General features: G+C 36.8%; 16 protein-coding genes across 20 annotated transcripts; 7 read left to right on the top strand and 9 right to left on the bottom strand.

Annotated features, from left to right (window-relative positions):
* Positions 1–5,795: 5,795 nt before the first annotated feature.
* Positions 5,796–8,024, bottom strand: LOC117788496 (mitochondrial dicarboxylate carrier-like). The gene is made up of 5 exons (XM_034627281.1): positions 7,881–8,024; positions 6,691–7,015; positions 6,401–6,641; positions 6,205–6,337; positions 5,796–6,147 (listed from the first exon to the last, which is right to left on the bottom strand). Exons 1-5 carry the CDS (start codon positions 8,022–8,024, stop codon positions 5,830–5,832), a joined length of 1,161 nt encoding a protein of 386 aa, XP_034483172.1. The 3' UTR covers positions 5,796–5,829.
* A 4,535-nt stretch (positions 8,025–12,559) lies between these two features.
* On the bottom strand, positions 12,560–13,685 carry LOC117787871 (mitochondrial dicarboxylate carrier-like). Its single transcript, XM_034626494.1, has 4 exons — positions 13,620–13,685; positions 13,421–13,569; positions 12,983–13,353; positions 12,560–12,925 (listed from the first exon to the last, which is right to left on the bottom strand). The coding sequence occupies exons 2-4, from the start codon at positions 13,509–13,511 to the stop codon at positions 12,587–12,589; spliced, it is 801 nt and encodes a 266-aa protein (XP_034482385.1). The 5' UTR covers positions 13,512–13,569; positions 13,620–13,685; the 3' UTR covers positions 12,560–12,586.
* A 379-nt stretch (positions 13,686–14,064) lies between these two features.
* On the bottom strand, positions 14,065–15,922 carry LOC117788495 (mitochondrial dicarboxylate carrier-like). Its single transcript, XM_034627280.1, has 5 exons — positions 15,474–15,922; positions 15,275–15,423; positions 14,837–15,207; positions 14,430–14,779; positions 14,065–14,104 (listed from the first exon to the last, which is right to left on the bottom strand). The coding sequence occupies exons 2-5, from the start codon at positions 15,363–15,365 to the stop codon at positions 14,065–14,067; spliced, it is 852 nt and encodes a 283-aa protein (XP_034483171.1). The 5' UTR covers positions 15,366–15,423; positions 15,474–15,922.
* Positions 15,923–24,873: 8,951 nt separating this feature from the next.
* LOC117788413 (probable cytochrome P450 12c1, mitochondrial) lies at positions 24,874–26,656 on the top strand. Its single transcript, XM_034627176.1, has 2 exons — positions 24,874–25,392; positions 25,455–26,656. Exons 1-2 carry the CDS (start codon positions 24,953–24,955, stop codon positions 26,593–26,595), a joined length of 1,581 nt encoding a protein of 526 aa, XP_034483067.1. The 5' UTR covers positions 24,874–24,952; the 3' UTR covers positions 26,596–26,656.
* Positions 26,657–27,064: 408 nt separating this feature from the next.
* Positions 27,065–28,202, top strand: LOC117787774 (charged multivesicular body protein 1b). Its single transcript, XM_034626384.1, has 2 exons — positions 27,065–27,239; positions 27,314–28,202. Exons 1-2 carry the CDS (start codon positions 27,218–27,220, stop codon positions 27,901–27,903), a joined length of 612 nt encoding a protein of 203 aa, XP_034482275.1. The 5' UTR covers positions 27,065–27,217; the 3' UTR covers positions 27,904–28,202.
* LOC117787775 (TCF3 fusion partner homolog) lies at positions 27,961–28,772 on the bottom strand. The gene is made up of 2 exons (XM_034626385.1): positions 28,599–28,772; positions 27,961–28,541 (listed from the first exon to the last, which is right to left on the bottom strand). Exons 1-2 carry the CDS (start codon positions 28,697–28,699, stop codon positions 28,232–28,234), a joined length of 411 nt encoding a protein of 136 aa, XP_034482276.1. The 5' UTR covers positions 28,700–28,772; the 3' UTR covers positions 27,961–28,231.
* A 275-nt stretch (positions 28,773–29,047) lies between these two features.
* Positions 29,048–29,950, top strand: LOC117787377 (SAGA-associated factor 11 homolog). Its single transcript, XM_034625886.1, has one exon. It carries the CDS (start codon positions 29,143–29,145, stop codon positions 29,782–29,784), a length of 642 nt encoding a protein of 213 aa, XP_034481777.1. The 5' UTR covers positions 29,048–29,142; the 3' UTR covers positions 29,785–29,950.
* A 682-nt stretch (positions 29,951–30,632) lies between these two features.
* LOC117788225 (gram-negative bacteria-binding protein 2-like) lies at positions 30,633–32,777 on the bottom strand. The gene is made up of 4 exons (XM_034626923.1): positions 32,589–32,777; positions 31,375–32,085; positions 30,982–31,316; positions 30,633–30,922 (listed from the first exon to the last, which is right to left on the bottom strand). Exons 1-4 carry the CDS (start codon positions 32,710–32,712, stop codon positions 30,719–30,721), a joined length of 1,374 nt encoding a protein of 457 aa, XP_034482814.1. The 5' UTR covers positions 32,713–32,777; the 3' UTR covers positions 30,633–30,718.
* A 1,490-nt stretch (positions 32,778–34,267) lies between these two features.
* LOC117788223 (gram-negative bacteria-binding protein 2-like) lies at positions 34,268–36,263 on the top strand. The gene is made up of 4 exons (XM_034626920.1): positions 34,268–34,520; positions 34,709–35,455; positions 35,515–35,855; positions 35,924–36,263. Exons 1-4 carry the CDS (start codon positions 34,397–34,399, stop codon positions 36,137–36,139), a joined length of 1,428 nt encoding a protein of 475 aa, XP_034482811.1. The 5' UTR covers positions 34,268–34,396; the 3' UTR covers positions 36,140–36,263.
* On the bottom strand, positions 36,186–38,821 carry LOC117788222 (gram-negative bacteria-binding protein 1). The gene is made up of 4 exons (XM_034626919.1): positions 38,668–38,821; positions 37,769–38,596; positions 36,895–37,208; positions 36,186–36,484 (listed from the first exon to the last, which is right to left on the bottom strand). Exons 1-4 carry the CDS (start codon positions 38,807–38,809, stop codon positions 36,287–36,289), a joined length of 1,482 nt encoding a protein of 493 aa, XP_034482810.1. The 5' UTR covers positions 38,810–38,821; the 3' UTR covers positions 36,186–36,286.
* Positions 38,822–40,370: 1,549 nt separating this feature from the next.
* LOC117788224 (gram-negative bacteria-binding protein 2) lies at positions 40,371–42,376 on the top strand. Its single transcript, XM_034626922.1, has 5 exons — positions 40,371–40,520; positions 40,594–40,955; positions 41,021–41,405; positions 41,465–41,521; positions 41,783–42,376. Exons 1-5 carry the CDS (start codon positions 40,382–40,384, stop codon positions 42,238–42,240), a joined length of 1,401 nt encoding a protein of 466 aa, XP_034482813.1. The 5' UTR covers positions 40,371–40,381; the 3' UTR covers positions 42,241–42,376.
* A 432-nt stretch (positions 42,377–42,808) lies between these two features.
* Positions 42,809–52,349, top strand: LOC117788219 (myb-like protein P). 2 transcript variants are annotated; one of them, XM_034626915.1, is made up of 7 exons: positions 42,809–42,881; positions 43,120–43,229; positions 43,364–43,494; positions 47,505–47,581; positions 48,204–50,612; positions 50,679–50,837; positions 51,341–52,349. In XM_034626915.1, the coding sequence occupies exons 2-7, from the start codon at positions 43,183–43,185 to the stop codon at positions 51,542–51,544; spliced, it is 3,027 nt and encodes a 1,008-aa protein (XP_034482806.1). In that variant the 5' UTR covers positions 42,809–42,881; positions 43,120–43,182; the 3' UTR covers positions 51,545–52,349. The 2 variants fall into 2 exon arrangements, with proteins under 2 accessions (XP_034482806.1, XP_034482805.1); XM_034626914.1 differs by having other exon boundaries at positions 50,676–50,837.
* A 1,122-nt stretch (positions 52,350–53,471) lies between these two features.
* LOC117788220 (nucleobindin-2) lies at positions 53,472–55,530 on the bottom strand. Of its 3 annotated transcripts, none has more exons than XM_034626917.1 (4): positions 55,140–55,529; positions 54,426–55,073; positions 53,834–54,370; positions 53,472–53,731 (listed from the first exon to the last, which is right to left on the bottom strand). In XM_034626917.1, the coding sequence occupies exons 1-4, from the start codon at positions 55,380–55,382 to the stop codon at positions 53,543–53,545; spliced, it is 1,617 nt and encodes a 538-aa protein (XP_034482808.1). In that variant the 5' UTR covers positions 55,383–55,529; the 3' UTR covers positions 53,472–53,542. The 3 variants fall into 3 exon arrangements, with proteins under 3 accessions (XP_034482808.1, XP_034482809.1, XP_034482807.1); XM_034626918.1 differs by having other exon boundaries at positions 53,472–53,713; XM_034626916.1 differs by having other exon boundaries at positions 53,472–54,370; positions 55,140–55,530.
* Positions 55,531–55,785: 255 nt separating this feature from the next.
* On the top strand, positions 55,786–56,953 carry LOC117787575 (protein C15orf41 homolog). The gene is made up of 3 exons (XM_034626127.1): positions 55,786–56,153; positions 56,224–56,712; positions 56,765–56,953. The coding sequence occupies exons 1-3, from the start codon at positions 55,894–55,896 to the stop codon at positions 56,898–56,900; spliced, it is 885 nt and encodes a 294-aa protein (XP_034482018.1). The 5' UTR covers positions 55,786–55,893; the 3' UTR covers positions 56,901–56,953.
* Positions 56,954–57,307: 354 nt separating this feature from the next.
* LOC117787576 (zinc finger protein 706-like) lies at positions 57,308–58,898 on the bottom strand. 2 transcript variants are annotated; one of them, XM_034626129.1, is made up of 3 exons: positions 58,705–58,898; positions 58,104–58,267; positions 57,308–57,566 (listed from the first exon to the last, which is right to left on the bottom strand). In XM_034626129.1, the coding sequence occupies exons 2-3, from the start codon at positions 58,245–58,247 to the stop codon at positions 57,477–57,479; spliced, it is 234 nt and encodes a 77-aa protein (XP_034482020.1). In that variant the 5' UTR covers positions 58,248–58,267; positions 58,705–58,898; the 3' UTR covers positions 57,308–57,476. The 2 variants fall into 2 exon arrangements, with proteins under 2 accessions (XP_034482020.1, XP_034482019.1); XM_034626128.1 differs by having other exon boundaries at positions 58,104–58,281; positions 58,705–58,895.
* Positions 58,899–59,505: 607 nt separating this feature from the next.
* LOC117787833 lies at positions 59,506–65,803 on the bottom strand. The gene is made up of 5 exons (XM_034626452.1): positions 65,751–65,803; positions 62,745–63,177; positions 61,609–61,774; positions 61,308–61,447; positions 59,506–60,479 (listed from the first exon to the last, which is right to left on the bottom strand). The coding sequence occupies exons 2-5, from the start codon at positions 63,147–63,149 to the stop codon at positions 59,559–59,561; spliced, it is 1,632 nt and encodes a 543-aa protein (XP_034482343.1). The 5' UTR covers positions 63,150–63,177; positions 65,751–65,803; the 3' UTR covers positions 59,506–59,558.
* Between the last annotated feature and the right edge of the window lie 471 nt (positions 65,804–66,274).

Genomic DNA, 66,274 nt, shown 5'->3' with positions numbered 1-66,274 from the left:
AAACTAGCTCACAATCCCACGTAACCATGAAGCGTACTTGCCAATCCTAACCTTTCCCCTTTTTCCTTTCCTCCCTCTGTCCATGCGACTGCACCCACTCTTCTGCTCTGCTTAACGTCATTGTCAATTTGCTGGCTAGTTTCATGCCATGGCCTGAAAACTCATTGGCAGCTGGACTCGCTACTAAACAGTTCTGAAACTCTATTTATATACAAATCTGACGGTTGCAACTACAATTAACAGCAACAGCTCAACTAACAACAACAGCTGACAAAACTGACTGTTGTTTTTATTGCATTAAATAAATGGCCAGCAAGAAGTGGATAAGCCAAATTACATTTACGTAAAAATATATTAAGCTAATTTTGTCACTAAAATATTTGATACAATAAATATGTTACATCTTTTACTAATTTATGAAAATATCAAATAATCGTACATAAAAAGCTTAGGATATTGGAACTCAATAAATCATTCTTTAACGTAATTATTTTCATGAAAAATAAAATACTTCTTATTGCTGACATTTTGGGAAATATTCGAACGATTAAAAATTCTTTACTTAAAATTCTTTATACAAATAAATACAACTATCAAATTTAATACTCTTATTTCTAAATCTTTCAAAGATATTTTTGGTAAATCATTAAAATAAATTATTTAAAAACACAAATACAAAATTCGAGAAATTTTGTAATGCATTAAATTAACATATTCCAAATATTTTAGAAATATTAAATGGCAGCACCGCAGAAATTGTAACATTACTTTGCTTAATTTTTTTGTCAACTATAAAAATATTTTCTTTAAAAACACAAAGAAAAAATTCGATAAATCTCGTAAAATATTAAATTAACAGCACTCTAGCAATATTAACTTTAATTTGCTTCAATTTTTCAACGACTTGAAGCTTGCATTTAAAAATCGTGCTGTCCATTGTAAAGGCACATAAAAATATAACGTATACGCCGAGTTGCACACACACATACAAAGAGAATAAGCAAAAAAACAGTTAATTAATTAAGTATTTACACACAGCAAATACACACAGAAACACACACCCACACCCACACACACCCCCACACACAACAAACATAAAACAGCGAGCGTTATAAGGTAGTGGGTGTGAGGGAGACAGTAGAAGCCGTGTAGGGGTGTAAAGCAAACGTCAGCCATTGGCATTGCCTTTTACACTTCTTCCTTTTGGAAGCAACAATTGAGGTTAAGTGATTGTTGAGCGTGTAAGTGGCGCTCGTTAGCCCGCTGACAAGACGTGTTCATCAGCATGTGGCTCAGTCAGTCGGTCGGTCCTTCTGTTCGTCAGACAGTCGGCATGGTCTGTCAGTGCAACGGTTAGCCACTCAGGTAGAGGGAGACTGATACAACACAGCTGCGTCCAGGCCAAGTTGGTTGGCATTAAGCAGACAAACGACCGGCAGTTAGAGAATGAGCTGGCAACGAGAATCGCAAACGAAACCCATTCGACTGAGAGTCAACCATTTAAATCGACCATTTTTCATTTGACAACAGTATCTGGTCAAGAGAGCGGGAGGAGCAATGAAAATGGAAGTGGTAGGGCAATCAGCCTGACCAATCGACCAAAATGTTGTGTAATTAATTAGCCAACACGTTGTATGCCGCCGGATTTAACCAAGAAATTAATTTTAAAATCTGCACACAGTTTAAATATGCTTCATCGGTCGGTCAAGCACAATACAAAAAAGTTGCACCCAATTTCGTGTAGGTTAATGAAATAATTGTGACATTTTCTGAAAGCTCAATGCACTTTTGAGTTCAAATCAATTAATGAACTGTATCTTTGATGATTTTAAATTAAATTTAAATTTATTGGCTTAACAATATTAAAACTCACTTTCAATATTATAAATGATCACTAAAATACTTGTGACATTTGCTGAATGTTTATTAAAGCTTTGAGTTAAGCTTAATACATTTTTAGTCATATTAATACTTGTTATTAACATTAAAGAAATTTTAAAAATATTTTTGACAAATTTTAAAATAATAATTGAAAGCCATTATAGCTAAAAGAGAACAAATTGAATAAATTAAAAATAATTTTCGACATTTATTAAGAGAATGGAGGCAGCAGCATGTTAAAATTACATTAAACCATTAAGTAGCAAGGCTAAAAAAATATTTAAATGCCTTTAAATTACATGGAACTGACTATAATTTAAGCACAATTTAAACTAAAATGTGTAAAATAAAAGTATGTTAAAATTGTGTAATAATTAACTCGTCGCAGTTGCTTTAGTTGCCTTTATCCTTTGTTGCCTGTGCTGTTGTGCTGTTATTTTACTCAGGCGAGCAGCAGATAATTCATCATATGAATTACTCAAACCATTTCACAAACTGTCAATCTCTGTTACACACATCCACACACATGGACACGGACACAAACACAAACACACACACTCTGTCAGCCAAGGTTTTTTCTGCAGCATTGCGCTCATTTTTATGGCTTGGCATGTTTTTGCGCTGTTGGGCAAGTTCGTTGTCATCGTCATCGTTATTCTTCAGTTCTACCTCTATACCTCCATACCTCTACCTCTAGCCATATAACGCCATGTGTCTTGTGTGCGTGTGTTTCTTTTTTTTTATTTCATATTTTCTTTGTACATTTTCAACTGTAATCACATCATTTTACATCATATTTCATACTTCATCTTGTTGGTGGGTGCAGGGGAGAAGGCACAACTCGTACAACTCTTCGTTGTCCTGTGCCAGTGGCACATTTCTAACTCGTTTTGTCCGTGGTGACGCAGCTGTGTTTGTTTTTTACCCAACTGAGACCGTTCTGTAACGGTAATGGTAATACGAATACGAATACAGTTGCAGCTACAGTTACTGCTACAGCTACAGCTACAATTTATAAACATGACACACAGGAAATTACATTAAGCAGCGGCACAGATTTGACAGCTTGACGTTAAGAGGCTTTAAGAGCATAACTACAACTTAATCAAAGCTCAGTACGAGATATAAGTACAATTAAGCTATAAGTATTAAACATTCCACTAAACTATACGATAATTGTAAAGGTATTTTCTGAATTGAAGATGTTGAAGATGAAATTCAGAAGTTAAACAAAATATTGAATTCAGTTATGCTTATTTTACCCTTATTCCTGTATACAAAGTTTGTAAATTTTTTTTAATCTGTCTCATCTCGAAAGAGATCAGAAAAGAGAAATGCACATAATATTAGCTTAAGTTAAGATGTGAAACTATTTTATAACAATGTAACAATCTAATTTAAATGCCTCGAGTCTTTTTCTACTACTCTTTAAGCATCTCATTTACTTTTTCATCTGCATTCGATGCATTTTAATTGTGCAGCTTTCACATTTCACACTCGGTTTACTTCAGGTATGCACATGTGCTTTGTTATCTACACATAAATTATAATGCTAACCAGTTAACAAGATAACAAGATGTATATGCTAACCATTAACGCATTCGCAGTTTGCATAACCGGCAGTCAAATGAGGTCAACACTGCGTATACGTAACATTTAATAATGCAAATCAATGCGGGCGCCACTTGTGGTTGTTGTTGGTGTTGTTGTTGTTGCTGTGCTTATCTTGCATAAATGCAAACTATGCAAATTATTTTAATGGCAAACAAAATGCAACCACAAGGCCTCGAGAGCAACCGACTAATAACCTGGTAGAACCACAACCACAGTTAGAATGAATTAGAGAGAGAGTGAGAGGAAGAGAGAGAAGTCACAGCCACAGTCAAATATCCAAACAAACAGCCTATAATGCCTTACCGACTGAAGTGCCCATCGTTTCCCCGACTTACCTCAGTTCCATTCTATTTTCGAGCTGTTTTCAGCCACAAGTCTGTCATAAAGTTAACTCTGAGCATTTATGCAAATAGCTCACACACACAGCGAACGCTTAAGTGTGCGTGAATGTCTTTCTCTCTCCTACTCTCTCTTTATACCACTCACTGGGAGTATATGTGAGTTCTGTGTATTTGTAACGCACTAATGCATTTAGAAATGTGTCAGACCAGACAGCTAGAACAACAACAATATCAAGAACTACAATATAACAGAAAGGTATAGCTAACGTCGGCTAAGTCGAAAATTGAATACTCTATTCCATGTCACAAATATTAAAAAAATATGCAGATAAACTTTTTTACATTTAAATATTTATATCTTATATTTTAAGTTTTAAATTTAAAATAATATTTATTTTAGTTGTAAATTTATTTAACTTTTACCAATTTAAAAAAAAAAACAGTATAGTTTAATTGCAATGACTTACGTAAGTCAAAAATTACATTTTTTGCTTTGGTGCTTATACAAAATTATTTATTTTGAGGATTGTACGTTCTCTATACAATTTGTGAATTTAGTGCAGAATAAATACATTTTTCTCTGAATAATGACGGATCTGTTTACTTCTTAAATACAAACATATCCTTGCTAATATGTGACAATGTTTCGTGACAAATTAGTAATACCTTTAGCTAGGGTATAACAAAAGCAAGAACCATGCCAACTAACCACAACAATGGAACAGGAGCCTCAACAGTGTCCTAATTTAGTTTCATTGAGAGCATTATTTTTATTTTAGCACACTGCCTGAAATTGCCTACTTACAAATTCAATTTCCACAATGATTGCAATCACTATAGCGAAAAAGGGGAGCACATATGTCAGCCGAACTATGACGTAGGGAAGTACAGGAGGAGGAGGAGTAGAGTGTGCCTCAACAAGTTGTAGATAAGAGCAACATACGTGCAACATTCACCGTTCGCTTACGTGATGCTGCCAGGCAAATGATGCAAGGATGTCTCATCCTGTCATCCTTTCATACGCTGGTTCAAGTATTCCTTCTTCTAGCTGGCATCTGGATGAAACTATTCTATATGTTATGCTCTTTCTGGCTGTACAAAACGTGCCGGCATTTAGCTCAAGTTTCGTTTCTTTTGGCGCCTTCAACACGCAGCAATATAGTCTTACCTCCTGCCCCCTCGACATCGCCCTCCCTTCTGTCAAGTTGGGCCAAATTAATGTTCATTAGTCACGTCGCGGGTGTAATCAATTTATAATGTGACAGAGACCGGCTGCGGTTGATGTTAGTTATGCTGCCAAACTGACAAGAGAACAGTTAATAACTTTGTATATGGGAAACGGGTTGTGAGCTAAAATTTTATGCATTTTGAAATACCACTGAGATTACAGTGTCTGATTAACTGCCTTTCAATATAATAATTTATGTACGACTATTAACAAAACAAGCTAGATTTCTTTAAACTTTACATCTATACAATATTTAACTATTTGGACTCGCATTTAGCATTTGTGAGATCTTTGTGAATTTAAATACTTGACTCGGATCCTGTGATACAAAAGCGTGAAAGCGAGAGTAAGACTATTTTTGGATCAATTAAGAATGGCATTCAAAAAATCAGAATACCGAATAGATCTTAAAAAAGTTAACCTCAAAGCTTGGAGGAATCAAAATAAAAAATATTTCAATTCATATTACAAAGGATGTTTATTTAAATAAAGGATCAAAACTATATGCTCGAGATAAAGTCAATTGAAAAAATTATAAACCCTTAACAAGATTTAACTTTGCTTAGTTAAGATATATTTAAACATAATTAAATTATTAAAAATTTAAATACTTTTACGTTACTAATAAACGGTTTATAATTTACTGTTTATTCCATAATTTAATATCGTTATCAAAAACAAAAGGATTAAAAAATCATATTAAATATATTATTCAATTCGTATAAATATTATATCATTGACTATATAAACAAACTAAAAATTTATTCACTCGTTAATGTCCAAAATTCCGAGTTTCAATCGCAACTGCTCGTAGATTATGTACATCATAATCGTTGCTGGGACCTTTCGTACAAGGGTAGGAGCCAAACCCCGATAGGGACCCAAAAATCCAAAGCGCATCATAAACTTAACGGCACTCAACATGCTCGGAAATTGTCCAGGCCGTGCATTCATCATTAATGTTTTGAGTACATCAAAGGGCTGAGTGATGATTGAATCAATAATTGCGGAGATAACAGAGCTCGTAAAATGCAATTTAACATCATCATTCAAACTGGAGCGACTGAGAAGTTCAGATTTGACCTGGTTGAAGGGAAGATTTAGAAGGAGATTAGAGGAGTACGAATTTCTGGTATTTACCTGATCATAAACAGCAATTTGACCAATTGTTCCAATGGCTGCTTTAAGCACGGCGGCATATCCGCCATTGTATAATGCCCTCCAGCCTTCTTCCCTGGGAATACGTATTAAAGCATCCGACAAACATCTATATCTGCAAAGGCATGAATATCATAAGGAGAAACTAAACTAAAAAAAATAGGACAGCTTTGATTACTTGCGTCCCTCGTGATCAGCATTCTTCATGTCGGTCTGCATGCGAATATTAATTACATCCAATGGTATAGCAACAACTGATCCAAGTATTCCAGCAACACTGGCCAGAAAGACTTTAACCATTAGTCCATTTTGCATTAGCTCCAAATCCTTGCCCACCTCATACAATGAAAATCGCAGACTTGTTACGCACATTTGTCGCATCGCTGCCGCGGAAAAGCCATCATAGAATCCAATTAATCCTGCAAGGCACATAAAGTTAGAATGGGCATCCATTGGACCTGAACTCACCTCTTAATTGGACCACCTTTCGTGCTGTAGCTATCATACCCTTCTTTCGATTTTGGGTTTGCATATGGGTCTTGACCAAATCGAAAGGCGCCACTACGCAAGCCACTGAGGTGGATGCCACACCACCGAACCAGCAGCGTGGCCGCCGTGAGTCCCGATCTTCTGGCTGAGCCAGTACCTTCTGATATGGGTATCCCTTTGGTTCCTGTAACACATTCCTCCAATGAGGCAAGAATTTTACTCTGTATATTAGCACAACAAATTTGTACAAATCCTTAAAACAAATGGTTTTACAAATATAAATCTGTCGGCATGCCTGCTTCGACTAAGCTGTAATTTTATTTTCACTTTTAATTTTATAACTCATAACCATTGCAAGCATTCCCTTAAAAGTAAAAGCTAAAATTTAATTAATCATTAATTATAAGTTTATGATAGGTTTATAATTTATTATATATATTTATATAAAAACTTAGCTATATTATTTTTGTTTATTTTATTATTCCGTTACTTAAAAATTAGATTGTTTAAAATTTTTAGCACGTCCACAGTTTTTAAGATAATCCGTTTTATATAATAATTAACGCTATCTATTAATATTATCTATTATCTCCGTTATCCGCAGCAAGATAGTACAAGTAGAACGGCAGGAATAGCTAACCAAAGTTATTAAAAATTACGGCAATACAATCACCCAAAAGTATGCAGTAGATTTTATTAGGTAGTAATTTCTATAAAGTGCTTTAATATGTATTGAAATAATTAACGGGTATTCTATGGTCGGGATCTCGACTATAACCTTTCCGACTTTTTTTTTTCATAATAACAATGTCATTTAATAAATTAATCTACATGAAATTCAAGATGGTTTCTAAAGATTTTGCTTTTAAAGCCTACTTCTCTGTCTACTAATGTTGCAGTGTCCGTTGAAATTTGATACACGCGCAGATACTGAGCTTGCATCCTCCATAAATAGAGTATAGGTAATTTAACTGCACTTAAATCCATTAGAACTGTAAGCTACGAGTGCCCACAGGTCTACATGCTCAGCTGCATCATTGCCCAGTTGCATAATTTGAGCATCATTTGAGAACCTTGCAGCGAACAGCGAATTCAGTTCAGTTGTTCAGAAGAAGCTGCAACAACAATAACAACAACTGTAGTTTGACAGTGGAAAAAGTTGCTCCCACGTTGCGTTTGGTCGTGCGCATAGTTTTACCTGATGTCGTGTGTCCTAGGCACGTAGTCAACTTGCAGTCCACAGCCAGTCCAGACTCCTCCAGCTCATCACCCCCATATCCAGATCCTCCGCAGCTGCTGCGTGCTGCGGACATGCACGAAATGCCATTCGCTGTACCCGACAACGGACAACGATGACATAATAAACGAGGTTACCCCTTCGGTAGCATAGATGGGGGCTGTTCACTACTTTGTACCTGAGCATGCCTCTGTTTTCTGTTGCTTTCTATTTTTTTTTTCGCGCCAGCTAATGTCGGACATTTGTCGCTGTCCGTGTGTTGCACTGGAGTGCCGAGCACTGACTCGCTACTATAAACACGGTGGGCCAAATGAAAGAAATATTCAAGAAATAAACCTGTACTTTATTCATTTCATTTTATTACTTTAAAGAAATCAATTTATTTATACCAATATATTTATTGGTATAAAATTAATAGGAAATATATAAGTTTATTAAAATTTAATCTTATTTAAAATAAATTCGACCTCAATTAAGTTGATTTGAAAAAAATGTGCTTACAAGTAGAAGGAGGCTTGGCAGACCCTATAAAGTATATATATTCATAATCAACATCAGCAGTCGAGTCGATATAGCCATCTCCGTCTGTCCGTCTGTCCTCCTGTCCTTCTCTCCCTTCGTCTTAATGAACATCTAGATCTCAGAGACTTTAAGAGCTAGAGACACCAAACTTGGAATGTAGGTTCCTCTATGTTGCAAGCAGTGCAAGTTTGAATTTTTTTTCGCATCGCATCACTATATTATATATAGTAGCTGTCATTAAAACGATTGATCGAAAACAAAGTTTTTGTATGAAAAACATAGTGATTTTTTTTTGATATCTTAGCTAATTCAGCATATGCATCTACATTGGACTTTTTCATTTTTATCAAATTCATTGGAACTATTAGTAGAATCAAATCCTCGGACTGCCGAGCATCATTAAAGATTCCAGACTCAGAGGTATGCAAAAAAAAATTTTTTACTTACCACTATTTGCTTTTTATACTAAGTGCGATTTCTCCGATAGTCGAGTAAATATAATTTTATCTATGAAAAAAAAAATACAATTTTCGATACTTAATTCAATTAAAATACAAATGCATACCACTCTCTTACTCTTATATTATTAATTTTTTCGCATTAATTAAATTTGACACTTGTTTTGTTGATATATTCCACAGTGCCTTAGAACCTACACCTATTTTGCATACTCGACACGCTTCGTTGGTCTCTCAACTTTCAACTCTGTTTTGCGCGTTCACACAAACACACACGCACACAACGAGCAAAATAGAGACGAAAGGAAGAGGAGGGTAGGCGGTATGGAGGGGAAATGGAGAGTGGTTGGTAAGTTTTTGTCACGTTTTGGGCGTTGAAATTTGCAACTTGTGCTAGTAGCACGCACTTATCAAAAGTGCTTCGACTTTGGCTGCTCCGTTGTCAAAGTAAATGCGCATCTTTGGACACCTGACCACGCCCACTTGACAGCAGTGCAGTTAACAAGTTTTCTAATTAAATTTTACACACACACTCACACACGAAGCAATACACGAGTTGGCAACAGTCATAAAAAACAGTTGGCAACTTGACAGTCGCTTATCATTTCCGTTTCCGGCAGCCGTTTACACACACAACCGCAGGACGCTGTCATCACTGGACAGTAACAGTATTGTCCCTACAAGTAGAATGAGTGAGAGTAAGAGAGAGAGAGAGAGAGAGAGAGAGAGAGAGAGAGAGAGAGAGTCGCGCAACATTTTAATTGTCAACGGCTGACAGTTAGTTTAAGTGGCCGAGACAATGTGACTGTTAACTTTAATTGGCAACAAGAGTGAAAAGGAGGGGGTTCCAGGAGTCTAATAGGGTTGATTATCACACATACTTGATGAAATCAGCTTAATTGCAATTCATTTGATATTGACACTTCCGAGTGTCGGTCGCCTTTCGCCCTTTCCCCCCAAAAACACTTGAAGACGCGTCTGACCATGGTAAATTGTCATTGATTAATGTCAAACAGAGAGCACAGAAAGTTGAACAACAAATACGAGTACATATACAAATACGAATACAAATTGTGAGTGTGAATGTGAATGTGAATACGTATACGAATACGAATACGATTACGTATGCTCAAGTGTAAAGCAATTAATTTTGTGAATGCACTCGGAGCGGAAATTGAAGAGCATGCAAGGTACTTCAACTAACAGCGCCTCAATTCCACCCTCCCTTCACCCTCTACCCCATTAACGACTCCTGCCCAGTCCTCTAACTATGTCCATGTAATCAGAGTGTAGCATGAGAGCTAACTTGATGAGGTTTTGGCGTGCCTAAATATTTGATTTGTTAATGATATAATGCAATGTCTCTTAACTGAATTGCACATAACCTAAGCTTAAGGAATATTATCGAAATGCGAATATCCATAAAAAGAATATCCATATAAATTAGAGACAATTTTTATCCTCCCTAAATAGCATTTGAATTCTTTGAGAACAAAAAGAATCATAGAAAGTAACGAAATGTATTTATATTATTATTATATTATATATATGAATATGTAGTATTCTTCACCATATTTTTAAGTCTGTTAAAATATTTTATTTACGAATTCATAACTTTAGCACACTTTCTTGCAGCTCAACACCTCGTTTAAGTCTATGAGCATTTAGTTTAAATCAATTTTGCTATTCAAACTGAACAGAATATATCTTAATGGCAATTAGTCAACAGGATTTGTGAATTGTTGGTATTGCAGTTAGTAAATTGATTGCAGTACTTAAAACTAAAGAGCTATTTGAATAGGTTCCGGATATCGATTAGACATAAAACAAAAGAACAACACAAAAGGATTTCAAATTTTTTGAACAAAAGCTATGGACAAAGTACTTACTTTTCTTGTTTTTTATTGTAGCTACAAGTATGATTTTTTTTTTGCATAATTTGCAGTTGAATAGTCTCAAAACTCAGCACAAAACAAGCTCAAGAGCTAAGCTCCTTCAACTCCAACTCCAATCAGAGAAACTGTGGCAAACATTTAACGACGCATAAAATTTATAACGAGGAATGAGGAAAAGCGGTGCACGAAGGCAGTGCTAAAAGAGCAAATAAAAATTTCCGCATAATTTTGCATAATTAATGCAAATTGCAATTTTTATGTATTGCATATTGCTCAATTTCTCAATCTCAAATTTTGTTGTAATTTTCTTTTTATTCCCCGGGAAGAGTATTTTATTTTGCAGCGAGTAACACTTAAGATTTTAATTAATTGAGATTTATATTAATGACTGCTGTCATTTATATTATAACATTTATATAATTAATACGAGAATATTAATCCCATCTAGCAATACCTAAATATTGTTAGCAAGGGTATCAACATTTGGTGACTATTGGTAAAACTCTTCCCGTTTGGAAATTACAATGTAAATTAACTTGCTGCAGAAGTTGTTGAAGTCGGGGATTGAATATTTAAGCAATCGAATTAAGCGGCAAATGAATTAACGAACCGCCTAACGGAGGCCTAAGTAAAAGAATTGATTTTACGCTCCTGCTGCGAGGCAACTGCTACACCCGGAAGCTGTCAGGCCCGGAAACATTCCGGTCCACTAACACAAACACATTGGCAACAGTTTGGCACGCACTAGTTTTAACGGTACTTAAGGCTCCACTGGAAATCCGGGGAAAAACAAGTTTCGAAATTGGGCCGCCATATCTGACAAGCTGACAGCTGTGAAAGCTGCGTGCCAGTTCAGCAGTCCAACAGGCACGACAATATGACAGGACGACAGTTCTGCTATTTCTCCAGTCTCCTAAACAGAACTCAGTGAAGTTGGCGACAGTTGGCCAAAACAAAGCAGCATTAAAAACTCATCATGCAGTCCGCATTGACGTTGGAAATTTACTCTCAGTACTCGTACAAAGGAGAAAAGCATTTTTGCTCTGAAAACTAATAATTTTGGTCTGAATAATGCGTCTATAACATAAATGCTCAAAGTAAGAACACATCTAGGTTTTAAGAGCATTTCGAATAAGACCTACTTCTTATTTTTTATAAATGTTTTTTTTTTACCTTGATAAGAGCGGGATTCGAACCGGCGCCTGCTGCTGCTTTTAGCTGAAACAGTGTCTCTAACCAGAACGCCACGAGTCCACGATTTTTTTTATATGAAATATTATATATTTATGCTTTTCTAACAATTTAAGATTTTTATACTAGTATTAAGAGCTTCGATTTTTTTGAATATTCTTAGTATTATTAATATGGTCTTAAAATGGTCTTATTTTAAAAACAAAATATTTAAGATGAATGTTTTTGATTTTAGAAGTTGGTCTTTTTTTCAGTGTACTTTGTAGACTACTGCTGTTTGTTACAAAGTGTCTAATAAATGGATTTGAAAATGGTATTATTTTATAAACAAAATATTTAAGATTAATGTTTTTGATTTTAGAAGTTGGTATTTTTTCAGAGTACTTTGAAGACTACCACTGTTCGTTACAAAGTGTCTATTAAATTGATGTGACTCTAAATGCAGAGCTCAAAAAAACCACAAGATTGAGACTTTTAGGTTAAGTGATAGCTGAATGCTGCTTCAACTGCCACATTTTAAAGTTCAATGACCCATTAAAAATTTGTTAACATAAAGCAACATTTTTGTGGTTTTATTTATTGGATTTTTGCAAATCAGTTTCCTTATAATATCCAAATTGAAGTCGTAACTGTTCATACGCAACAAACATGATAATTGTACTAGGTACCATGCGACACACAGTTGCGGTAAATCCACGAAAAAGTCCTCTTAGGCCAAAACGCATCATATAGGTTGTCTTCTCAGAGCGTGTACTTAAAAACGTTGATGTTGACACCATTTGCATTGTCTTAAGGATCTCTAGAGGCTGAACCAAAGGAACACAGATAAGTCCTGCTGCGAGGGAGCTAATCGTGTGCAGCCATTTGCTATTCTCCTCCACCTTAAGATAACGCAAAAACAATATCTTGCTCTGCATACACAAGTTCTTAAATGTAGGAAAATATAGTTATACCTATTAGATGCTTACCTGATCGTACATAGCATTTTGACCTATAGTTATAAGAGCGGCACGTGAGCATGCAAATAGACCGCCCGTATAAAGGGCCCTAAAACCCTCCTCACGAACTACTCTGCGAAATCCATCAAATACATGCTTATAATTTCGCCTGTGCTGTGGACCCATTTCGCGATCTACTTGCATGCGTGTGTTTATCATTTCGCTGGGTATGCCAATAATTCCGGCCAACATTCCCGATACCGTTGCCACAAATATCTTGTGAAGAAAGTTAAACTCATCTACATATTGCTTGCCTATATCGTATAAATGAAATCGCACTGTCGTATACGTTAATTGCCGCAACATCTGAGCACTATAGCCATCGTACAGGGATAAGTATCCTGTTCGAAAATTATTTGTAATACTTATCTATTTACATGATTTATTTTTATTTTCTTGATTTCTTACCATGCCTTTTAATAAGTCGAAAAGCGGTTTGTAACGTTGTTCGATCCTTCTTGAGGATCATCATTTGGGACTCCAGCAGATCGAACGGCATAACTATACTTTGTGAAATCGCTCCAGCTACCCCGCCACTCCACCACCTCGGATGAATTCTGTAATTAAAGATGTATTAACTTAAATTATATATATGAATTAAACTTACTTTCGCTCCGTATTCGAAACATGATAATTGATGTAAGGATACGCCAGTTTGCTGTTCTAATATTTTTTGAATTTTCTAAGGTTCTAGAAATTTATAATTTTGCAAATTGGAAATAAAGAACTGGTATTGCCACCATAATAACTGCTACTGCCTCAGTTGTAGAACTTTACTCAGCTTCCGGCCATTAGCAGATGCTCTTAAATGCGTGTCTCTCTAATTGCTGTTAGTTTCAAGTTGGTATTTCAAACTTATTGAGGATCTCTGCCAGGTAACTTGGCAGCTTGTTTTCACTAGGTTTTCAACCAAAAGTTGGCTGCAGGTGCCCCAAACACAGTAACATAGTTTTGTCGGTCGGGGGTCGTCAGAAGTTTTAACCGAGCTTCAGTTCTTAAAGGCAAATAAAAAACACGATTCAAAGCAAAATTAAATGTTTTCTGAAAGCCTATCAATCGGCATGCCAGCCAAAAACAGTCTTGTAATATACACTAGAATTTATTCATTATAATAAATCGAAATAGTCAAATTATATTCAATTTCAATCCTAATAAATGGATTTGAAAATGGTATTATTTTATAAACAAAATATTTAAGATTAATGTTTTTGATTTTAGAAGTTGGTATTTTTTCAGAGTACTTTGAAGACTACCACTGTTCGTTACAAAGTGTCTATTAAATTGATGTGACTCTAAATGCAGAGCTCAAAAAAACCACAAGATTGAGACTTTTAGGTTAAGTGATAGCTGAATGCTGCTTCAACTGCCACATTTTAAAGTTCAATGACCCATTAAAAATTTGTTAACATAAAGCAACATTTTTGTGGTTTTATTTATTGGATTTTGCAAATCAGTTTCCTTATAATATCCAAATTGAAGTCGTAACTGTTCATACGCAACAAACATGATAATTGTACTAGGTACCATGCGACACACAGTTGCGGTAAATCCACGAAAAAGTCCTCTTAGGCCAAAACGCATCATATAGGTTGTCTTCTCAGAGCGTGTACTTAAAAACGTTGATGTTGACACCATTTGCATTGTCTTAAGGATCTCTAGAGGCTGAACCAAAGGAACACAGATAAGTCCTGCTGCGAGGGAGCTAATCGTGTGCAGCCATTTGCTATTCTCCTCCACCTTAAGATAACGCAAAAACAATATCTTGCTCTGCATACACAAGTTCTTAAATGTAGGAAAATATAGTTATACCTATTAGATGCTTACCTGATCGTACATAGCATTTTGACCTATAGTTATAAGAGCGGCACGTGAGCATGCAAATAGACCGCCCGTATAAAGGGCCCTAAAACCCTCCTCACGAACTACTCTGCGAAATCCATCAAATACATGCTTATAATTTCGCCTGTGCTGTGGACCCATTTCGCGATCTACTTGCATGCGTGTGTTTATCATTTCGCTGGGTATGCCAATAATTCCGGCCAACATTCCCGATACCGTTGCCACAAATATCTTGTGAAGAAAGTTAAACTCATCTACATATTGCTTGCCTATATCGTATAAATGAAATCGCACTGTCGTATACGTTAATTGCCGCAACATCTGAGCACTATAGCCATCGTACAGGGATAAGTATCCTGTTCGAAAATTATTTGTAATACTTATCTATTTACATGATTTATTTTTATTTTCTTGATTTCTTACCATGCCTTTTAATAAGTCGAAAAGCGGTTTGTAACGTTGTTCGATCCTTCTTGAGGATCATCATTTGGGACTCCAGCAGATCGAACGGCATAACTATACTTTGTGAAATCGCTCCAGCTACCCCGCCACTCCACCACCTCGGATGAATTCTGTAATTAAAGATGTATTAACTTAAATTATATATATGAATTAAACTTACTTTCGCTCCGTATTCGAAACATGATAATTGATGTAAGGATACGCCAGTTTGCTGTTCTAATATTTTTTGACTTTTCTAAGGTTCTAGAAATTTATAATTTTGCAAATTGGAATTAAAGAACTGGTATTGCCACCATAATAACTGCTACTGCCTCAGTTGTAGAACTTTTACTCAGCTTCCGGCCATTAGCAGATGCTCTTAAATGCGTGTCTCTCTAATTGCTGTTAGTTTCAAGTTGGAATTTCAAACTTATTGAGGATCTCTGCCAGGTAACTTGGCAGCTTGTTTTCACTAGGTTTTCAACCAAAAGTTGGCTGCAGGTGCCCCAAACACAGTAACATAGTTTTGTCGGTCGGGGGTCGTCAGAAGTTTTAACCGAGCTTCAGTTCTTAAAAGGCAAATAAAAAACACGATTCAAAGCAAAATTAAATGTTTTCTGAAAGCCTATCAATCGGCATGCCAGCCAAAAACAGTCTTGTAATATACACTAGAATTTATTCATTATAATAAATCGAAATAGTCAAATTATATTCAATTTCAATCCTTTTTTTGACAACAAATGCTTGTTTGGCGCCCAACGTGTGTGGCAATGTTTTTTAAGATTATTTAAATGCATTTTTTGCCATTGTCTTATAACATCAACACAATTCAAACAGTTGCCAGCATACAATCAATCAGTCTCTCAATCAATCAAGCTAAAAGTTTTGTTTTCAAGTAAGTTACGGTGCCTCATTTCAACTTCAATGCGACCATCAAATTGAAATGGTAAAAAGAAGTGAGAAAGATACTTTTCTAGAGAAGGCCAAAGCCTAAATACTCTTTTAATTTAAAATAAAAAAAAACAAAGCCTAAATACTCTTTTAATTTAAAATATAAAAAACAAAGCCTAAATACTCTTTTAATTTAAAATAAAAATAAAAACAAATATGCATTAAGAAGTTTTTTAAAGATAAATTAAATTATTAATCATTAATTAAATTATTTTATTGAAAGTTATAATACACTGAGTTAGGGTATTAAACTATTGGTTCTGGTAGAAAATTGATTCATAAGTTTCAAGAAATAAAGGATTGCACTTTCATATAGTACATCTCAATTGCAGTCTCGAATAGGGCATGAGAATGGAATTTGCGATTGTGCCAGGGAACTCATATTTAGATTTAAGATTGACGATGCGTGTACCGTTAAATTTGCGCGTGTTTCGATTTATTCACATTTTATTGGGTAAGCGAATTTACTACTTCATTGTTCTTGTTATTGTTTTTGCTTTGAGTTTTTCTTATATTATTATTCAATTCCATTTTGCTACTGTCTGCAATCGCATAGTTTTTCAATTTGCCCGTAATGTAAAATAATACATCACGTATGCCAACCAGCAATACATCTCCTACTTTCCCTTCACTTCTCTCTCACTCTCTCTCTCTTTCTCTTTCTCTCTCTCTCTCTCTATCGCTCTCTCTGTCTATCTCCGTCCGTCTGCTTTTTAAGCTTCCGCCGTCTCGCTTGTGCAAATTTACTTTTGAAAATTTAATGCCCTGTGTTTGCTTTGAAACTTTTTCCAGAACTAACACATCAATTTAATATGCATGTGTATCGAGTACCAACTATTTTTGTACACATTGACAATGTTATTACTGGTATGCGACCTCCAAAGAAAGAGATAGAAAGACAGAGAGAGAGTAAGGTAGAGTCAAAGGGTTGTTGAGTGTCGGCGCTTGTTTGCAAGCATCTTAGGTTATTTGAAAAGTTTGTAGTTTTCAAAGAGGTGGTTTTGTAAGGCATTTTGGCTTTGTACAAACAAATCGGAATGCAATTCTATAGGAACAATATAACTCTCAACACTTTGATATAAAACATGGTTCGAAATATAAAAAAAAAAATGTATAGATTTCAACCAATTATCAGCTGTAGTATTGTTTCCAATTTCAGTTTGGTGAAAATTCTGACTGTAGTTTTCATCAATGTTACTATATTAGATTTATAAGAGCTAAAATCAAAAATTATGATATAATAATTAAATTAAAATTTTTATATTAAATTTAATTTATAAATGAGAAATTTAAAATTTATTTTTCCTCTTCTTAAATAAAATTTATGTGGTACAAATATGTTTCTTTTACTTGTTCTATTCTACTATAATGCTATAATGATTATAGACTTAAAATATTAAACTAAACATATTTAACGATTACTTAAACACTAAATAAATTTATATTTTAAAATTTATATTATTTATTATTGGTTATATTGCAATTTTCTCTATTATGCCAATTGAAACTTTTCAGTCTTTTTGGCGTGTTATTTCATATCGGAAAAATCGTAAACTCAGCTGTATCATTGGCATAATTTTTCGATAATTAAGAAAGTTTGTAAGCTATTTAAATTTCCACAGTGCCTACCACAGCGCATGCAACAGTCTGCCAGAGCCAGCCAAATTGACTGCCAGCCTATATGCGCTGGCACTACGCTTTTGGACCAACTTTCTTGGCCACGTGCGGCAAGAAAACAAGCCATAAACGGCTGCTTGCAACGGCTGTCGATGCCTCCGTTGTAACCGCATGTAATGCAGCGCCAAGTCGACAAACTTGCCAAATACACAACCAGCTAAAGGGGGCAACTTGGGGGGCACAAAAGTTCTTACAACTTTTTCTTGCGCACTTTTTCCAGCTGCATATTTTGTGTATGTGTATGTGTGTGTGTGGGTGTTGGACAATTTCTTGTGTGTGTGTGTGTATAAGATTGTATGTGTGTGTTTGTGTGTTGAACTTTTTGGTAAATGCTTGGTCAAAATATCAAGAGAGCACATTGAGCAGCTGTAGACAGGCGTAGCTGGGATCAAGTATACGCCAGGTGTGCAGTCTCCAGTCACAGGTGAGAAACTCGGTACAAAACTGTCACGAAAAAGTCATTTAAAAGCGGCGTGAAAAACTGTCGAAAACTGCTTGAAAATTGCATTTGATTATAATGGAAGCTGGCAGGCGGCCAACAAAGCGAAAAACTATCCGAGAGAAGAAAAACACCAAAAACAAGAACAAGATTGATACTGTCCACAACAAATAACAGCCAAAATATGTAACTTTTTTAGGCAACATGTGCAGTAATAATAATAATAATAGTAATAACAAAAACCATAACAATAGTAATAATAATAAAAGTAATAGCAAAACAAATGCCCACATAAACAACAACTGCTAACAACGCTGCTGCAGTTATTGTTTGCCCAACTGAAAATTGTGAAGGCAGGGGAAAACAGCAGCATACCGTACCTGAAGTACCCTACTTTTTGCAGTACTGTACTTGGATAATAACAGCCTACTTTGTTTTATAATTTCTCTTTTGATCAAATTCACTTTTCACATTCTTGCAATGTTAAATATGCCCTGATTGTAGGGCATAGAAGACTGCATCGGTAGCGCAATTATCAAGCAGCCGCAAAGTAGTTATGGCTATAAGGAGTTGACAACGACTCAACTCAACTCAACATCTACTTGGACTTGGACTTGGCTTAAGTTCTGTTGGGTTATTTAAAGCTCACAACGCCATCGCGTTATTAATAAATGCCTTTCCTTGGTCTGGCCTTTTCTGGTCTGGTCTGCTCTGTCTAGCGGTATGCAGCTCAAGCTCTTGATTAGTGCAGCGCCTAAGTTATGACCAAGAGGTTGTTGGTTGGGTGGTTTTCCTGCAAATTGCTGCAAGCACCACTGGGCGCAAACTTTGGCGCGTTATCGTCCAAACTTTAATGGAACTATGTCGTGCAGTGTAGGAGCTTGGTACCCACAGCAATTGGACGGAAACTTCCATGTGGTTCAGCTCCATTTTTGGCGTCTTGATTGGCTCTTGAATGGCAAGTAGCTTAAGCTGCTTCAATATTTTAACAATTATAATCGAAATTTAAATTAGCTCCGCTAACTCAAGGTGCAAGAGTCAGTAGTTAAGTTATTCTAAATTAAAATTAAAAACTTGTCTACAAGTTTAAGACGTTATCATGCTATTAGAAACCGATTTTCATGCGGAATATTATTTTATTCATGGTTCGATCTATAAATTAATGGACAAATACTTTATTATTGATTACTTTAATTTATTTGTAAGAAATAACGACCAAATTTTAGAAATTTTAGTTTATAAAATTACCAGGTCCATCAGACTTAGCCCGACTATGTCAAAATAGAAATTATTTAATAAAACTCAAATGCACATACATTTATTTTAATTTAAATTATAAATTATTAATTTTATTGCTCGTATTTACTATGCTACCGTAAAATTTCCAGCAGAACCTTATTTCTTTTCAAGAAAAACTTAGCTACCCTCTATTTACTGGCCTGTTATCGCCCCAAGGTTTCCAATAACAAGTATACAGCTTTATAATGCGGCAGATTTTAGAGTCAGTTATACGTGTATATATAAACATAAGCCAAATAAACAGTCATTATCTCGAAAAGTTGCATAAACTGCCATTAAGCAGGCATAAATTGCCACAGTCTGGCCAGGCTGTTTGGCTTATACGCCAGTAAGTAGACAGCAAAAAACAAAAGACGAAGAGACGAGGGAAATATGAAAGAAAAACTAAACGCTGGCTAGGCAAACATTAATTATTACTCTACTTATTTACAGAATGCAGCGCATGGCAAACACAGTAATTAAGTTGCATATCAAAGCAGCGGCAAAAAAGTTGCTAAATGTCTGTAAGCAACACGCAGAGCGTAAAAAAAAAGACTTCAGCTATGCAAAACAGCTGTGAAAGCAAATATGAAGTAGTAGCTACAATCGTACGACTAGCTTATACCCTGTAAAACGCGTATCGAGTTATGTTCTACTATGGATTCGAAATATACATATTTAAAACAGATATTTCGGCAATTTTGAGCGAATAAATGTTGATTCTAAAAATTCTCGACAAACAAATTGCCTAGAATAGGAACTTCGAGTAGCATTTTAATATTAATTTCAAAATTTTAAGCTTTAGACATTTATGTATTTATGAATTTTTAAAATTATACAACTAAGATATATTTATCTAAATTTTTTAAGCTAACGGCTAGGAGGCACCCTATAAAGAGAATATTATTTCACCAATCATGTAAGAAAATAGTTTGTAAGTACTGTATTTTTCAAGTAATTTTGCCAAAATTTTAAGATATCCTGCTCGCAGTTTTATACCCAATGTTCTTTTATTAAAGAGAATATTATTTCACCAATCATGTAAGAAAATAGTTTGTAAGTACTGTATTTTTCAAGTAATTTTGCCAAAATTTTAAGATATCCTGCTCGCAGTTTTATACCCAATGTTCTTTTATTTGTTACAGGGTATATTTTAAAAAAATTGCAGCAAAATTTTTAATATGATTTTGAGTGTGTGTAGTTGAGTTTGTGTTTTACTAAGCAACAATTTAACACATATAAAGCACTTCGTGATGAGGAGAGTTGAAAGCCAAGACAAAAGCCAGATTCGAAATACCTCAGATAATTGCCAACAGCTGAGAGCTGGACAACATTGTGGCTAAGTTAAATTGTAGTTACTTCTGCAACGGTATTGGTATCCTCCCTTATGACATCATCCTCATTATCAACGTGCAATGTCAGCCATCAAACGGACGGGAATGACATGACATTCGATGACATAAGTCGTTTGCGTTATCAGTCCCTCGAGTACCGCTATACCCGCAGGGTGTCATAAAGACTGACATGCCAAAGCCAAAATATCAAATAGCGGCACATCAATGTAGCCCTCATGCTTCTGACCAAATCAGCTGCAATTACCATTTGATGAACCGCAGATGCTTATTGCATTTTGGCCAACTAACAAAGCGTTATCATAAATTAAGTCCATTTATGGATATTTAATACGTACATTGTCATCCCATTATTTTTTTATGTGAAGGAATTATGTATGACTTCTTAATAACTCTTTGTTCGGTGCTTAAAAAATATATAATTTCATTTACGTTTGAGGTTAAAAATGTTACAAATTTTAAGAATTAGGAAACAATGAAAAACATTTGAAAAAATTAAAATCTTTTATTTTTTTTTATATTAAATATAACCAGGACTTTAATAAAACTATAGTTCATCTTAAAGTTTCTAAAAGTACACAGTCTTTATTCCTCACCGAATTAATATATCTGCAGTTAAAGCGAAGTTCTTTTTTTTGGAAAAGGTAGAAGTAATTTGATTGCAAGTTCGGTTTACTTATCATTCAATCTCCATTTATTCATTTTATATAGACCAGTTCACATATTATCTTGTAACACTTTCAGCAGATCTTTTCACTGCATTTTTTTTCCGAGCAGCAACTGCATTTGCCACATCACATACGTGTACGCTGTACAGTGTACACTCCACAGCACAGCACACCACAGCACACCCATTTTTCCACCAATCGCTGCATATCGCATTGCCAGTTAAATTGATTGACATTTATCCGTTTTTTGTGTCGTCCAAACAGACACACCCACCTGTGTTTGGCCCACTGCCCTGAAGGGGCTTGACTGGGTATATCAATGGACTACCCCGATTCCTGCTGCGAGTCCTTAGCGGTGTCTGTGTCTCTGCGTCTGTCTGTCTGTCCGTCTGTCTGTCTGCCTGTCTGTCCTGGCTACACTTGACACAGTGTTTGCACTTTACGCTGATTTAATCTTTTCGTTGCCCCAGGCCGAATGTCTGTCGTTGGCTCTGGGTCTTTGGGTTTTCGGTCGGGGTTTTGTGCTGGGTGCTGGTGCTAAGGCTTGGCTAGCAATGTTACGTGGTGTCAAGTTTGGCGCGTGATAAAGAGCAGACAAGTAAAAACAAAAAAAATAGAAAGAGATTACCTCTTGCAGTTTGTTTTCGAGGCGTCGAGTCTCAGTTTAAAGTGTCGGAGGAGTTAAAAAGAAGAGGTGGAAAATAATATCAAATTTGATGCATTTATGATAATGTCAGGGGATTTATACCGCCTGCTGATACCGACTGCATTCAATTTCTATTAAGACTAACAAATGCCTGCGTTATTCGCAAACTACGATTTCAAGTTGTCAGTTTGTTAAGCAATCCCATTTTTGACACGTTGAGAGAGAACATGGACGAATTTTAAATGTCAATATTCATATCATTAATTTAATACTAAGGTGTGTTCCAGATAGCAGAAATTGAAATATTCTATCTTGAAGTAAAATTAGTTTTTTATTTGAAATTATCTGTATACCATAATGGACTGTCAATTGGCAGAAAATAATCATACATCCACACATTCCTCTCCCATAAAGCAGAACTAAAATCGTAATCTACGATTAATTCTAAGAAGAATTGCTTAAGAAACCATTGGTCTAAAATCAATATCGAGCTTTCACTTTTTAAGGAGAAATTCCATTAACATTTAACATTTAACAGAAGTTAAAATGACCAATTAAACCAATTATCGTCACGGTTCCAGCCGGGGATTATACCCGATCCTCGTCAGAATTCCACCCTGCGTGGACAGGATTCGGTTTCTTTGATTTGCCTACGATCCATGCAACGTGGTCATATGTCGTATCGCCACCCACCAGGATCACTTTGGCTCACTATCAGTAGTTCCAGTGACTTTCTATACATTTTCTGTAACTGACCCTGACTAGTACCCCAGCCGAAAGAAACTTCCTCATAATTTTAAAAGCAATTTTTTTATCAGTGTATTCATAGTCATATGGCTTTGTGTATAACCCTATATGCAGGGTCCAAGTAATTCCATTCTGTGGTTCAGTGGCCTTATCTGGGTACTATCAATTATATATGAGCTTTAAACTCTCAAAGCACAAATTTTATGTGCATTTCAAAAACAATAAACCAAAACAAAAGGCCAAATCGGCCAACACACACACACACTCACACGCAATCGCAAATACACAATGGCCACGGGGTGCACAAATGCAGGCTCAAAAAGCAGTTACTGTAGTGGGCCAACGGGGCAATGTTCTATTGTTTGCCCCAACATTGGATGCTTTGGCTAGAATGTTCCTCAGTCTCCAATCTGGACTGACCAGAGGAATGTATTACATATTATGGCTGATAACATGTTTGGTGGCTTAAATAATGGCTTTGCCCATGGTTGAATACTGCCACGCCCACTGATAATAATCCATTTAAATTGCAGTCAGCAATGAAAACATCGTCGGCTGTAGCCTATAAAAGGATTTTCTGCCCCGCACAAAAGTATGCAACACATTTTTGCCATTGGCTCCCAACTAGCCTAGTTGCTTATTGGCAAACCATATCTTGTTGACCAAATACTACGTACATTTTTGAAAGAATATGTTGGTTAATGCACTGCCTAATATTCCATATACCCTTTGCGCTTTTGTTAGTACAGGGTACAAGTGGCAGCTGCAACTAGCGGTTGCTTTCACAGTCAATTTGCCGACTTATTGGCAGTCAAGTGAGTGCATTTTGGTTCACTGTTCACTGGGTCGTATTTACTCGGTACTTCTAAATCGTACAAATGACACCACAATTGACCGCCAAACAAGCCACAAAACTTTGGCCAATTAACTCTGACTGCGATGTACGCCGAAGTTTGAACATAAATTTCGCAAATTATTATAAATATTGCTATGACCAAGTTTTAGGCCAAAAAGTTTCAAATATATATATGTGTGTGCCTGGGCTAAGAAACATTATAAAAATGCAAATTCATATTACAGTCATCATGTGCCAAAGAAAAGTCTCCAAAACATTAAATATTCTCAATTAAAGTTTTTCTTTCTTTTGTTATGATTTATAGGCCAAGAATCTTGCATCTTCCCTTAAATTGTTATAGTTTCTTAGCGTGTTATTAAACTTTTACTCAATAAAATAAATATTAATTGCTTAACAAAACAGAAAATAAATAAATAATACTTGAATACACCGTTTTTACAGCACATATATGAATGTCGTTCTAACATTTTTGCGTGTTTAGATTTTTACCCGTTTTTGGTTCCATTTAAAATATATTGCATTTGTTTACCATTTTAGTCTAATTACATTTTTAATGTTTTTATCTTTTTTATTAAGTTTATTACTTAGAATACTTAAAATAAAATAGTTCAATTGCTGAAAAAATTGTTTAGTTACTTATCATATTATTAACACTACTACTGTCGATGATAATGTGCAAAAGCTGCAATAACAGATTAGAACTGCGTATGTATATGAACTTTACTTGACAATATCAACAAACAACATAATTCTGAGATTATAAATAGAAAGCTAACTTATCAATTTTGCATACATATAGAATTCCCCTCCACAACTAGTTAAAAAGCTTTAATATGAAAGCTTTCTCCGAAAAAGATCAAAATAAATAATAAATAGCGTTGCTCAATTAAAAGCTCCAATAGTAAGAGCTGTCGCCAGCTGATTTTGCCACTTGTTTTGGAAATTTTATACAAATGTCATTGAGTCCAATCAAAGTTAATCAGTATGGGTAGATAGCCCAGACGAGGAATACGAATTTAACTTCAAGTACTATCCAAACATTAAAAATGTTGCGTCAATCAATAAAGTTAGGACAGAGTACTGCCTATAGGTGGAGTTCTAGCGCAGCAGCTCTGAAAACCAATGCAGTAGACAGTTCCTATGTGCAGCAGTTGCAGGCGGAATGGAAGACTGCCAAGTCTTTCAAGGAACTGCCGGGTCCGACACGTTGGCAAATGTTTCGAGGTTTTATGAACGGAGGGGAGTACGCTAAAATGGATATGCGAAATTTGATGATCTACTTTCGGGAGCTATATGGCGACACCTTTCTAATGCCAGGTCTATTTGGCATGCCCAACAATCTGGTGACCTTCAATGTTGATAACTTTGAGAAGGCCTATCGCACCGAAGGTCAATGGCCAGTTCGTCCAGGCTCAGAAGTTTTCGTCCATTACCGAGAGAAACGTGCCGATGGGTTCTTTAAGGATTGCATGGGCCTCCTCTCTAGGTGAGTGCACATTACAAACACAGACATGATCCAAGGAGCTACATGTTGTTTGAGTTTTCCAGTGGCGAACAGTGGGGACGCTTAAGATCTATTGCGAATCCCGTGCTGATGCAGCATCGCAATGCGGCATCGTATTTGCAACCCATGCAGCGAGTTAATCAACAGTTTGTCCAACGGATCCGCGAGATACGAGATAAGGACACACAGGAGGTGCCCGGCACCTTTCTTAAAGAGATCAATCATCTGACATTTGAATCGGTTGCCGTTGTGGCCTTGGATCGCGAGCTTGGTCTCATTAGGAATCCCGAGAAGTCACCAAAAGCTCAAAAACTCTTTAACAGCCTGCAGAACTTTATGCAGACCTTTTACGAGCTGACCATGATGCCATCGATCTACAAATATGTGTCCACGCCGACATATCGTCGTTTCAGTCGCGCCATGGACGACATCTTTGAAGTGTGTTCGTTCTACATCAACCAAGCCCTGGAGCGCATTGAGAAGAACCCGGCGGATTCGGCTGGGATGATGAGTGTACTAGAACAATTGGCGCGTACAGATCGCAAGTTTGCCATTGTGATGAGTATTGATATGTTAATGGGCGGCGTGGATACCACAAGCTCAGCTTTGTCTGGCATTATGCTAAATCTGGCCAAAAATCCTGAAAAGCAGGCCAAGCTGCGTGAAGAGATTGTGGCAAAGTTGCCGCATCCCACAGATGAGTTCACTTTTAGCGATATGAAGGCGCTGCCATATCTACGAGCCTTCATCAAAGAATCCTTGCGTGTGTATCCAGTAGCTTTTGGCAATCTGCGCGCCACTGGTGCGGATATGGTACTAGATGGCTATCGTATACCAAAGCATACCCGTCTCCTGATGAACTCCAATTTACTGCTTGACGATGAGCGTTTCTATCCAAGAGCCAAAGAGTTTTTACCAGAGAGATGGCTGCGCCAACAGCCAAACGAGAGCGAGAACCTGGTTGCAGACAACATGAGTCCATTTGTATATCTGCCATTTGGTTTTGGACCACGGATGTGTGTGGGCAAACGAATTGTGGACATGGAAATGGAAATTACGGTGGCCAATTTGGTGCGGAACTTCCAAGTTGAATACAAGTATCCCACAGAGAATGCGTTTAAGAGTACCTTCATTAACCAACCTGTCATACCACTGAAATTCAAATTTACCGACATTAAATATTAGATTTCATTTACAAATTGCAAGCAAACAGACTAATAAAAACAATTTATCGTAAGCATTTTAATAGCGACAATCAGTGCTGCCAACTTGTTTTAATAGTCATAGCGCAACAAAAAACTGGCTGGCAGGCTTGGATCACGAATTTAAGCCCATTTTTTGATCAGTTTTCAAAATGGGCTAAATCTTCTAAAATTTTAAAACTTTCTAGTTTTGCAGAGTTTCTGTCCAAATTTAAACAAATTTGTAGATCTAAATAAATTAGAATTAGTTTCACAAATTATCGCCCTAATACACAACGAACTCCCAGCATACATAAAAAGACACCTTAATTTTATCTAAATTTGAACTAAAAAATTTCAGTAGATTGTTAATTTTTTGCAAGATAATTCCTCAAAAACTAAAAAAAATATATATTTATCGATATATCGATTATATTTTGACATCCCTACTCCTCACTAACGAACGAAAAACAGCTGGTGGGCAAATACAAGAGTGATTCATACACACAGAAAATTGTAAATCGTAAATTGATAAAGGCCGAGCTATCTATTTTTTTGCAAAAACAACTGCCAAACATTATTTGTCATTTCAATCAGTAGTAAAAAGCTTCAAACTGGGTAACGACATGTCTACATCTTCAATGGAAAGTAAGTAGGAATAATGACGCCATTTCTCAGACGCCCACTAATACAAATGTATACACAACCCCACCCCCCAATAGAACATCTTTTCAATTTAAAGTTTGCTGTGAAAGAGTTGGAACGCAATTCGAAAAAATGCGAAAAAGAGGAGAAACTGGAGAAAGCAAAAGCCAAGAAGGCCATTCAGAAGGGCAACATGGATGTGGCACGGATTCACGCTGAGAATGCCATACGGCAAAAGAACCAGGCCGTAAATTACCTACGAATGAGTGCACGTGTGGATGCAGTCGCCAGTCGTGTACAATCGGCGCTAACAACGCGCAAAGTAACTGGTTCAATGGCTGGGGTCGTTAAGGCAATGGATGCTGCCATGAAGGGCATGAATCTGGAGAAAATCTCATCTTTAATGGAGAAATTCGAATCACAGTTCGAGGACTTGGATGTACAAAGCTCTGTAATGGAAGGCACCATGTCTGATACAGTGACCACATCTGTACCTCAGGGTGATGTTGATAACCTATTGCAGCAGGTGGCGGACGAGGCGGGACTCGAGCTCAACATGGAGCTGCCCAGCGGAGTGCAGAGCACAACAATTGGCGCCTCCACACAAGTCTCACAGGAGCAGGATGAGCTGACACAGCGTCTAGCACGCCTGCGTCAGGCCGAATAGGTGCCGATGTATTCCAACTCCAACAACATCTCGATCTAAGATTACCCGATGCCGTTGAATTTCTTTGTTTTAGCTTTATATAAGTAAAAATTCTATAAAATACATGTAATTAAACTACAACAAGGTGTATTTATATAAGGTGACATCTTTGTTGACAGCTGTGGTAGTTAAATTTTCAAAAGTGCTCTCTCGCCTACAGAGAGAGAGGTACCTCAACGAGATCAACTGTGTCAAGGACGCAACCTTATATAAATACACCTTAAAGTACAACTTCTCAGCTTATAAACTAAATTAATACCTAAAATAATTGAATCTGATGAATCAATAGTTAAGCAATTTGCAAATGTTGTTGTTGTTGTTGTGGTATCGCAAGAGCTGCATTGACTTCAGTTTGTTGCTTTTTCGCACGTTGTTTTCTAGGTTTGCGAGTCACCGTTTGTTGGGCTTCATTTGTTCCATCTGTGTTTGCCTGCTTGTTCTTTGGTTTGGGACCGCGGCGTTTTTGTTCGGGTTTGCCTTTTGGTTGTGGCGCCACCATAGGTACTGACCGCCAGTTATCACCGTGCTTGTCAAGTCGTCTTTTCAACAGCTCCACATCGTATGTGCGCCGTCGTAATAATTTTTTTATGCCATTTACTCTGCAATCAGTAGCGTTCAGTGACAGAGTTCTCTCAACTGTTGATTTTAGCTCTTACCTCATTACACTGCGCTCATTTTCTGCCTGAATTTGCTGGCATCTATTGTACATTTTCTCCACCAGCAATTTGTATAGCTGTGACTTTTTTATAAGCGTCATTTTTATAAAAATAAAAATTAACAATTTTTAGAGACTTATAAACTCACTGTTGCCAGTGAGTGCTGCCAACTTGTTTAAATAGTCAAAAGGATTGCTGACAGGCGTGGGGTATTTACAATATTTATTTTTGCCAAATTATTACTAAAAAAAAAATAAATAAATAAAATTAAATTTCGTGCATTAAAATAGCTGTTTATTTATCAAACCGATATTAATTTTGTATTATTTTGGACTCGGCGGCAGCTCTAATAATTTAGTAAACATCACTGTTGCCAACTAAGCGATTTTATAGCTAAATTTAGTATACATAAATACTTTCCAGCTAGATACAGCTATATTTTTCGCTAAAGTTGGCAGCACTAGTAAACACCGGCTGTAGTTCTTGCAAATAAATGGACTGAAATAAGCATAAACACACAAAGTAAACAAACTTTAGATTTAGTATGGCGAATTCCAATACAAATCAACCGCATCCAACGGGAACATCATCAGCGACTGCTGCCCAGACACCCACAGCGGCACAGAGTCATCCAACAGCCGCGGCAATTGCGACTAATTTCCGAGAGTTAATAAAGGAACCTAAGGGATTGGACGAGGCGGCCAGCTATTTGTATCAGACCCTTTTAGACGATGCAGTGGCCGGTATATTTATAGAGACACACCATTTACGTAAAACCAACAATTTGACAGCACTTGATGGCGTCGGGGAAGACAATGCTGAGACAGCTTATCGAATCTGTGAGATGCCAAATTTGGATATATTTGGCATATCAACGGCAAAGAAGCCCATGGATTGCACTTGCCCCAATTGTGATAGGTTAGTGGCAGCGGCCCGATTCGCTCCACATCTGGAGAAATGCATGGGCATGGGCCGCATCTCGTCTCGCATTGCCAGCCGAAGACTGGCAACCAAGGAGGGAACCAGCGCCAGCTCCAGCTCCTCATCAACGTATCAACAGTCCGGCAACACAGGCGGCACCGACGATGAGGACGATGTTGACTGGTCGTCCGACAAGCGCAAAAAGAAATCAACACAGAACTCACGCAACAACGGATCCAAAAAGAACAATGGAAAAACTTTTTAAACTGACTTAAAACTGTCTGTCGTTTATTCAAGGATCGCAAATAAGTGTTATGAGTTTTAAAAATCAAACAAGAGCAAATGACATGGATAAAAAGGGAAAATATTGCAAATACCATTTCTGGCAAAAGTATCCTGAAAACCGAATAAAATTTTACTTAAAAATTCTATCAAACAACATTTTAATACCCAGTGCCAACTAAAAATTTGCCAATGTGTATAGCAGGCAGAAGGAGGCGTGGCAGACCCGTTAAAGTATATATATTTTTGATCAGTATCAACAGCAGTATCAACAGCAACAGATCAAGTCTGTTTTCATTTGTGAATCAGACAATTATATTCAAATATGAAGCTTTAGTATGAAAAACTTGTCTGTCTTTTGGCACAATTTACATATTACTCATCCTGATAAAATTGGGTTCCAATCATATAGCTGTAATAGGATCAATTGATCGATAATTAAGGATGAGATGAAAATTTATGTTGTTTCTGAAGATACCTTAATGAATTTGCGAAATTATCAATTTTCTTTTTATTTTATTTTATCGAATGTGTTTCAAATCGGTTCAGTATATCAAATAGCTGTCATTGGAACAATCAGACGAACCAGGCGTACCGAACTGTATTCTAAATTGAGAAAGTTAAAGAGATAGTTCAAACAATTAAAATATTTATTCTATTAAATTGAACAAAGGCTCGATCCCAAACCTTGGGCTTAGGGGTACATAAACCGGTTCGCGAATAGAACCTAAGTTTTGCTCTATGGCTTGAACCGCCAAACCGAACTCTAGCCAAAATGTTGGTGGTTTGCAACCTTGATAATAATACAAGTGTAAAAGTAACGCATATTTTACAATTTTTTTTTAGCTACAACTTTTACGGTCTTCGCTTTTATTTAGTCTTGAACATGCATATTTGCAGATAAATTGATTTAAACATTATTCTTCATTTCCATGAGTAGTGTAAACGCGTATATAGTCGATAACCAGTTCTGGATTTGACCAGGTTTTCTTTAGATTTGTGTTCTCACTAAAGATAAATGAATTTTTGGCGTCATGATTTTTGTAAAACTTTTGGCTATCGAGCACACTATCCGGGAAATTAACTGCGCCGCCTGCAGTCAGACCCAATACAAAGAAGCACTGTTATAAAGATAAGGATTAGAATTGAAAACTTTGTGTAACTTTTTTTTATTACGCACCTCATTCTTGTTTATTTCATTAAGAACGTCCCGATTTGTTATTTCGCCATAGTTAAACCCATCAACCTTAAATATAATCCGATCCTTTCTCCAAATCATAGTATAATTATGAAAAGCATCGCCGTAATGCTGTTCTGGCAAACCAGGCATTTGTTGCGTATACTCTGTGAAATTTCTTCCATCACGCCACAGAACGACGCTTCCAAACAAAGTGTTACCACCAATTTGGTTAATGTTCTTATCATGCAAAAATTTATTTCCCCGCGTATATCCAATGCGTATATGATTTACATTATCATCATCACATTTACTGTTAACGGGCTGCAGGATAAGATCTAAAAAACGTGTTGGCTTATCAGTCATAGGAAATAGAATATTTGGTCACTTACTCACATGGGAATAGCCAGTCACCGATTGGTAATTTAGCACGGATTTCCACGCGGCCATACTTGAAGCGAAAGCTGTCCTTAGTGTGCAACTTTGCCGAGTATACAGCAGGCAGTGCAACCTGTGCATTTTCAGAGTATGGTCCACATTCATATTTAAATTTATCAGCATTTGTTTGACTCGTGCACTCTTCTAATTTCGGGAATTTTTTATAATTTCCGTAAACCCAACTAGCTTTTATATGCAAAGACCCATTATCTAAGAAACAATTATCCTTGTCTTTTACATAAGCAACAAATTCCCTGGTTAAAAAACTTCCTCCGACCCTCGATCGTAACTCATGTTTCCAATTGGAGAGATTTTCATTAAAGTTTTCCTCAAATAAAAGAGTATCGCTACATTTTTGAACATTTTTAAAATGCACTTCCGTTTGAGATTGAATGCATTTACATTCCTCAGTCAAATTTTCCAATATTTCCTGCTTGACTAAATTACCTTGATCATCAATTTTGAAATCGTAATTTTTTCTTATCACTTGATCTGTAGTTTGAAAAACGCCGAGTATACGTATCTCATCATCGTTCTTCAGTTCCTTTTTGATATCTTGCTTATAGGCCAAGGAACTGCTATTATTGAAATTTTGAAAAAAGGTGTACCCGAAAGTACACTCATCGTTAAATTCCGTTGAAAAGAAAACCGATATTAGTTCACGATCATCTGTAAAAGTAAAGTTAATATGAGAAAAACAAACGTTTATATCAATTTTTTAGATACTTCACTTATAAACTCTTCCGACTAACAAATAGCAGTGTCATTAAAAACAAAATCTTTTCGGCATTCGGTATTACCATCTTTCATAAGGCGTACGTTATTATTTCGTGATAATCGGACCATTATATGGAAAGAATAAAGTATTTATTTTGATGGCGAAAAAAGTCATTAAAAAGCATTGACACATCAGCTAATCAACTGTATTCGACTGATATAATATATGTATGATGTCCCAGTATTTAAAGGGCACTGACAAACTTTCAATCACATATGGCGAAGAAATTAAAACTGGTGCCGCAACTTACGTGTAAAACCGTTCTGAAGACAAGTTCTCATAATTTTTTATTTTTTTGAATTTAGGAAAGCGTTAAAGTAACTGTATCGCCTTAGATGAAAATTATGTCTATGAATAATAATAATAAAATTGACTTTAAAAAAAATGTACGCACCAGGCACTGATACCGTTATCTCACTTCCCTTTATGTTAACGGTCAATTGTGTTTTATCGATATCAAAAGCCGCAATCCAGCCGACGAAGCAAACATTAATAAAAAGCAAAGCTACGCTATGCATTATTGATGTGTACACTTGAGAAGATGAGGTTATAAAAGGTTATCTCAGTTCTTTCTCTGTGCTGAGCTTGATATTCTATGGAAATCTTCTTAGCTCCCGACGATCTAACAGATCGAGTTCGACAAGCTCGAATGATACTGCGTTATTTTGATCGGCCAATCCCGAAAAAATGCAGGCATGACTTGATTGATATCGATAATATATCAATATATCGGAATTTATTTCATATGTTTATTAAGCTGGTAGTACAAAAAAATTTAAGGAAAGATAAATTGTATTCTTTTGGTGAAATAAACGTTACTCATAAACATATCGATAGTAGAAATGCGTAACTGGCATTAACAGTTTTACATCGATTTTGCTTTAAGATATCGATTTGGTGCTTGTCTTATCAGATTTTAAATAGAAAACTGCATACATTTATTTTTTTCATATTTAAGTTTGAGCCCGAATCTCAGCTGGATTTCATATTTGTTTTGTATATATTTTCTTATTAATATTTTAAATTGAAAATTATATTTTTGTTGAATGTATATAATGAGTCAAAAATCTTTAGAGCCGATTCACTGTTGCCAACTAAACTATTTTATAGCTAGTTCTGCCTATTTTCAGAGCTCGACTGCTAGAAAAGTTTGAAAATCAACTGCTTAAAGTTGAAGTATATTTTAAAAGAAAAGAATTTTTTAAAGTAACCGATCTGTTCTGTTTTTGTTATCTCGCAATCGAAAGCTGCTAGAGTTACTTCAATTGATAAATAAAATTCGAAATTTTAGACTAATTTAGCTTCTATGTGCTATATTTAACATTATTTAAAATTAATTTACAAAAATAGTTTTAAGTAATTCTAATGGGATTTAAGAGAAAAATTGAAGATTGAATGTTTTTATTTTTGAATTCATTACAACTTTGGTTCAGGCAAACAGCTGGTGACAAAAAAATTTAATACAAAAATGCAAGCAACCAATATCCATAATTGCCGGCATTTTGCAGAATTAAATTAGCAATTTATATAATTTTAGAAATTTCTACTTCTTCATTGGCTAAAACAGCTAATACGGTCGATGACTTACTGCTATCGAAACGTTTTCGAAACTGAGCTCGAAAAGTAAAAACAAGCCCATTTCGGTCGGAATTGGGAACAGCAAGTAGTAAAACGTTCGTTTTCGTTTCGTTTTTACTTTTTGAAAACGTTCGGAATTCGGAACAGGCCTCATATATATGCTATTAATATTTTGGCTTAAACTTTGGAAAAGTGCACAAAAATTCCAATTTACTGCTTTCCAGCCAGAAACAGCTATTTATTACATTTAAGTTGGCAGCACTCACTTCACGCTGTCAGATGTTATAACTATCGGTAACTCAAGTCTGCCACCCTTGTTGAAAAATATGTTCAAAAACAGCAAACAGGGCGCAATTAAAATTTTTTTTAATCGGTCTTACCAAGCCTGCCAGCCCATCTTTTTTTTTTGTTGCGACACTAAAACAAGTTGGCAGCTCTTCTAAGACACTTGAAAATTCTCTAAGAAGTTGGCAAGACTAAAACGAGGTTACCATTAATCGGACTGGAACAGTTCAAATTTTTTGATTGTGATGATCGGACGCGGAGTAGAAGTCAGAGCTCTTCTGTACATGATTTCTGATCAAGAGATAACCTTTGCCACTGCGAATTTATAAAGAAATAAGAATGAATTTAAGGCTTTTGCTATTTTTAGTTGGATTCTTTGTTGGCTGCCTGGCCGCCTTTGATATCGAAAAGGCAGAGTTAACGGTTAATGTAGTAGGAACTGAAGTAACGATATTACTGCCCGGTATGTTATAAAACTCATACATTTTTTATTTTTTTTACTTGGTTTTTCCTGTCTTATTATTATTGCTGGAGGATCTTAAATAAATAAATTATCTAAGTGGTTAAATTATATTTAGTTATAATTATGTGATTAATTTTCTGTCAAAATAATAGCTTGAGTAACTGTGATTAAACGATTCTCTGTTGCAGAAAATCCCGATGTTAAGACCGTTTTCTTTTCAACGGAAACGGAAGATGAGTGTAGCGCAGGATACACGTTCCTGCACAGCGTTAACAGCAGCAAATCGATGGGTTATAAGCAGGAGCTGAATAAGAAGCTGAATGAAAATGATATGCTAAGAGTTTTGGGTGTGTTTGAAACCAAAGATCAAGTGATCACGAAATCTTACGATTTCAAGATTAATGCAAATGGAAATGGAGTCGAGCAGAATATGCCGAAACCAACGGAACCAAATACATGCAATCCGATTACACCAATTCGCAGTACACTTGGAAAGAACAGAGATGGAAAGTGCGTAATGGCTGAAGGGAGTCCCAAGGAAAATGGACTCTGCACCGGGGACTTGATATTTGAGGAAAATTTTAAAGATAATGATAAATATTTCACAAATTGGGAGCATGAAGTTTTCTCACGCGCCAACAGCAAGCATTTCGAATTCGCAGTATTTTTAAAAAACGATATTAACAGTGTTATCAAAGATGGTCAATTGCATATAACTGCCACTAAGCAGGATTCAAAACATTTTTTTCACTTAAAAGATTGTACAAGTACTAGTATGAAAAACAAATACCCTTGCGGACCGTATACGATTGCGTTCAATCGGGCAATCCCTCCTGTTAAGTCTGCAATAATTCGAACTAAGCAAGGGATTTCGTTAAAATATGGTCGGTACGAGATACGTGCCAAGATGCCAATTGGCGATTGGCTATTTCCCTGTGAGTTTACATAACCAAATCTCTTTAATATTGCAATTAATTGAATTGAAACACTTTAGATATAATGCTGCAGGCAACAGACGATGAGTTTCATTCAGATCCCTCAAGACACATTCGCATTGCATCTGTGAGAGGTAACCGTAATCTGAAGGACACATCCCTTAGCCATATGGGAGGAAATATTCTCACTGGTAGCGCATTTGTTAAAAAACGTTCGACCGCCTTTCTACATGAGGATAAAAAGACTGTGTCACACAAAACACCAGGGAGACACTTTGGAGAGGATTTTCACAATTATACAATGATTTTTCACAGCAATCGTATCATATTCAAAGTAGATGGCACTACCTATGGCACGATAACGAATAAGGAGGTTCTCGATCAGTTAAACATACCACATGTAAGTTAATCTCAATTAACTAGCTTAATATAGTTTTGTGTATAGCATTTAAAATAATTTTATTCTAGTCATATTATCTTGCCTTGGGCTTGACTGCTGGTGGTACTCATAACTTCCCATATATTCATCCGAGTTATAATATAAAAGACGAGTTTAGATTCACCGATCCCAATGCATCCTTTACTTTTGAAGAGGAATTTGAAAACTTTAATGGAACATGGACACATCCAAAGCTGGTTATTGATAATGTACGTGTCTATGCCACACATCCAGACGAAGTCTAACAAATTTACTTTGTTTTACATTACAAATTCTTAAAACATTTATTAATTTCAATCGAAGTGTGATCTTTATTAACCACAGTTATATCATGCTACTTAAATAAACTATTAATATTGTGGATGCAGTCATATTATTATTGTTTTGTTTCGCTAAATAGCATAAACTCGCACATAGTCGACTAGCAACTTGGGTTGCTTCCAAGACGGTAGCCAATCATTCTGGCTTTGCCAGAAACGCAACTTTGCCTGGGGATCCTTATTAGACCATGGCTTATTATAGGTGGCAGTTCGCAGATTATCCTCAAAATCTCCAAAGCCGCCAACCGACAGGCCCAGCGTAATGTAAAACTGCAATATAAAGAATATCGATGAAACATAAGTGTACATATTTATATATACAAACTGTATATAAAACAAATCACTCGGAGTGAGATGACTATTTCAGTTCTTATTCACCCCGACTATTAAATACCCGTTACACAATTTTATATGCATTTTTTTTAATTTGACCTAATAATTTTAAGTCCATTAAAATACAAATCATATTTTTAAGGTTTTATGGAAATGTGGGGACGAAAAGAGGAGTAGCATATTTATATGCTCCATATTCATATAACAGACATATATATTGACTCAACTGTTGCTGCTGATCAAGAATATATGCACCCGAGTAACGGGTATCAAAATAAAACCAAAGCTTCGCGCAACAATATTGATTCATCCGAAGGGAACTTTAAACTTGTTTTTGATTAGCTTACCATGCGATCGAAAGGTGCTATTTTTCCGCCAGTACGCCAGAATGGATTCAAGTTGGAATCCACAAAACTCATTAGATCACCATAATCCTTGCCATCAACGGTAAATCGCAGACTCTGACTGCTCCATTCCAGACCATAAACATGAAAGTCATTGCCAAAATGGTCGCCTCGTCGCAGTGTTACCAAGAAATTCTCACGCTTAGACGCCTCGATGGACAGTACAGCTCCAGCTAACAAAGTACGGCCATCAACAAATTTCCCCTCCTTCGTCCGCAGTTCATCGTTGCCTCGGGCCATGGCCACTCGCAGTTGACCTATGATAATCTTTGTTATCAATATATACTACATATCATATAGAATACAACAAGATTCTAGAGTATTGCACCTAATTCGGTACCAATAAGAAAAAATTACAAAGTACAAGCATTAAGACAAAAGAAAGAAGAACGATTATAACTTTTTTAATAATTTAAAATGATTTCCATTCTTATTCAAAATTGTGTTCAAATATCTTTTAAGCCGAGGTAACCAGTAAAAAAAAATTTTAATTTCGACATTTTCTAACTAATTGACTTCTAAATTTCATTTACCGAAATATTATTTCCTAAGCACATTAAAATTATATTTTTTATCATTATTAAACTTAAATTCAGCAACTCAAAGTTAATTCATTACGCAAAATATTTTCAGATTGAAATAAGAAGAGGCTAATGATTTTCACCTCCGACAAATCTTGCCGAAAGTGAAAACCGGAACAGGCCTGATTATTTCTAATTACGATTTCCAATTAACACCATAGTTTTGTTTTTGTAGTTTACGTTTTTAAGATTTGGTATTCTAAGTATTATGTGTCGACATTTTTATAGGAACTCACCTGATTCATAGCCAGTTTGACCATAATGTTCCAAGTAGGGTTCCAGCAGTAAGAGTGGTACAAGCCAATCCCCCTTGGGCAGTTTAGCACGTATCTCGATGCGTCCATATTGAAATTGAAAAGAATTTTTAGTGTTTAGTCGTGGCAACACCACCGGTGGCATTATAGCTTGTCCACTCGTGCGCAGCACACACTCCTGTTGTCTGTTGTGGGTGGCTGTGCATCGTTCGGTCAAGTCGAGTCGAGATCGGGTCATATCCAGATCTGGTCGATAGCTAGACCATAGCTGTGGCTCAATGATTAGGTTTCCATCACGTACTCGTGCCTTGCCATCGTATAGCACAAACTCGACGTCTGTGGTGTCAAGTGGTGCTCGGACTTCGTGCTGCCAACGACTCTCATTCAGCTGATCAAAGTTCTCTTCAAATATCAATTGACCCTTGCAAAGGGGCGTGGCTGGCTGGGGTGACAGCATCGTCTCGCTGCGCTCCTCACAAGACAAAGGCACGGCCGTGGTTCCCCTGTAATACACTGGATTGGGATTCTCTGTTATTGAATTTGCCATGTTTGGGCAATCCTCAGGCAAATGATTTCCAGCCAAATCACAAACGTGCTGCGGCTGTCCTTGATCCCGATACATGACGCTGTCATGCTGCACATTTGTCCAAACATAGAGTGTATCCTGTGCTCTCAGTGCTGGTTTCACAAAATCATATTGCCAGCGTCCATCCTGTGGCTCACGCACTTGGGCACTATATTCGCCCACAAATCCCGTGAAATTTCGATTGCGGTTCACATTGAATGCGACGCGCTGGACACCGCTTTCGTCTGCAAAGGCGAAAAATACATATATGTAAATTAAACCGAAAGATATAAGCTTCAGATCACTGACTGCTCACCTGGAATAGACACACGAAATCCATTGGCCAATGGCTCCACTGTGACAGCAGGCACCTTGTAGCCATGGGTGCCCAAAATCATACCATACAAAAACAAAACAAGCAGCGGAAGCTGCGATCGTAATCTTTGAGATGCAGTCATTGCGTGTAGCGCGTTCTCTTTGACGTTTAGTATTTCAATGACAACTGAGCTTAATGGCTTGTGAATCGCTCTTAGACCGGTTTCTCAGAATATTTTGTGATTCGTATTTGATTCGCGCTCCAAGATCAGTGTTGCCAGTGTTGTTGACAATTAAAGTAGGCTTGATTAAAAATCAAAATGCTACAATAAGCTAGATATAAAAATAAACCTGCTAAAAAATAGGCTTGAATTAAAAAGTCCCAAGAAATTCTATTTCAATTTTTTATTATATTTATTTTAAAATAAATTATATTTTTTTTTAAAATAAATTATAAAAATTATATTTATTTTAAATTAGATATTATATTTATATAAAAATTTCATCTTCATCAGATTCTCCTTCTTTGCTTATTATGCTTCACTTTGAATAAAATAGCTTAAAGCTATTCATATTTATTTTCAAAAGCATCTTAAGATTTATTCGGGGGCTGAGATAGTTATAATGTGTGCAATAATTCAAAGCAAATATTTCATTGCAATAAACGCTATACGCGTTTTAGGCTGAAATAGGCAAAATTTTTTGGTTCCAGATCTAGACTACAATACGATAAGCTGACAACACTGCTCAAGTCTTATCTGTGTATACTTATTATCAACTTATTGAGCGATTGTCGTTCAATTCTCTTTTGAAAACGTGTTTAAATTAAGAGACATTCAATATTTTCAAGCATATATTTAGTTAATAATTAAAAACATAATTTAAAGTTGCATTTGATATTTCAAATATCATCAACACAACGATATTCGGACATAAGCACGGTTACCAAATAAAATCATCCAATTTAATTAAGTATTAACCAATTCATTTCAGTATTTTCAGTCTATTGAATTTCTAATTAAACTAACAAATTTTTTACGGCAAAGAGAAAACATCTAAGGTTCTTATCATTGCAAGTTATACAATTAAAATTGTAATCTAACAATTATTTCAGAATTTTTATTTTAAAGTTAAGAAATAACCTTTATTTTTAAATTTTATTTAAAAAACGAAAAGTAATTATAATTATTATATATTATATATTATATATTATAGAAAAAATAAGGATTTCCAATATCTAATTTCATACTTAAATTATAGAACATAGATGTATTTTGCCTATAATGCTAAATTTGACTTAAATGGCAATTATGGTGTGTTTCATGTTTCCGTTTAATTTTTCCTTTTTATTAATGTATTTATTAAAAATTGCATTCTCAACACTTTTTTGCGGTCCTAGGGATGAAAAGAAATATTAGCAGTAAATAAAGAGACAGATGAATATTTGAAAAGCCGTTATACAAAAATATCTGAAATAAAAACTTAGTTTGATTGTAAACTTACTTGTATTTATTATGAATTCTAAAAAGCTCAGCGACAAAGTTTAAGCCAAGCTTAGCAATTAGCTATTGGAAAGCTTTTAAGCTTACGCTGAATGCAACTCGACAGGTTTGCAACAGTTGAGGCGCCAAGTTCATCAGAACTACATATACATACGTGCATGTTACTTGGAAAATCGTGTAATACATTAAAATTGAAATAAATTCAACTGCGTCATGAGCTGGAAAATGTGGCTATGCTACAATGTCATGTGGTTGTTCTTGCTGTTGAGGTGTCCACAAATTGGGTCATACAATGTACCAAGCGTGAATTTAGAGATGCTGGACGAAGGCGGCTTTGAGGTGTCACTACCAGGTAGGCGAGCGCGATAAGGCGTGGCGACAAAGTCTATACATATTTTGATTGCATCTGTAAAACATATGAGTAGATGAACCGGGCATGCAACGTGTCTTCTACTTGCTGCAAGTGGATGAAAACTGTCCGGCATTGATGGACTACATAACGCGAGCCACAAATGGCAGTTGGATCAGTAAACAGCGTACCAGCCTGCAAAACAATGACAAGCTGCAAATTTCAGTGCTGGTGCAATACAACGATGTCATCTATGAGAAAAGCGAGACACGGGTGATACTCAATAAGCGTGTATTGTCCACCCGACAAACCGTTTCACGCAGCATAGACTACCTCACCAGTCAGGACCAGTGTCAGGCAGTTCTCTCGAATGATCAACAGACAATGTCCTGCAGGTCGGCACAGAGTACTGTCAACAGCAACCGAGTCATCTGTCAGGTACATTTTAAAAATTTAAATATCGATAACCATTTGATCTATCTATCGATATATATTAATACTAGGGTGAACTGATCTTCGAGGATAACTTCGATGGGACACAGTTGAATGACAGTGTTTGGACTCACGATGTACGGCAACGCTTGTATCATGCAGATGAAGAGCTTGTGGCCTTTGATGATGCTCCACGAAACTCCTACGTTAGGGATGGACGTCTATATATTGTGCCCGTGGTGGCCAGCGATGTGACGAAAGGTGCCTTTCGACTTGGCGATCGCTGCACGGCCGTGGACAGTCCCGACGTCGAGTGCAACATTGGCCAGGGTAGCTTCTACAAGATCAAGCCTCCAGTCTATTCTGCTCAATTGCACACTCGCAATTCCTTTAGCTTCAAATATGGCAAAGTTGTAGTACGCGCCAAGTTACCAAAAGGCGATTGGTTGTTTCCATGTAAGTAGTTTAACTTAACATAAGCTTAAAGCTCATTAACAACCATCAACTTCCTATAGATGTCATGCTGCAGCCAGTTTCAACGCATGCGGAAACGCATTATGCCAATCAGATCCGTAAGTAGCGGAAGTAAAAATCAGTTATTTAAAAAACTATCGATTAGATATAAATCGATACAGTCAATTACCAAGTTTATACGACAGATAAAACCCGCTTGATTTACAACACTACAATTTAAAAGTGTTTACAAATGCATTTCTATTTCTTTTTATTTTATGATGACGTATAAACTTGGTAATTGATTTAGTAGCGGTATTCATAACCATAACCATACAATAAATGTTATTAAATACAATTATCTATTTAATCCGCTTTAGGCATTGCTTATGCTCGTGGTAATGCTAACTTGCGTAGTAATAAGCAGGTGGACATTTCGGGTAACCGATTATATGGCGGCATGATTGTTTGGGAACATGGAAGAGCGCAGCAATTTATAAAGGATCAACTGAGTAAGACCCATTATGGCGATGAATTTCACAATTACACAATGGTCTGGCAACGGGATAAAATAACGTTAATGGTCGACGACGAGGTTTACGGAGAGCTTTACGATGGTTTGCCGTTTTTTAATGAAAAGTGTTTTCTGATTTTCGGCGTTACTGTGGGAGGATTTCTCAATTTTGATGATAGTATTCTGGCCAAGGACGTTAAGCCTTACAGGAATCGGGAACCGAGAGCCGCTCTTTCGTTTTGGCAACAGCGTGATTCTTGGTCGTCAACTTGGGGCAAACACAGCGCTATGATTATCGATTATGTACGAATTTATGCAGAGTAAACAAGCACTTGTATTGTGATAGAATAAATGTAAGTGATCGCACGGTAATGCTTTAATTGGATTATTTATAATTATAATTGTATTTTGTTTTTTCAATTAATGTTTTGAATCTACTAAATAAACGAAAACAGAAAAATACCAAGATACCAACTTTTTCGAGGAAGCAAGAGCTGCATTTGGTTGGAAAATAGCTGAAATTGCGATGCAAAATAGATTTAAAAAAATAGATTTAAAACATCCAATTTTGAAAATCTGATAAAACAGATATCGACAAATCAAATGCATAGCTTAGAACGCACTTAGTTTTTAATATTATCACGAGCAGAGTTCATAATTGTTTCCTTTTTTTAGTTATAGAAAACAATGAAAAGCTAAGAATAGCTTAATATATATTTAAAATAGTCAGATTTCCGAATAATACCAATTTTAAAATTCTTCTAGCAATTGAGCTCTGAAAATAGCCAGAGCTAGCTATAAAATAGCTAAGTTAGTTGGCAACATGGCACTGGTTCTGTTCAATTAAACTACTTCACATTAATTTGCAGCCCTGGCTTTTATCGCTGATTTCGTCTTTGTCGCTGTTTCGTTAAAGAATGTCCGTGCGCTGCGCTGTGGTGCTGTCTTATTTATTTATAAAAACGGTGAATAATATAATGCATTAGTGTGTTCAGTATGTGTAGCAATAATACATTATTGCCACATTGCATAATTGTGATTGTTAAAAGCGAATGTAAACAAGAACCGCATCAGTTTCGTTTGTTTGTTTGTTGGTGTTTCAAATGCAGCGAAATCGAAACTGAAGCAAAGCAAAGGAATTTTCTCTATGTGTGCGATAGATGAAGAGAGTGAATGTTTTGTTTTGTCTTTTATTGCTTGCAGAGCCCACAGTGAAGCCAATTAATTAGTTTAAGCATAAAGTGAATATTGCAACAGCAACAGGACATGGATATACTGGACATTGATGAAGCACTAAAGGATGATTCATACATGTAAGTGACGGTCGCATTTTGCATTCCCTGTTTTGCTTTTGATTTTGCCTTCGAGGTTGCTTGCTTGGCTCAATTGCTAAAAATACCAACGCCATCTGTTATGCGTGTTTCCTTATTTCTTTCAAACTGTGCAGATTTCTGGCTGATAAAACCCACGATGATATCTCAAACATACTACAGCAGTGGAAAACAAATAATCAACTGCAGCCGCAGTCGCAGTTGCAACAATTGCAGCCGCATTTGCACTACAACAACCATGAGCAAGGTACGTATGCGTACATACATCAAACATGTGTGTCATACATCGATCACACACAGATACATACAGTTGCTCAAGTAATTGTTTTGACAATGATCAAAATGCACATATTTTATTTAGAAAAACCAATCATTTGTTGCCATTATTACAGCTTGTTCGTTGAACAAGTCAAATAAAAATAAAAGAATTAATATAATTGGTTTTAACTATTTTTAAAAATAAAATAAAAATTATGTGAATTTTATCGTTTTTTTGTGAAGACATGTATGTGTTTCCTACATCAATTACACACAGACACTCACATTGACATATACAGTTGGTCAAGTAATTAATTTGACAAAATAGAGCAAGTTAAAACAAATTGATGAGACTGGGTTAAACAATTTTGAAAAATTCAAAATAAATACAGTTAGCCAAGAAAGTGTTTTGACAAAATAAAAAATGTAACACATTTTTTAAAACTATTTTTGAAAAAATTAAAAAATAAATACAGTTAGCGAAGAAAGTGTTTTAACTAAATTAAAAAAAACTACAAATTTTCTCTTGCAACAATTATATAATTTTAATGAACTTTTATGTTTTATAGAGTTGCCTATGGTTCGTAAAACAAACAAAAAAAATTTAAAATAATTTTTATCGAATTTTAAATTTTTTTAAACATAAATAAACCGTTTTCTGATATTTCAAATTTTGCATTTGTGAACACAATTACTTGACTAACTGTATACACAAGTGCAGGCCATGTTGTGCATTTGGCGCTTTCTAAAAGCAAATTCGTAAGTGGGTTAAACTGACGGCAAATGGCAACAACGTTGACAATGCTCTTGTGATGTGATGTGTGTGGGTTGGCGAGCCGCTTACTTACATATGTACCTATGTTGTATAAATTTCTTTACGTACCCATTAACTGTGGTCAACAATCGTTGTTTTTGCTATATTTGGCCAATGCTTCTGTCGATAATAATTAATCGACAAACACACACAGACAGTAAGTCAAGAAACAGTTGTGCGTGGTCTGATCAGTTATGGTTTATGCACTGGCAACACAAAGCGGAACTGATAAAAACTCGCTATGCAAATAAGCCTGAAGTAATGGAAATTAAGTCGCCGATTTGCCGCACAATTATCACATTTATTATGAATTGCTGTTATAATTATGTTGATATATTTCAATGATACATAAAAACAGAATGAAATGGTCAAAATAACTTTTTACATTCCATTTCAACTGAAAGATTTATCATAATAACAATAAACGAATTACTTAAACTGAATTAAATTTCGTCGAAGCATGTTGAATTAGTTGTCGGAACGACACTTGCACACTGATTTAATTTAAATTTCGCGAACATCTGACAGCTGACAATTTAAAATTAAGCAAATAAAGCGCGAAAGTAGAAAATGCCGAATGAAACTGGAATAACAGCTTTTCTATCTTTCTAAAAAAAATGTTTGTCTTGTAAAATAAAAATTTTGCATTTTTTTTTTATTCTTTTGCTCCAATTTTAAAATTTTCATTTAATTTTCTATCTTGGATTTTCTATCTGCTGATTTGTATAATCTTCAAATGACCATTATATATATGCATTGAATAAACATTATTTGTAATGTAATAAACTCTATATTAAAATTACAACAGATTGTACTGTAATGTTATGAAGTTTTCTTTAAAGAGAACTTTCAAACAAGCGAGCACGACATCATAATTCAGTTTCAGAAATTTTCTTTAAATCTTTGGAGTAAGATGCTGATCTTAAAATCTTATTCAGACACGGGAACACCTTTACTGTAAAAGAAAACGCGCAATAAGGCAGCACTGATCAAATGACAAATTTAATTATGTATGTGCATTTAATTATGCAAATTGGCAAACATATATTTTGATTGAAAGCTTTTCTGACTCAATTTTAACAAATACCAGCTAGGAAGTAGAGCTAGTTCAAATGAACGATACTCAAGAGGCCGTTGCTGAACGCTTTCATAACTTGACAGCGCGCAATTGTCCAACACTTTTCAATTGTCAAATTGAATAACTGTAAATCCGTTTTACTGCGTAAAAAAAAGTCGTGAAATTAAATTCGTCTGAAAAAATGCAGAATTACCGCAAACCTAAAGAAAACACGAATATTCACGTGCTGCGTGTTAACTTTAAATCTCGAGCACCAGGAAATGTATTGAAAACACATCAAAGACTCTTGGGCAGCGAGAGATTCAAAGAGCACATTGGCGTCATGCTCGGCGACTTGACGCCACTGCATTTGGGCCGAATGCTCGACAAATATGTGAAGGAGCAGGACTCGGATGGCAGGATGATCAGTGTGACCGGCTGGTACACAGTTACCATAGCCAACTGTTTGGGTGTGGCCAATAGCTCGATATTGTTGGCCCTCAAATATGCCTTGATGCCGTTGAAAGTGCAATTGTTTAATTTTGAACGCATCGATGGCAATGAATGCGGTCAATTTCTGGTCGATAACAAGTTGATAGCCAATCGCATGATTCGTCTCAATGGCAAGGTAGCTGTTCTCTACAGCAACAAAGTTATTGATATATGCGTGGAGACTGGAATACGGCCAAGTTTGGTGGCCGACTTGTCGTTTAAGCCAGCATTGCTGGCAGCCATTAGGGCCGCATTGTTGGCCCGTTACGATGCCAAAGGTCAATCGCTTCACTTGACCCGTTTCCATGCGGCTCCCGAATTGCTGGGTCATTTCTGTGCGTTGCACGTGCTGCCGATGCTGCAGAAATTGTTGCAGCTAATTGCACAGGAATTTCCACAGTTGCGGGTGCTTCAACTGCGCGACAATTATCTGTGCACACTTCGTGCCTTCGATCGGTTCCCGAGGACGAGTCTGCCCGAACTTCAGGTGCTCGATGTGAGCGCCAACAACATAACGGGCATGATGGAGCTCAAGAATCTGCGTGAGATGAAATTGCAGACTCTGGATCTAACCAGCAATCCGTTGGCCAAGACCAAGGAGTGGCAACTGCGCGCCATGTTGCCACAGGTGAATCACATTCGTGTGGGCAACACTGCCAATCCTCTGGCCACACGTTACTGTGGCGCCAACAGCAATGGACATGCATTTTGTTTACAATTTGCCAAAGTCTATTTCTCAATTTTCAATGATTTGAATCTCCGCAAGGATTTGGAGAGTTATTATGAATCGAAGGCCATACTATCGCTCTGTGTGCCGAAGCAGTTGTTACTTATCGACGGATACGGCAAGTTGTATGATCTGCAGCAGTTGCAACATCGAGTTGCCAGTGCACGTTGCAGCAAGTTGTTCTTTGGACGAGATGCTGTGATGCATGCCATTTGCCAGCTGCCACAGGTGCAGATCAATTTCGAGAAGGCCCAACTCTACATCCAAATGTACAACAATAATTCCCGGGTCTTCACAATCACCGGCGGCTTCAAGGAATTCACCGGCAGCAGCTCCGGCTACGAGTATCGCAACTATGCGCGTCAGTTCATGATGCGTCCGGACAAATCCAACAATTGGTTAATTCACAGCGAGACAATACAAATAACATTGGTCAACGAAGAGCAAACTGACAACAAGCCACAATTCCCAGCTGTCCATGTGGATGCGAAGCCGAAGCCATCGAGCAGCTTCAATAATCAACTGGAGGAGTTGAATAATAATTTCAGCGATCAAATGATGTTCAATAAGAAATCCGAAAGATCTATACCAATTGTTCAGCCAGTTCAGTCAGTTTTTGATGAGATGCCGCCGCTTGTGAAGCGGGTTGTGATTCCAGCTACCAAATGTATCCTCGAGAGCGAAGTGGATGATACTCTGCTCTGTTCCGATGATGAAATGATGCTCACTGTTAACGAGGATGAGCTCCTCCAACTCAATGACCTTTAAAGGCACTTTGCTTCCCACACCCACACACACACACACACACACATGCTATTTATTACTGAAGCTGACCTTTTTATTTTTCGTTGATATAATCTTTAAAAATATATGAATTAGTACTAATCATTTATATATAAATATATAAAGCCTACAAACACAATTCGAAGACGTTTACGAGACCCAAGCGTAGATCACAAGCGGCCACAAATCTGGAGACACAATTTGTAAGTTATGAACATTTTAAATAACTAAAATATGGGCAATTTTGTTGAGATCATTCTGTTGCATGAGAGATTTTGTAAAATAATAGTTGTTAAATTTTGAAAACAGAGATTAGCAAATTCAAAAAAATTAAAGCATGTAATTTGGAGATAAATAATTGGAATAATATTATTGAGAAATTAAATATCTTGTTATTTCATAATATAATTGAAACATATTGCACGCGTCAAAATTAAATTACTACTCAAAATGAAATTTAGCCAAAACCATAAATATAAATATCAATGAGAAAGATCTTACAAAATGTTTGTAGTCTAAATTTTTGTTTATTTCAATTTCCCAATAAGCATAAATTGTTCGAATAGGCATTAATTTCTAATAATATTTATTATATATATATCATATTTATCATATTTTTAACATCCTTATGGTTTCCTGAAATTTAATTTTTTGTTTATTTGCTTTTGCGATTTATTCAAAAATGTTAGGATTTTGTCTGCAAGAATATTTCACCAAAAGTGTAGGTGATAATCAATTTTAAGAAAATGTCCATATATGTTCGCTGTTATTCAAACAATTGTCTTCGAAAACTTGAACAACTTACTAATGGGAAATGTTTTTCAGTTGCAAACACAAAATGGCAGCACGGCGACAGGACATGGAGGAGCAGGGATGCTTAGCTTGGAAATTGGAGGACTTGTTACCACGATGCACAAGTCCTTTCTACAGGACACGTCGCCGCCGTCATCCATCTGCTCGTCCATGAACAACGAGCACATGAACAATTCGCTCATCACATCCGCTGACTTTACAAATCTCAACTTTCTGCAGTCGACCAACAGTTTGGATCCCACGGAGGCGTCAGGTCACATGGACCTCAATCTGACAAGGCCAACAGCGACAACAACATCGTCGGAGAATGATGCGTATACGCTAAGTGATATGATCAGAGATCGCAAGGCGTTGGAGTCGCTTACCATGTCCGGGGACGGCACTTTGATCAAGGACTCGCACATTGGCCAGATCGATGACATATCGCTGACAACGCTGAGCAAAACCGCCTCCGGTTGCAGTACCATGGACAACAGCACTGACAGCGTCTCCACGCCAATTGAGTTGCAGTCGCAATCACAATCCCAACCACAGGTGCAATCCCAGAATCTCACTCAGATCCAGAGGCAGTTGCGCACGACAATGCTGTTGAGTGAGGAAATGATTGGAGATACGACATTCAGTCTGGTGGACAGCTTGACAACGCCCACAGCAACCGAATCTTTGGGCGAAATGGAGGCAAATGCAACATTTAAAAGGCCACAGGCTCCGCTTCTAAATGAAACGTTGCTCCTGGCGGGACGGCAGGTGAACACCACCTATACCGAGGGCTGTGTTACGCCGGAGGCATCACGTTGCGAGACACCCGAGAATATTGACAAGACATTGTCCACATTGCAGATGGAATCGACGCCTCTAACGACAACAACTTCCCGATTTCAGCACTACAAAAACAATAACAACAACAACAATAATAATAATAACAACCACAACAATAATAATAATAAACAATTAAGCTATACGCCCACATTAAAGGGGCGTGGCGAAATCAATAACATATCGCCCATCGTGAGCAACACAACACCACTGAGAATCCGGCAACAGCAGTTGAACCACACGTATGAACCACCCAAGGATCTGCAAGTGGATGGTCCAAAGATTGTAATTGATTCCATGGATATGCTGGAACACATAGAACAGCCTGTGCTGGATGCCACCTATGACATGTCCGAGGATCAAAAGCAAATGCAATGCATTCTCGATTTGGCCGAGGCGGAGGTGGAGATGCTGGCCCAGCAGGGCGATGAGGAACAGTTTGAGCACATGCTCGCCAAGCTGGGCAAAATGAATTCACTGAATGCGGAGCAGATTAAAATGCAGAAATCCTTGGATAGCATCAAGCGACGATTCAACAAGGATGAGGACAGGGAACAGCACAGCGAACAGCAACAACAACTGGAGGAAGTGCATCATGTGACGCCACCGTCAATGAATCAGACGCATCTACTGAGTAGTCACAGTCCAAGCCAGTCCAGCGGCAGCGGAGAACGTTTGCTCAATCGTCGTAGTCGCCTCTATGATGATGTCAATCTGAGCGCCATGCATGACTGCAATGTCAGTGGAGGTAGCTGCAATTCGGCATCGTTTATTGTGCATCGAAAGGAGGAGGAGCCAGCCAATACATCGGAGGCCTGTTCACCGCTCCAGGAGTCGGAGGAGCCAGTGGAACAGGATGAGCAGCCGATGGGAGGAGCGGTTGAGACTGAAGCGTCTAGCTATAAGCTGGCCGAGCGTCGGGAGCGAGATCGTGAGCGATTCAAGACCATTAAGATCACCAAGGAAATGCGAGCACGCGACGAGCAGCTGGACAACATTGTAGTGCCTTGTATAGATGATGAAGAGACTGTGGAACCGTCGGAGTTCGTGGAACGTCAGCAATCGCCGCCCGGACGTCTTTCGCGTCGCGATCAATCGACTTACAACTACAACCACGATGCAGAGGACAATTCCAGTGCCAGCAACAACTATTTGACCTACAAGAAGCCCAAGGAGAAGTCGCTGCTCATGCGTCAGCGACAACAGCCACAGCAGGAGGTGCCAGAGCTGCCGGCAAACGATTCATCCAGTGGGACAGCACGTTCACTCTCCCGGCCACGTTATATAAGCGGTCTGCAAAAGTTTACCACTGTCAGCAAGGCAACATCCGCAGGAGCTGGCCTTAATGCCACCACGACGGCAACAGCAGGAGCAATGCCAATGGCAACAGCTACTGGAACAACATCATCTGGCGTTGGGGAACTCAAGAGTCCCATGGGCATCAAATCCAAGTCGTTCCATAATTTGTCCTCCAACATTAGCGGTATTGGCGGTCATGGAGCTGCGGCTCTGGCACCACGACCCAGTTTGGGCGGCGGCTTGAGACGACCCAGCGCCCAGAGCAGCAAACTGATGACTGGCCTACGGGCAATGCAACAGCAGGAGGTGACTACAGTCTATATATGCGATTGTAATCTATAATTAATCTATTTTCAATTCATTTTTCTGAAGGATGACACAACAGTATTTAAGGTGCCCAAATTGGTCAGCGGACTGCGTGCTCCGACGACGGCGGGTGTGAAGCGAGCTGCGGGCAATGGACTTGCACGTCCCTCCTCCGGTTATTATAGCCTGAGCATGAAACAAGCGGGAGAGGCTGAAACACCCGAGGTAAGTTCACTTCCCTACGGAAGCCCTCTAGAACAGGGTATATTGAAATCTGAAGAAAGACTACGTTTCCGCAACACAATACAAATTAATTGATTCTTATTTACAAAATAAATAATAAAAAGACTATGGAAATTTCTTATGTACCGGGGCATATGTCACTTATTACAATACAACACCTCCTGGCTCAAAATATTTGCATTTAATTAACAAAGAACCTTAAATCTTAACAAAAAAAATTCATTTAAATTTTGATATCTAACCAAATTTTATTTATTCAATTATTTTGTTCATAAATAAGATGCTAAATAAATTTGTTTACATATTAATATATAATTGTATTTTTAAGTTAAACAATAACAGGTATATTTCATTTATTCAAAACAACTTGAAATTATATTCTTTACTTTAATTTTCTGAAATATCGAAATTTTTGTTTTCCTGTTTTTTTTTACTCAAATGTTATTTACGGTCTTGTGCTTATTTCTCCATAATCTTCCTTGCAGAGCCTCTCTTCGGCATCCTCACGTGGCAGTCTGTATGGCAAGGACACGAAGCTGAATCACACATTCGACACGCAGGTGCTCAGCTCGAAGCTGACACAGGTGACCACCGGAGCAACAGGAATACCGAAGCCATCGGGACTGCGGCAGCCGACGCAAATGAAGCGCAGCGGATTGCCGCGACCATCCAGCATTGTGAGGCGTTGACCACAACCAAATGACATTTAAATTAAGAAAGAAGTTAATATACGCCCGCCCGCCCACAGAAACCACAATAGACCATTCAAAGTTAATTTAAAACATATTATTGTACATTTAAAACATAAAATTCTCATTTTCTTTTGTGTTCTGTGCTCTCTCGTTTGTGTAGACTCTTAGATTTATTGCCGCTCTGTCTGTTGATTTAGACAATAGCATTTATGTTAAACATTAACGACTTTTGCATTTAGTTTAAACACACAACCTTACAAACAAAACACACTTTGCCTTAAACAAAAAAAGAAAAAAAAACCACAACTCCATGTTAATCGCATAATAATAATAATATTAACAATTTAATAAGAATAATTGGTGTATATTTTTGTAAAACATGCAAAGGGGAAATCATAGGAAAAACAATAATCTATCAACGTTATTTGTTGTGGTTTAAAAGCGAATCGAATAAATAATAATAGTATATAACAAATTATTATAAACATAAGCTCTGCTCAGTGGCCAGACCACAAGAAACCAAACTAGAAATGATAATACACTATTATGTAACTGATAAACCTATTAACTATAATAAACAAAATGTTACAAATCGAAATACAATATTATATAGAACAGAACAGTATACGACAACAATATTATTTGTACTGTTCTATTGTCTATAATTAACTATATCAAAATTGTTGTATTAATTTTGCTATATAGTTATTAAACGCATCTTTCGTCTGGTGCATTGTATTCCTGTGCTATAATAAATAGTGTCTATCCCACATTTGTAATTTAGTTTTTAGTTGCCAAAAAAGAAAAGATAACTACAACAAACGAAGAACGAATTTTTCTAAATAAAATATTGCGTATTATACAAAAATCAGTAAAATAATTAAGTTTTTCCCTTTTTTAGGGCCTGTTCCATCATTTAATAATCATGCATATCCTACATTAAGTTAGTTTGATTGCATTAATCCATGTTACAATTAAGAATTTAACTAAGTTTTATATTGTTTAATAATTTAAACTCAATAATCATATATTAACCAACTGCTTTGCCTTTAACTAATATAAGTATATCGCATAATATTCTCCCAAAACCAGCTTTAATCCACGTAGAAATTAATTTTGCAACTTTTGTAAACGAATTTAACCCGATTTGATTAATTAAGCATAATTAACAATTTTGTCTAGGTTTAAGGGCTTCCTTCTTGGACTATACTACTCTCTCTCCCAATCTGATTTTTACTGCGGTAACTTACTTATATATATATATGTATATGTTTTTTATAAGAACCATATGCAGTATCCAAAACGCATAATACTAACTCTAACCGTTCCAGAAATCTCAGACTTGAGTATTTATAAATTGAGCTATAACATTTATTTTCGAAAATGAATATTCTTTTTGAATAAATTTTGAATGAATAAATAATATAAACAACGCAAGTGTTTCTTTAACTTTGAGGATAGAAAACTACAAAACAATTCCAGGTCTCAGTGGAGGATTTAGTTTTTGGAAACTTCTGGAACTTATATCGTATACTGATAAGCAAAGCATATGCTGATATTGAAACGTATTCCAGGAACCAATGGAATTAACTAAAATTATGAGATCTGTTAATAAATAGACAATGATCAGAAAATTTCACCCCAAGGAGTTGCATTTCCAATTTCAATCCAAAAGCAATAATTTTCTACACATTTTTATTTTTTGCGATAAATTTATGATAATTTATATTAATTTGTTTTATGTACAAAAAATATGCGTAAAAATAACGGAAGGTATAAAAAAGAAAAGTATCAAAAAGAAATGCTGCAATGGAAAGACAATGCGACAATCATCGACAGCCAATTGTTTGTTGTTTGATCAATTTATGTGCATATATATATGTATATATGTAAATATATATTGAGATAAGATTAATTTGTTTGCTATTTCAGTCGACGAGAATTTAGATAGTTAGTTATGTTAGCACAAAATGCGACAGTGAAGGAATGTTCCGTTTAGTGTTTCTGCTGTTGTTGTTGTTGAGCTTGCTGTGGCGCCACAGGTTGTTGTTGTTGCTGTTGTTGTTGTTGTACGGGCAGCTGTTGGTTTTGTGCAGGTGGTGGAGATTGGTTGTTGACCTGTGGTTGTTGTTGCACAGGTTGTTGCTGCTGCACAGGTTGTTGCTGCTGCACAGGTTGTTGCTGCTGCACAGGTTGTTGTTGTTGTTGCTGCACAGGCTGTTGTTGTTGCTGCTGCACAGGTTGTTGTTGTTGCTGCACAGGTTGTTGTTGTTGCTGCACAGGTTGTTGTTGTTGCTGCACAGGTTGCTGTTGTTGAATGGGTTGCTGATAGACAGGCTGTTGTTGTTGTTGTGCGGGTATCTGTCCGGCATGCTGATAAACCTGATTAGGATTCAATTGCACGTGTTGGGGCTGTCCATATTGCTGCTGTTGATATTGTTGTTGAGCATATTGTTGCTGATGTTGTGCGTATTGCTGCTGCTGATGAGCATACTGTTGCTGTTGCTGCATGTGCAATTGATCCGGCTGCTGGTAGTGCAGCTGTGCACCTGGGGGTGGTGGTTGCTGGTATGCCACGCCACCTGGTGGTGGTGCTGCGTAGTAGCCTTGAGGCATATTGGGATGTGGAGGCAGTTGTCCCTGAGCAATCATGCGCTGCACTTCCTCTTGCCGACGTCGCTCAAACTCGAGATATTCCTCATGCGTGTATTGCTGTTGTTGATCGATAGTTTCCCATTCGGGATCCTTTTGGAACTCCTCCTTGGCTGTTTGCTGCAAGAACTCTTCTATACTGATGAGGCCATCGTGATTGGTGTCGGTTTCCTAAAAGAATTATTGCGATGTTATCCATTCAAATAAGGGAAACTAATGGCTTTACCTGGAAATAATGCTCACGCATACGTTCCATTTCTTCGGCACGTTCGCGCATATCATCCTCGGGCAGATTGCTTTGGTAGACCTTGTCCAGTTCCTTGACAAACAGTGCCTTGACTTCAGCCTCATCCCAGTAACCGTTGCTGTCCACGTCATGAATGGAGAAGAAAGTTTTCGGATTGAAATCGTCCTTTTCCATGTGATCCTGTTTCTCCCAGACCTCCTCTAGCTGCGCCTTATTACCCGGATGATGGACTTTCTCATGCTTCTTATGCTTTTCCTCCTTCTCCTTCAGCTCGGCCTCGAATCTCTTGCGCGACTCTTCATCCATTTCCTTCTTTTGAGCCTCGCGCTCAAATTCCTTTTGCATTTCGTACTCTTTGAATTCGCCACGTCTCTTGCGATCTGCTTCAGCCAGATCATCGGACGTTTTTTGAATAAGCTTGCGCAAATCTTCAATTTCGAAAGTGTGCTCATTGCCATGGTCCAAATGTTGTGGTACTTTCAAATGGTCGCGATCAATGTTATTGCTCAGGTCGAAGGCCTTATTGGCCAATTCGCGCAATCGCTCCAATTCGCGTCGCTTTATCTCGTCCAGTTTCGTGCGCACATGATGATTCACATAGTCCAGCTCTTGGGCGATTTTTCCACTCTAGATTGTATAAAATTATCTCTTGAACGCTTTAAATATAGGGGGGAATAACACTATAAAACTTACACGTATGTCTGCCTCGGGGGCTTTGTCGAGCTTCTTGCGAAACTCGGGATCGGTTTCAAGCGCCTCAACAACCTCTCGCAAGTAGCGCTCATACTCCAAAGCTGTCTCCACATCCGCCGGAGCAGGAGTGCTGCTTTGCTCCTTGTCCTTTTCCTCCTTTTTGTTGTGCGTCACAGGCAAAGCTACAACCAGTTCCACAACCAAGGCAAACGCCAGCACGACATTCGCCAACCTAAACTTCATTGCTGTACGTGTAACGAATGCTCACTTTAAATTGATTTATAATGACAATAAGCCAGTTGTGTAAATAAATTCTGTAAAAATTAAATGTATTCTGACGTGTCTGGTCTGCCTTGGTTTTGTTTAGTCACTGAGCGTTGCCAGACTTGCATAATTGAGCCGAGGGCTGCCCCTCCAATAAAAATTTCTAATTTGGTTCGATTTCTTACCAAAAAAAAATAAGGTAAATTTCAAAAAAAGGTATTCTAAATTTGATTCAAATATTAATTTTTAATGAATTTTTTTGAATTTTAAATTTGCAGTTTTTATCAGGGATGTGCGCTCATTTTTGCGTTAATCGCTAAACTAATATTTATCGTTATCGCGATTGCTATTGGCGGGATTTTCTTTTGCAGTGTTGCACAGCATGAAATGAAAAGAGCTAGTTCTGCTTCGGACACTGATTCATGATGAACAACAACACTGCCAGCTGATCACACTCATGAGCTAATTTTAAATTTAAATATTTTGTATAATGGCTAAAAACACAGCCACAGCCGGCGACAAAGCAGCAAAGAAGAAGATATTAAGCAGCGTGGAATATGCGCGTATTTGTCAATTTGTCAATGGCTATCACGGCAACCTGGCAATTGACTGTGAACTGGAAATGGTGAATCGCTTCTTTATTGACGTCGAACCACTGGCCCTGATCTGTATACTCCAATCCGAGCTGTTTAACAAGGCTCGCGGGCAGCATTGGCGCCACGAACAGCGTTCCAAGAAGCTGCTGCAAACGTAAGTAGAAGATCTTAAGAGTGAAGAGAACTGTTGAAGAGAACTCCATGTTCCCATTTTCCAAATCCAGTTACGAGGATCAGTGTCAACTGTATAATGATAATGCTCTGCTGATACGCATGGCCTGTGTGGAAGGCATGAGTCCCATTGCCCTGTGTCGCATAATACTGCAGGAGAAATATGAGCTTAAGCAGAGACCTCATGTTTCCCGCCTGCTAAAGTATCCGCACTTGATCAATGATCCCCGCCTGGCAGCCAATGTGCAGCAGTGCCTGTACAGTGATAATCAAGAAGGACCTGTCACAGATCTGCGACGACGCATTGTTGGCGAAGAGTACGAGGTGAAGCTAAAGCATCTGGCCAGGGAGGCAGGCATACATTTCTATGATGAGCAGGATTTACGGCGCATGGGCTACGACAAGACCCCAGATATCAAGATGATATTACCATTTCTGTACAGGGGCTCGGTGGTTAACTGGATAGAGAGCAAGGCCAACTTTGGAGATCCCAAGGGACACAAATGGAACATACAACAGCAGTTGCAAAGCTATTGCAATCGGTAAGAGCTTCTCATTATATCCCAATATTACAAATTGATGATTCCATTTTAGTTTTGGACCTGGCATCGTTATCTATTGGTTTGGTTATCACGAGGAGACGCCACAGCTACCTGATAATAATATTGGCATTACCGTGCTTACAGATTTCCCTGCTCGTGACGATTTAGTTTTTATGCAGCTTAATTAGTTTAATTATTCAACTTTTAACCACTTGACAAGAAATTACGAGTTATTTAACAATTTTTCATTTTCTTTTATTGTATTTATAAATTCTCATTTACATTGATTCTTATAGTACAAAAAACGCATTTTCCCATTTTTTTTTTGTATTTTGTTTACTTTTTTCTTGCTTGAAATGTATAAAAAATTGTTTATAAACGCAAAAGTAGCGTAATAATCATAATAAGAATTGTGGCGGCAGAGAAAGTAAAATACCAGATTTTATATTAATATTAATGCTATTGTTACAGCGTTATCATTTTGTCACTTGTAAACAATTTCAGTTGGCAATTCAAAACAATGCAAGAATGTGTATTAATTTCATTGAAAATAGCAAATTGGACTGTTAGCAGTTAATAAAAAATTCAGCTTGCGTTCGATCATTCCATTTAATTCCAAAAATGTTGAATGTTTAAATTTATATTGTTGCAATTGTGTTTTTGTTTATTATTTCTATCGTTCTGGTAGGCAACTCGTCATTTTGTTGATAATTCCATCTTTCATTTAATTCGTTTCCTCTATTATTATTATTGCCCCCGGCACATTACAAGTCTTTCAGCTCCTCGGGCATATCATTCTTAGGATGCTTGTTTTCGAAATGCTGTTTATAAGTCTTAGGATCGGGCATTTGTGACTAAACGGAAAAGTAAAAAAGGTTATTAGGTATAGGTTTAGAGTACAGTTGGTCAAGTAAATGTGTTGACATACTTTAAAATTCACATACATATTGTGTAAAGAAAAATTCTATTCTTGACTGGGATTAAAAAAATAGCTAGAGAAGAAAACTTGTATAAATTCTCTTAAATAGTTTAATCCGATGAAAATTATTTTAAGAAACAAATACTGTAATAATATAAAAAAAAAACACAATAAAAGTCCATAAATCCTCAAGCAAACAAGTATTATAAAATATCTTAAGAGTTGAAGGCCTCAGAAGACTCTACTCTACAATTAAGTTATTTGTTGTAATTTTATATTAGATATTAACTAAACATAATAATTAAATGAAAGAATAATCGATCAAAAATATAAATGTCCTTTTACAAAGGAAAATGGTTCAAAATATTCGATTTTGTTTCGTGACTAGCTGTATGAAAATTTAGAATGTTGTCAAAAGAATTACTTGACTACCTGTATTAAAATTGATTTATCGTTCAGTTCAGCTAGTTACCTTGCACAGCACACACACATGCACAAGCGCCTTTTGGGCCGCCTTCTTCTGGTCGTTGGCACTGTGACCCTGCTGCTTCTTCATCTTTGCCTGCTTCTCGGCGGCCTTAGCTTGGGATTGAATTTTTTGGTGACCGCGTGCCATTTTTCCGCTGTATGTGTTGGCTGTTTGTTAAAGACTGGAATATAATAAATTTGCAGGCACTTAAAACTTTACTTATCAATTGAACCCCCAGCAAAAACAATAAATTAATCTTTGATTTTTATAAATTTGCCTATGTGTGGGTTGGTGTTTGTTTTTGTTGTTGCTCAAACGGTATTTACACTACAACAACAAACACAACAAAGTCGTTTGACAGCTGCAGCAGCCATTTGCGACGTCTGCACTTTCTCTTTCACTCTTGCAAAAAAGTTACAGGAAGACGACGCATCGCATTAGAAAATATCTAGTTTTATAAGCAATTGACTTTCAGGCGGTACCGTCACTGAGACACAGAGATATTGCCGCGCACGCAACTTAATTGATACCCCCACACCCCCAATCATACTTTTTAGCACGTTTTTGCTTGCAATTTAGCGACCACGTTCTCTTTCGGCCTTACCTAATTTCTCGTTTGGTATGCCAAATAACAATTATTGCAAAACTATTCGATTTGTCGTTTGCTGTATACTTTTTGATACCCGAAATTGTTAAAGTTTGTTTAGAGTTTAAATTCCGTGGCGTAGTTTCTGTTTTTTTAATTATTACGAATTGTGTGTGTTGCCTTTGTTGTGTAGGCTGGCTGGTGTTGCCAATTTTTTAGAGGGACACAACGGTGAGGCAACCGAGGGTTGCCCACCCAGTAAATATTTCCGATCTGGCTCGATTTTTTACCCAAAGAAATTGGTAAATTTCAAAAAAAAGGTATTCTGAATTGTTGAACTTTTTTTATATCTAATTTACAGTTGTAAATTTCTATCAAATTTATGCATTTCTTATGAAATATTTGAACTTCCAAATTTGCAGTTTTTATCAGTGATGGGCTGGCCAGTGTTGTGATAATTATCGAAATTGAGACCAGTCGAATCGTTTAATGTGGCGGTCGGGCGATAGACTCATTATATTTTTTTAATAAAGGCAACTATCGATATATCCAAATGTGCCGCCCAAATTAGTTTAAAATGCATTGAGCGTGATCGTGGATTTAAATTTCGCAAAAGAACTAACTTTATATCAATCACGATGATTGAAGTTCTTAATATTTAATATAAAGATCTTTTGCAAGTAAAATAAAATACGTTTGCAATAATTTCTACAAATAGAAGTAATAGGTAAATAGAAGACTGCATTTTATACATATTAAAACACAGTTTTGGCCGTAATTTTTCAATAGAATGAAAAGACAAAAGACCTTGGTACTTTACTTGTAATAAAAACTATGGTTTATTGCTTAAAACTTAACAAAATAGATTAAAACTAAACTAACATGCTTGCATTATTGTCGCAAAATTCATAAATATTATCAACGAATTGCATTTCGTGTACATTTTTAGCAACTTGAGGTGTTTCTTCTTTCATCTTCATACAATCTTTATTTTTACCGTCATTTGGCAGGGATTTAAATTTAGTTTTGGACTGCGCTGGCGTCTCTTGCTCGAGAGTCAAGCGCTTAAGATTATTGATAAGGGAAATGTCATGTTTTATTTCATTTTTTAACTCAAGCAACTCGTGTTCCGTTTTAATAATATCATCGGCATAGGCTTCTATATTCCGCTGCAGTTGACCCACCGAAATCTCCATTTCTGGGGAGGTGTACAGCTCGTTGTGCTGCTTGTACAGCTTACATTTTTCCGTTAGTTGCCGCGTCAGATTGTATTCCCGTTCGTACCTTACATTCATATCCGCATGCAGGGATGCCAACTTGTTGCGCACACTATTACGCAGGGGTGCATCCTTCCGGCGCCTCCGAATGCAGTTGTTGTTGGCAATTGTTTCGGTTATGACAATCGGTTCGTGTCGACTTCGACATCGACTGCGTCTGCGTCTTCGTTGCGTTGCACGCGACTCGGCCAAATTGTATAACTTGGTCTTAACATTGTGATTGGCATCTGTCGGCGCTTCGTAATGCTGATCGGGAAGTAATATCAACAGCAATTCATCAGGCATTTCCTGCTGCTTCTTGGCCAGCAAACATTTCTCTTTCGTTTTCTTAGTTAGTTTGGCTGGTGTTTTGGCAGATTTGGTCTTGGATTTTTGCTTCTTATTGGTAAGATGCAATAACTTTTTAAGCCACTTGAGCACGGAAAAACTTTTGGCTGGATCGGAATGAGCGAGTTGCATCAGTTGTAGTGGCATTGGTTCTATGAGCTCTCCCCGTTTCTTGAGCGAAAGGCGTAGCTAAAAAGAGCAAATAGAAATATGGTATTTAGAAAATTAGTTAATTAAGCTATTTTTAGAAAGGCTCCAAAGTTCCAAAATTTGGAAAAAGGTTCGAATAGAATCTAAGCCCAAGATTTCAAATCGCACCTTGGTCCAACTTATTACAAATAAACAATCTAATTTTCTACATTTTTTTTCAAAATGTTCATACATGTTAATTTACGAATTTTACCATATTCGGAACCGAAACTCTTGTTTTACTATTCCCAAACCCTTAATAGTATGGCAAATAGTACAATTAAAATGCTATTAACTCGAAAAAGCTCAAAGAAATTAATGACCACGGGAAAACAGATAATAAGTAATGCACGCAACATCAAATTGAACAAACAAAAATATAAGAGAAAAACAAAAACAAAACATTAACTATAATATAAAAATCAATAGGCAAATAGATTTCATTTCGTGCGTCATAAAGAATCAACTAAAATAATAGAAAAGTCGACGCATAATCAAGTCAAATGCGACTACAATGGAGCATACGTTGGTATGTTATATATATGCCATATATATGTTAAGTATTTGTAGGCTATATGTGTATGTGGAGGCGCGACTTAATGTGGAAGGGGATCGGGAGCTGGTGCTGAACATGAATTTCACATTTCTTGACTTGCGTGCGGCGCCAGACGGACGAACAGGACACAAAAAAAAAAAAACGAACGCTTATTATGCAATCAGTGTCGACTTTTGTTGTTGCCTTGGGCCCAGTTTTTGCACGGCAGGTGGGCAGAATTTTAGGCAGGGTGAGCGAGGGGGTGTACTGTGGTGGTGTTTCTCGCATATTACCTCATTGTGCACACGGCTCCAAGCGCGCCAAACAGGTAAAATGGCCATGTTGCCGTCGTAGCTGCGCTCGATACCTCGCCAACGTTCCGTTATAACGTAATCGCTGTAGTCACGCGATGCTGCTGCCCCATGGCCGCCATCTTGTTTTTTTAAAATTTATTTTTTTGGATCAGCGTCAAATGTAACGAAAACAAAAAGAAAAAATAATTGTAAAAACGTGAATAAATAAAAGTTTAAAAACTAAAAGTGCTAACTATTGGCTATATCTTTTCTTTATATACACTTAGATTTAATGACTCACGTGGCAAATTGTTGTTTGGATTGCAATAGTTGGCATTTTCATTTCTCAGCTCGTCATCAATCAGGGCTTTGATTATGTCATTGCATGTCGTTTTATTTGTTACGCCCGATACATAACGCGGCTCATCATCGTCCAGCCAAATGGGTATTTCCTTATGACCCTGTTCCTGTGTGTGCCGGAAGTAGAAGAAGTTAAATGCATTAGTCTTTCAGTTTAATGGCATTGTACGCAATCGTTTGCTACTCATTTGTGCATACAAAGTATTTTTACTTCTAATTTAAGGGTAAGAAAGATTTCAAACAGTATTAATAAGCATGCCTGATTGCCAAATTGCATTTGTCCTAGTGTTAGCAAACGTTAAATAATCAGTCTCCAATTTTTTTGCAACTTTGTTGCCAAGCTTTACAGTTTGACTTTGTTCGCCACTGTTGCCAAACTTCACAGTTGCTAATTTTCTCTTTTAGTTACTATTTATCTATCGTTAGAGAAATTCCTTTAATAGCTGTGTAAATTGCTAGTCGCCTTTCGCACCCTTCGTGCTCCTTTCGTCACTAGCGCGAACTGCCGACAGCAGTACTTATACTCTTCACATAGATTTTCCCCTTTTTGCATATGGCTCTGCATAGTTGCCAAACTTCACAGATTGCTTGGCACTATGCCAATTTGCAATTTATTTAAATTTTTTTTTTAGTTTTGTATCGATAGAGGAACTCCTTACAGTAATCAAAAATTTTTGCTATGTTGCCAAACATCATACAAAAATTTCTACTCTTTGCACTGTTGCCAATTTGCAGCTACTATTAGTTTATTGTAAACTACAGCTTATAAGAACATTTACCAAGTACTATACTTGAGCATTAGCTACACTTCGACCCTAACTCAACTGTACATAGGCCCCCTGAACCGATCCAAGTCCTTACTCCATGACTAACCCAACTAACCAAAGCAGAACATGCCACGTTCTTAAGCACAACATACAATATTTTGCTTTAGCTAGCTACCCAATTAGATGATTTGTTTGATTTCACTGGAAACCCACGAGTTTCCCAACCACAATCTTAAGGGGTGGCACAGGGGATGGGGATGGGGATGTGGCTGGGGCAGGGGTTGTGGCAGGTTACGTGTGAGACACTTACCACAGTGCTATTTACGCCGTAGAGGGAAATGGAACGATGGCGATGCCGTCGACTGGCGGCCGTGTGTTGGCCATTTCCGTTAGCCTTGCTGTCGTGTTGTTGATTTTGGCCTGGTTGTGGAGCAGCGTTGTGGGCTGCAGTTGTAGTCCTTGTTGTTGCTATTGTTGTTGTTGTCACTTTTGCATCTACCAAACGTTCAGCACTTGGCTTATTGACGTTGTCGTTGTGGTTGTTGTTGTTGTTGTCTTGATTTTGGCGTTGTTGATAATGCTGATGTTTGGTTGGTAGTATGGGGCTTTCAGGTAAATTCAATAGCGATGGACAGGTGTCAAGATTATCATCGATGAATGTTGAGTTCTGCTGTTGGTGTTGCTGTTGTTGTTGTTGCTGTTGTTGTGGAGCCATATTGCCCGAATCGTGGCACTAATTGGCACTGCAATAAAAGGTGGGCACAATTGTTACTATGGGCAGTTGTATATAAGTAGCTCTTATACATACATAGAGCTATGTTTGATTCGATTTCTATTTCAAAACACGCAAAAACGCTGTTAGACATGTTGTTGTTGTTGTTCATATGAATGTTGTTGATGTCGGTGGTTGTTTGGTCGCCTACGCCTAACGATCAATTTAGATTTGTTGCCGGCGATTAAATAAATTATGCATGAAGTTTTACAGTGCACAGTCATGGTTTGGTAGTGCAATGGACACCACCTTCCCCAACCACCCCAACCACCAACTCAACCCACCTGTCCAGCCCATGGTCAATTGCTATACGCTGATTCCTAGAAAATTACCCACCAAACTTTGTTTCTATCATTATTTAACCCCGTCTTCTGGCTCTGCATTTTCTTGCTAACATTTGTTACGTTTTTGGCCGCATAAATTGTTGTTGTTTCCTTGCATTTTGTATGCAAATTTTGTTGGCCAAAAAGAAAATGAAAGAAGCGAAAAACACAGCCTGTTTTGACTTATGAATGCAAATTTATGCCGGTGCAAAATGCAGCGTGTCAAATAGCTCAAATTATATACTGAGGCAGTTAAATTGCTGCAAGAACTTCACAGTATCCTGACAGGAGGCAGGTGTAGAAAGGAGCCCAAGAAAATCCTTGCCAAATTACTTTGTTTTATTTTTACTTAATTTAAGTTTTATTACCAGAATGAAATATTCATTCAGCTGCGAGATACATATGTCTATATTTATTATTCTCTTTGTCCGCATTCACTGACTGATCATACCTTTGAAATTTTATATGTAAGACGTTTAAAAGTTTCTTTCCAACAAAAAAAATTAAATTTGAAATTTATAAAAATAAATATATGAATGTCTCATTTAAATATTCCTTTTTTTAAAAATAAAATAAAGAACGAAATACCAAATTGTGCCAGTTTAGAAAATGTAGATCACGCAATATATTTTGATACTATAAATACTTATCAATATTTTGAACATTTTTTCATAAATTAAATTCTATAGTTTTTCCTATTGTAGATTCTTATGAAAGCTTTGCTCATGTTCAGTTATTGCGCTTAATTGTTAATAGATATGTAAATCTATTAAATATTTAGCAGTGAACGCCCTTTCCACTTGCATATTGACAGACGACGGCAGAATAATCCACACTCCTCGATATCTCATCAAAGCTATTAGACAAATGAGTTATAGTGCAAGAAATTTCGTATGCATTGAACACGCCCATGGGGCTGACCGAATTAAACTAATGCCACTGACTAACGTCTTCTACTCTCCGCTCACCCCCTTTCACCACCCCCTTCCGCATTTTGTTCGCACATGTCAATGCAGCCTTTGATTACCCCGGACTGAGCAAAAGCTGGACATGCAAACATTCATTGAAAAATGTAATTTCCAATCAAGATAAGTTCAAATGTAAATTTCATTCAATGTTGTGGCAGGACCTTTGGGCAGCCACACACACCCACACACAGACACTGACACACAGGGCAATTATATAAACACCCAGCGCTGACGTTTTAAGTGCAACTAATTGTTGTACGTAGCAAGTTGGGCGGTTTATGTGGAAGCAATCATATGATTAATTAATGAATTCAGGCATTCCCAGAAATCGCCTAGACCTTGTGGTTAAGTTAAGTCAGTTTGACTATCAAAGTTCAATGTCTTTTCGCTAAGTATTAATAAATTGATCAATTACAGTCGTGTTATCAATGACTTTTAAAGTTTATTTTCAAAGTCACTTTGAGCTAACTCTCGATTCTAAATATGTGACATTTTTTCAACTTTGGTTTATATATTTATAACAGCAAATCCATTTAAATTACGCATTTATTGCATGTCTATTAATACTTTGAACAATTTGCATAAATAAAAATTAATTGAATTGGGTGTTTTTGATTGATTGAGAGGTAAGTTTTTTTTTTGCAATATTCATTTAATTTTAGAAACGAATTTTTACCAGTTTTATGGTAAAAATTCGTTAAATAAATCAGTTCTAGAATTCATATAGATGTTCGCTGGTGTTACTAATTTATTTTTATTAATTTTAATTAAGCTTTTGGTGTTATTTCTTGACTCTAAAATCATAATTTTAATATTTAATTCAGTTTTCTTTAAATAGTTAATAAAATGTTCAACTACTTCTTATATATTTTGAATTTAACCATTTTTCTCATCAATCTTCTAACGTGTGTTCAATTCTATTAAGGATCAGTTTGAGGTTGTTTTAAAAAAAAATTTTTTCTCATAATATTTAATATTTTTCATTTTCTTCTTATTTTAACATCAAAATCTATCAACTTGGTTATAATTTACATGTTTTATTTTGTCCGTTTCTCTTTAAAAATCATATTCGATCTGAGAATCAATTTCAAGTTGTTTCTTACCACACATTAAATTTTGGCACCCGCAGAACCACAGAATATTATGAAATCAACTGTGAATTCTCCCAGTGCCAAGATGCAATGGCAGTCGCTTTATTTTCCAATGACACAGATACTAACAATACCTTAACCGGTTAACTGATCTAGACTTACCTTTTCAGTCGGTTCTCCAATGTGAAGTTTTGTTTGATCGCTGAGTGAATTTCGATTGTGTTTCTTGTTTGGAGTTGTTTTTTTTGGTAAATAGTTGATGATTTGTTGGCAGTGTATTTTCATGGATTTGTATGGAGGTTAAATGTTTTTCACTTGTTCACAAGATTGTTGGTTAGCTGCCATGCTAGAGCCGCAGGACATGTTAATCCTTTGAGCTTTGACACTTGACTGAAGTTCAAATTTGAATTTGCAGCTATGTAACGTGCCGTTCGACGTCAGCGTCAGAGGCAGAGGCAGGGGCAGAGGCAGAATTGTCGACGTCAGGCAGCGCAGCCGGAAACTGCTAATATTTTTGTTTCTAGATCTAGACAGGTGGCTAAGGTGCTAAGCTGTTGTCCTTGTTCAGCCAGTGCAATGTTCAGTTCAGTTGGGTTATATTCAAATAGAGCCTAGGCTAGCAAACAATTCACACACGGAGCGACAGAATGTGTATGTGTGAGTGTATGGGTAAGAGAGTCCTTTAG

This window comes from Drosophila innubila, assembly GCF_004354385.1.
Source record: "Drosophila innubila isolate TH190305 chromosome 3L unlocalized genomic scaffold, UK_Dinn_1.0 0_D_3L, whole genome shotgun sequence".
In the NCBI taxonomy this organism is placed as follows: Eukaryota; Metazoa; Arthropoda; class Insecta; order Diptera; family Drosophilidae; genus Drosophila; species Drosophila innubila.
The sequence above is the reverse complement of the archived record's forward strand: the minus strand, read 5'-3'. Positions and strand labels throughout refer to the sequence as shown.

Coding starts and splice junctions, on each gene's coding strand:
- LOC117788496 (XM_034627281.1), bottom strand. CDS start 8,024: ATGTCCGCAGCACGCAGCAGCTGCGGAGGATCTGGATATGGGGGTGAT. Junction 6,642..6,690: donor AAAGGTGGTCCAATTAAGAG/GTGAGTTCAGGT, acceptor TGTGCCTTGCAG/GATTAATTGGATTCTATGAT. Junction 6,148..6,204: donor AAATTGCTGTTTATGATCAG/GTAAATACCAGA, acceptor CCCTTCAACCAG/GTCAAATCTGAACTTCTCAG.
- LOC117787871 (XM_034626494.1), bottom strand. CDS start 13,511: ATGCCGTTCGATCTGCTGGAGTCCCAAATGATGATCCTCAAGAAGGAT. Junction 13,354..13,420: donor TCGACTTATTAAAAGGCATG/GTAAGAAATCAA, acceptor ATTTTCGAACAG/GATACTTATCCCTGTACGAT. Junction 12,926..12,982: donor AAAATGCTATGTACGATCAG/GTAAGCATCTAA, acceptor TTGTGTATGCAG/AGCAAGATATTGTTTTTGCG.
- LOC117788495 (XM_034627280.1), bottom strand. CDS start 15,365: ATGCCGTTCGATCTGCTGGAGTCCCAAATGATGATCCTCAAGAAGGAT. Junction 14,780..14,836: donor AAAATGCTATGTACGATCAG/GTAAGCATCTAA, acceptor TTGTGTATGCAG/AGCAAGATATTGTTTTTGCG. Junction 14,105..14,429: donor ATAAATAAAACCACAAAAAT/GTTGCTTTATGT, acceptor AATAAATTCTAG/TGTATATTACAAGACTGTTT.
- LOC117788413 (XM_034627176.1), top strand. CDS start 24,953: ATGTTGCGTCAATCAATAAAGTTAGGACAGAGTACTGCCTATAGGTGG. Junction 25,393..25,454: donor TGCATGGGCCTCCTCTCTAG/GTGAGTGCACAT, acceptor TGAGTTTTCCAG/TGGCGAACAGTGGGGACGCT.
- LOC117787774 (XM_034626384.1), top strand. CDS start 27,218: ATGTCTACATCTTCAATGGAAA. Junction 27,240..27,313: donor GTCTACATCTTCAATGGAAA/GTAAGTAGGAAT, acceptor ACCCCCCAATAG/AACATCTTTTCAATTTAAAG.
- LOC117787775 (XM_034626385.1), bottom strand. CDS start 28,699: ATGACGCTTATAAAAAAGTCACAGCTATACAAATTGCTGGTGGAGAAA. Junction 28,542..28,598: donor AATGAGCGCAGTGTAATGAG/GTAAGAGCTAAA, acceptor TACTGATTGCAG/AGTAAATGGCATAAAAAAAT.
- LOC117787377 (XM_034625886.1), top strand. CDS start 29,143: ATGGCGAATTCCAATACAAATCAACCGCATCCAACGGGAACATCATCA.
- LOC117788225 (XM_034626923.1), bottom strand. CDS start 32,712: ATGCATAGCGTAGCTTTGCTTTTTATTAATGTTTGCTTCGTCGGCTGG. Junction 32,086..32,588: donor GATAACGGTATCAGTGCCTG/GTGCGTACATTT, acceptor TTACTTTTACAG/ATGATCGTGAACTAATATCG. Junction 31,317..31,374: donor CGGTGACTGGCTATTCCCAT/GTGAGTAAGTGA, acceptor CACGTTTTTTAG/ATCTTATCCTGCAGCCCGTT.
- LOC117788223 (XM_034626920.1), top strand. CDS start 34,397: ATGAATTTAAGGCTTTTGCTATTTTTAGTTGGATTCTTTGTTGGCTGC. Junction 34,521..34,708: donor AGTAACGATATTACTGCCCG/GTATGTTATAAA, acceptor TCTCTGTTGCAG/AAAATCCCGATGTTAAGACC. Junction 35,856..35,923: donor ATCAGTTAAACATACCACAT/GTAAGTTAATCT, acceptor ATTTTATTCTAG/TCATATTATCTTGCCTTGGG.
- LOC117788222 (XM_034626919.1), bottom strand. CDS start 38,809: ATGACTGCATCTCAAAGATTACGATCGCAGCTTCCGCTGCTTGTTTTG. Junction 37,209..37,768: donor TCAAACTGGCTATGAATCAG/GTGAGTTCCTAT, acceptor AGATTATCATAG/GTCAACTGCGAGTGGCCATG. Junction 36,485..36,894: donor TAGCACCTTTCGATCGCATG/GTAAGCTAATCA, acceptor TTTATATTGCAG/TTTTACATTACGCTGGGCCT.
- LOC117788224 (XM_034626922.1), top strand. CDS start 40,382: ATGAGCTGGAAAATGTGGCTATGCTACAATGTCATGTGGTTGTTCTTG. Junction 40,521..40,593: donor CTTTGAGGTGTCACTACCAG/GTAGGCGAGCGC, acceptor ACATATGAGTAG/ATGAACCGGGCATGCAACGT. Junction 40,956..41,020: donor GCAACCGAGTCATCTGTCAG/GTACATTTTAAA, acceptor TATTAATACTAG/GGTGAACTGATCTTCGAGGA.
- LOC117788219 (XM_034626914.1), top strand. CDS start 43,183: ATGGATATACTGGACATTGATGAAGCACTAAAGGATGATTCATACAT. Junction 43,495..47,504: donor CTACAACAACCATGAGCAAG/GTACGTATGCGT, acceptor AAATATATAAAG/CCTACAAACACAATTCGAAG. Junction 47,582..48,203: donor CAAATCTGGAGACACAATTT/GTAAGTTATGAA, acceptor AATGTTTTTCAG/TTGCAAACACAAAATGGCAG.
- LOC117788220 (XM_034626916.1), bottom strand. CDS start 55,382: ATGAAGTTTAGGTTGGCGAATGTCGTGCTGGCGTTTGCCTTGGTTGTG. Junction 55,074..55,139: donor CCCCCGAGGCAGACATACGT/GTAAGTTTTATA, acceptor TATACAATCTAG/AGTGGAAAAATCGCCCAAGA. Junction 54,371..54,425: donor TGCGTGAGCATTATTTCCAG/GTAAAGCCATTA, acceptor TAATTCTTTTAG/GAAACCGACACCAATCACGA.
- LOC117787575 (XM_034626127.1), top strand. CDS start 55,894: ATGGCTAAAAACACAGCCACAGCCGGCGACAAAGCAGCAAAGAAGAAG. Junction 56,154..56,223: donor TCCAAGAAGCTGCTGCAAAC/GTAAGTAGAAGA, acceptor TTCCAAATCCAG/TTACGAGGATCAGTGTCAAC. Junction 56,713..56,764: donor TTGCAAAGCTATTGCAATCG/GTAAGAGCTTCT, acceptor ATTCCATTTTAG/TTTTGGACCTGGCATCGTTA.
- LOC117787576 (XM_034626129.1), bottom strand. CDS start 58,247: ATGGCACGCGGTCACCAAAAAATTCAATCCCAAGCTAAGGCCGCCGAG. Junction 57,567..58,103: donor ATGTGTGTGTGCTGTGCAAG/GTAACTAGCTGA, acceptor TTTTCCGTTTAG/TCACAAATGCCCGATCCTAA.
- LOC117787833 (XM_034626452.1), bottom strand. CDS start 63,149: ATGGCTCCACAACAACAGCAACAACAACAACAGCAACACCAACAGCAG. Junction 61,775..62,744: donor ACGGCGTAAATAGCACTGTG/GTAAGTGTCTCA, acceptor CGGCACACACAG/GAACAGGGTCATAAGGAAAT. Junction 61,448..61,608: donor TCCAAACAACAATTTGCCAC/GTGAGTCATTAA, acceptor TAAAAAAACAAG/ATGGCGGCCATGGGGCAGCA.